Genomic DNA, 72,089 nt, shown 5'->3' with positions numbered 1-72,089 from the left:
TTCAACTAGAAACGTTTGTGACCCACTGGACTGGATGATACTGTAGGGCAGATTCAAACTGATTGTCAGGTAGTGCAGAGCTGCTAAATGACTGGTTGTTTCCAGTGCGCCCAGGAGCGGAAGTGTACACACGTGCCGTGGATGCCACTTTGGAGACAAAATGGTACAGGTAGTGCGAGAATACGGGCACTAGACATTAGCAAGTTACAGCCCTGGTATCTGTTAAGTGACATCTGACAAAGCAGCTAAATTCAGCAGTTGAGGAATTGTTGATTTCACACCTAGCACACAGTTCCAAGTACAGCACATGGCTAATTAAAGCACATCGGAAATTGTGTTTTTACTGCAAAAAAAATGGAGCCAGAAGCATCAAGCATTGCAATTATTCCAAATATGGCAGAGACCAAAACAAATTATTGAAGTTATTTGCCTTGAGCCCGCAAATTAACAATAATTGAGATGGATTCTTTAAAAATTCTAGGCTGGCAACTGCTAGTTAGAAGAAAAATAATCTCACAAACACAATGTCCATAAAAAGGTTTAAACAAGCTGCTTTGGTGGAGGTTCTCTAGTGGGGCCTGGCTCAGAGCATTTCTGTGGGATCAAGTCTGGATAACGTTCTAAGCTTAATATCAAAGCGCAGCATTGATAAAGCATAATAAATTGGCAGCATACGATTACTGGCCCTCAAGCATATTCTGTCAGGGATACAACAGATTTTGTCAAGGAGAAATTCACATAAAAACACAAGGGAACAAATTTGTTCTATCTATGAGTTTGGAACAACTAGGACCTTATGTTGTTCCTGCCACGATAGTTTTTGTTGACATATGAAATCACATGTACTGGCCCCATCCAAAAATTCTTGGCTTCATGATTTTCTGAGCCTGCGTCTGAAGCTCTTCTCTCCAATTTGATGTTAAACTATGAACTTTTGCAGCCCAAGAAAGTTTTTGTGGTGCCCAGAACTTCATCGTGTTCTTTTTTCCAGTATTATGGCATTTCTACAAGCGCTGGGTTAATCAGCAAAGGCAAAAATACATATACCTAAATGCTACATGTCAGGAGAAAAGTAAATCTTTTTCCTTCTGTCTTCCATGCTGTTTATTTGCTTTCTCATTAAAATGTTGAGACAACATTATTGGAGACTGTTCCAATCTGTGCTCTGCAAAAACATTAAGCCTCAAGTTGAATGCATTGCAACAATAACAAGTACTTGCATTGATATAGCACTCCTCACATGTTGGATGATTTCTTGGAGGGTTTATAATCAGGAGCCAGGGGATATATTGCACACTGAATGGGGTAGAATAGGGGGGCAAGTATGGGGATGGGGAGGATTCTGAGACTTTAAATGAGTTACGTTTGGCGTTAAATCAAAACCTTGGAAATCTTGGCTGTGCTGTCTATTTGAGAGCAGGCATGCTGTTAAGTATGTAGATTAACAAACTTTGTTCCAAGGACATCATTGAATAAGTTGTCCATCAAAGAACCACTGTGGGAGCACCATCACAAGAGCTGCAGTGACTCAGGCAGAAGGCCCATGACCAGCTTTTCATAGGCAATAAATATAACCCACAGTACATGAACAAATTAATGAAAGGAGTAGGTTGTTTAAATTATTTGCAGACCTAAATTGGGTATGAAAAATGATGTTGCAATCAAGTGGCAAAGATAAATGAACAATCAGATTGTGAAGAGATTGCTCTTCTCATTTTATTTAATTCGTACATTTTCTATTTGGCCATTGAGGAGAATTCGTTTGATCTTCAAAAAGTCCTTTGAGAAGGAATGTCCTTTAAGAAAAATGTAGGATGTATAATTGTGGAGCTGTTCCAGGATCTTCTGTTTGCTTTGTGCTCCCTGGTTGCAAGGCTGTAGTCATCATCATACTGAGTTTTGTCAGAAGTTTAGTAATGTTGCTGAATACAATTACTAAAATATTGGACTCAGTTATTTTGAAACAGCTTATGTTTCATGTAAGTCAGGATTTAAACTGGTATTTTCCCTTTAGTTTTCTGTTTCTGTAACTTCTTGCAATTACCTTTCCTGTAAACAAAGTTCAGACTCTGGACAGGAGACAGTGACGGATCTCCCAGATAGAGCCAGATTTCCACTACCAAAGCAGGTAGCCCAAGTCGGGAAATTTCCCAACCGGGCAGACACCCACCCTTGGTTCAAAGGGCCTGATTAACCCTAAGTTTTGCTTCAGGGAGGCAGGAGAGGGATGGGGTTTGGCCCACCAACCCTGGAAGCAGATCATAGGTAGCAATAGGGGCGTGTGAGTGCTGAGGAAGGCTGGTAAGAAGGCCCTCATTGAAACTTTGTCCCAATTGTTTTAGAAACTGTTAGGTACTCCACCCATCACTTCTACACGCACTTGCCATGCCCCTTCCATGCCACATTATACACCCATGCCATTTCATACCCCATGCCAACTCCTGCCCCATGCCACCTTAATGCCACTTCATTACCCAATGCCACGTTAATGCCAAATCATGGCCGCATTCCACCTCATAACCCCATGTTACCATTTCATACCCCATGTTAACTCATACCCCCGTGCTGTCTCCATGTCAACTCATGCCCCTCCGGTATCCACTATGGGCTGACCACAGGAGCCATATGAAGATGAAAAAATAAGCTTCCAACAATCTAATCTCTCAAACCTGATGCCAAAATTCTCCTATTCATGAAACTCATTCAAAGATTTTAAATCCCCTCAAATGTTCAATTTGTTATAAAAACAAATGGCCTTTGAGAAAAGTCCATTTAGTAACCACATCAAAGACAGCTAATACCTCAAAAGTCCCTCAAAAACAATAATCCCCTTCTGAGGTGAGTGCATTTGTAGCTTTTGAAACTCAGCCAAGCATTCATAATGTCCTCAGTTACAATAACAGCCCATTGCAAATGTCAACAAAGAACTCTATTTAAATTGCAGGAACAGGTGGTTAATTCTTTTTCTATATCTTCAGCTGTTTTTTTCATGTTTAAAGGGCTGGGGATTTTAAAAAAAACTTCACATCATGACCCTTAAACAGACCTTATCCTCCCTTCATAAGCAGTTAAGTTTCCTCCATAAACTTGTGAGCTTCACGCTGCAGGTTAAGGCCATTGGAACAATGAAAATGGGGTCTGTTTGAACTCAGCACTAATTTCAAATGCCCCCCCCCCCCCCCCCCCGACCCACCCCCCTCCACCCCCCCCCCCGGCCCCCGTGTTTGATTTTCATACCTGGGTGATTCACACCCCACCCCCTCCCCTACTGCGAGCAAAAATGGAATCAGAAATGGGGACGAGACTTCCATATTCAGGTCCTGCCCAACATTTTTAAAGGACTCCAGAGTAGATCCAACTCTGCCAAAATCCGTCCCAATGTCTCAGATGTGTGTTATATTATAGTAAAATGGTTATTGGCTTAATACAAACAATCCAATTCACAGCAAGCTATCTAGTTTACGTTGAGTTCAACCTGATTATGGGAAATGCAATTTTTGCTGTGATCATAATTTGATTATGTTGGAATAAAGCCTGCGTCATGATGTTTTGTAGTATGAACCTTAGAATTATGCCTGCCAATGCCTTTGCTTGACTTAGCCTGCTTTCTATCAAAATCAAATCTGTCCTGCCTTGCATATTCTAAATTAAAAGTATCAAAGAAAGAACTGTATCTGTTCTGACGTAAGTTCTACACTTTTTAAAATACTTTCTTTGTAAAATCATAGAAACTTACAGCATGGAAGAAGGCCATTCGGCCCTTTTTGTCTGCTTCAGCCAACAAGGAACCATCCAGCCTGATCCCACTTCCCAGCTCTTGGACCAAAGCCATGTGGGTTATGGCATTTCAAATGCCTATCCAAGTACTTTTGCAATGTTATGAAGGTTTCTGTCTCTATCACTATTTCAGAATGTTCCGGATTGTCATCACACTTTGGATGAAAAAAGTTCCCCTCGAGTCCCCTAAAAGCTAATACCTCTTACCCAAAATCTATGCCCCCTGGTTATGGAGCCCCAATCCATTTTCTCTAAACCCTTCATCATTTTATACACTTCAGTTAGGTCTCCCCTCACCCTCCTCTGTTCCGAAGGAAACAACCTAAGCCTATCCAATATTTCCTCATAACTAAAACTTTTCCAATCCAGACAACATCCCTGTAAATCTCCTCTGCACCTGCTCGAGTGCAATTACATCTTCCTGGAGTCATCAGAGTCATTCGGACTCGAAACGTTAACTGTGTTCCTCTCCGCAGATGCTGTCAGACCTGCTGAGTTTTTCCAGCTATTTTTGTTTTTGTTTCAGATTTCCAGCATCCTCAGTATTTTGCTTTTATCTTAGGATTTTATGCAGTTGTGTTCAAAAATTAATCATTTCCCTTTCAAAGTTTGATAAGCAACAACAATTGTGACCAGCGCCAGTTCTGGTTCCATATTTGTTGTATATAGCAGCCAATAGAATTTTAATTTGACTTTCACAATGCAGGTTAATAATATCACTTTTATATCTTGTTTTGACTTCTTCATCTGGTTGGCATGGTAAAGAAAGACATTGCAAATCGCTTGACTGACAATGTAGTCCTTTTGACATATAGTCACTATTATAATGTAAGTAAATAAAGTTTAAGGAGCAATTCATTTTGTATCCATGTGGTCTGCTTGCGTTTCAATTTTCTTCATTCCCTTAGGCTGAGCTGGAACGCCCCCAGTGTAGTAATTTTGTGCATCGTCCAAATGGGAGCTTTTTCTCCTAACTATTAGTAGGAGGCAGAGAGAGGGAAGAGAAGAAGCACCACAGCTGAATCTGACCTTGTCCTCATCCACTATGCCCACACAACGCAGCACTGGTCACTAGTTAGCAATCAGGAACTGAAGTTTCTCTTAGTTTATCCTTCTTCCATAGCCTGGGTGCTGTTGTCGCTCCCTTATTGTTGTATAGGCTGAGACCAGTTAACTCAGCACTCTCTGAAGATCAAATGGGAAACTGTCTTGGTCTGCATGGCTCAGTGTCTGTCACACTTCAGGACACACGTATCCATAGACACCTAGGGAACTACAGGGTGTTACATTGAACGAACCGGAAAATAAAGATGGCAGCTATTAGCTTACTTAACTTTACTTGAAAGTAAAGCTATTATGCAAGTTGAGTATTTGATGTTCTTCAGTGTTTGAGTCAACTGGAAGAAATGTGTACAGTTCCAGGCCCAGTGCTGGCATGTTCTATTCTGAACTTCAAACTAATTTTATATTTTAAAACTGGGCACAAAGGCTGGAAAATTTGGCCACCCAAAGTCACCTGACTTCTTTATGGACCAGAGCCATTCCACTGTCTCAAGAGGGAACAAAGGAAAATTCCAGACTGATGTGAATCAATTTCCCTGAACCTAATCAAAAGGGATTGAAGGGGACATTCAAAAACAAAGTCATCGACTGTATCAAAGGTGTTAAACCACAATACAACGCCACCCCTTATTTGAAAAAGGGCTTTGAATTTGTAAAAAGTCACACGGTGAGACAGCCATGATTCCTTGGTCTGCTTAAAGGATCAGCTAGAAGCTTTTTGCAGACAGAGTTCCACCAAAAGTCATTGAAGTAACAGTTCATCTAGTCTGTGACCCGGACTCGCAAAAGTTGCAAGACATCAGGGCAGCCAGAGCATGTAACCTGTTCCAGTTAATGTTTACCAGAGAGCCAATCTCCTGGATTTTCCAATACGAGAGCCCTCACAACCTACTGTGAAGCCTACACTTCAAAAGACCCTCGTTGCAACTTTAAAGCATCAAAACCATGCAAGAAACCACAGGCCTGCTTCTCAGGAGACCGGAAATCATAAAGCACAGACAGATAATTATAAGCTGTAAAAGTACACTACATTCACCTGTATCTAATCTTTGAGTGCATGTGAGAGTGTATGTGTGAGCCATTGGGCGGAATCAGCGGAGATCTGCACTAAGTGCAGTAGCAGGCAGGAATAAGGATGTTTTACCCGGCAGTCACAATGGCAGCTTCTCACGCCGTATTGTCTCAATCCTTCCGCATTAATTTTGCATTCCCAGAAATCATGCTGTTCAATGGCTGGAGGTCACCGATTCACCCACCAAGCCATCACCCCATTGTTTCATCACGCTGGACACCACGTTTAAAGTACAGCCGTGCGCACATCCCTCAGTGTTTCCAGCCAGGATTGCTGCAAAACAGATATAGCTGCAAAAGGCAAGAAGACTGCAGCCCCCAGGTTTAGTGACGCATCCTTCAAGTGCCTTCTGAATGCCGTGAAGACTTTGCTGTGATGTCCTCTCTCTCTGCTGAGGCTGCAGGAAGGGCAGCAACATTACCACTCTGGCTGGTAGGTGATGGCAGTGGTGGTCAGTGCCAATGCTGCACAGAAGAGGTTGGACATCCAGTGCAGAGAGAGGCTGAATGATCTCATCCTTCCTGCCAGGTTAAGGCAACCATCTCATCACTCTAAACTCACATTCACAAGTCCATCACACATTCACTGGCATCTCACTCACTGCCAGCTCAAGGGACATCACCCACTCACTCTCTCTCACACACCCTCACATCTCCATCTGGCCTCATCTCCTCTGGAGGCTGCCTCCTCAGCCCTCACCATCTTGAGGCCACTTTCACAGATCAACATGTGCCCCACACACACCCTGGGATACCCTCCTTCCCCAGTACAGCCCTCGCCCTGCAGCCACTTCCCTTGCCTGAGGCCACTTCTCCCCCTTCCCCAAGCAAGTCCTAGCCCTGCTACTGTTGAAAAGCCACCCCCACCTTACAGCTGGTCTGGTAAAGACCTGCCCATGAGCGCCCCTAAAAGTGATGTGGCGCTGCCTGTGAAGCCTGGTGCTGATGACTGTGAGTGCTGTCCGAGGCAAGGTAGGCAAACAAACCTCGAAGTCCTGAGTGAAGTGCAGCTCGTCAAGTGCACGCCTTATGCTTGCTGTTGTGGAACACGTCAGTGAGATTGCACGACAAAGTGCTCGAATGATCCAGCGTGGGAGGAATGACTCTGGTGAGCTGGCCTTATAATGATATGCAGATGTATTGCAATGAGGTTCCCGGCATCCGACAGTGGGAAACACAGCCCTCCATCGATGGGCTCAGCGGACAATTGCAAACTGGTTTCATGAGTCATGAAACTGATTTTTGGCCTACTTGTTATATTGTCCACTCACATCACCGAACACAGCCGACGCCAGTGGGCATGGGAAACTTCTAAATGGGAATAGTTTCTTAATAAGTATTAAAGCAATAATATAACACACCCTTTTATCATTTAAAATTACTTAAAGCAGTGAGGATAGCATCCCTAAAATATGTTATGGTTACTTCTTAAAATCAAGGATTATGGATTATTACCATTAGTTTTGGTTATTACAACTGTGAATATTTATTCCAAATCTGTTCCAAACGAGCATGTGGCTAGCTAGGAATCCAATTCTAATGTAATAACATTGAATAGATAACAAACAGATGTTTAACAACATTTGAAGATCTTTTTCTGGACTGATCTACCGAGCTTTATTGAGCATTACAGACGTACAAGGACTTAAACAATGTGACATTGGCGATGCATAGCTTTGCTGGGTCTGTATATTATGAAGCCAGTATCTGGCCATCAAACTGCTCAGACCAAAGGACACTCTGTAACACTTGCCAGAAGCGATGCCAGCTCTGTCTCAAATGCTCCTTTACTGCATTAAACGGGACAGAAACTTGGCTTCCATTCTCTGCAAGTGATGGCTGTCAATGTGTTTCATTTCTTTGAATGTACTATTGAAATCTAAGAATGTGAAAGGTGACTTTTATATCAGCACTAGTTTCATCAGTTCATTCTGTTCCCTGGGCATGATGAGCATGCTGTACAGTGAGATCACAGATCAAAATATACATAAACGGGATCAGTTGGGTAAATGCAGCATCCAGTAAAGGCTCCATCCCTCCTTGCCTTGACAGAGACACTTGATAGGAATTCTGAGAACACACCAAGTAGCACAACATGCATACTTTCCCCAGCACAGTACAAGAAAGATTTATCTAGTTCTGTCGAAGGGTCATGAGGACTCGAAAGGTCAACTCTTTTCTTCTCCGCCGATGCTGCCAGACCTGCTGAGTTTTTCCAGGTAATTCTGTTTTTGTTAAAGATTTATTGCCATCTTCGTGTTAAACACCGGAGAGTCCCTAATAAGAAAGATATAAGAGTTGTACCCTTTAAGTCACAATACCATGTAAACTATTTTCCTTCTCTTGGGATAAGCAAATTTAATGCAGCAACAAAATAAACCTTAGTGACTGAACTAAAAGACACAGCATGGCTGCTTTTCACACTATGAGCACTCACCAATTATTTACATATCTCTAATCAAATCTCAACCCTAAGTTTTTCTATTGTCTTCACTACCTTCATGCCACTATGGAGATGGTTTCTCCACAGCCATCTTACTTGGTCCTTCTACCTTCTTCCTCACTGCACTGAAATGAAGACTCACTGCACCGTTGCCTATTCAAAGTAATTCCTTCCCTGTACCCTAAAGCTTGTTCCACAATCAATTAATTAACCACATTAATTCTATAATATTGATGCAGAATTTTAAATATTAAGTTTGACATAATTTAATTGTAACATTTTGAGATACAGAAAAGTGCATTCAATATTTGGACACTAATGTCTTATATGGTAATTTCAAGACAAGTATAATTTTTGAGTATCTACTGCCATAAAACCAAAGGGTAAAATTTCATGTCCTCACTCATACCATTGTTACTTCTACACTCAATTATTCCAAAGTTCTACAGCCTCCCACCTTGCACCCTCCATAAACCTGAGTTCATCAGAAACTCTGCTGCCTGTGTCCTAACCCCAAGTCCCATCTGTTCACCCACTCACTGACCTACATTAGTTCCCAGCCTGTCAACATCTCAATTTTAAAATCCTTGTCCTTGTTTTCAAACCACTCCATTACATAGATCCTCCCTATTTCTGGGATCTTCTCCATTCCTACGACCCACTGAGGTATCTATACATTCCTCCAATTCTGGCCTTTTGCACATCTCTGAGTTTAATTGCTCCACCATTGGCAGCCATGCTTTCAGCTGTCAAGGCCCTAAGCTCTGGAATTCCCTCCCTAAAACTCTTGCTGCACTACTCTTTTTCCCCTTTATTTGCTTGTAGTTGTATAAAATGGTTAAAATATTGCATACAATTCATTTTAAGGAACCTGGTGGTGAGGGGTGGGGGCGTTTGAACATAAGAACATGCGAATTAGGAGCAGGAGTAGGACACTTGTCCCCTCAAGCCTGCTCCACCATTCAATAAGATCATGGCTGATCCGAATGTAACCTCGACTCCTGCATTCCTGCCTACCCCTGGTAATCTTTTACCCCCTTGTTAGTCAATAATCTATCCAGCTCTGCCTTAAAAATATTCAAAGACTCTGCTTCCACTGCCTTTTGAGGAAGAGAGTTCCAAAGATTCACTACGATCTGAGAGAAAAGAATTCTCCTCATCTCTGTCTTAAATGAGCGACCCCTTATTTATAAACAGTGACCCCTAGTTCTATATTCTCCCACAAGAGGAAACATCATCTCCACTCCCACCCTGTCAAGACCCCTGAGGATCTTATATATTTCAGTCAAGTCGCCTCTTAATCTTTTAAACTCCAGTGGATACAAGCCTAACCTGTCCAGCCTTTCCTCATAAGACAACCAGCCCATTCCTGGTGTTATTGGGAGACAATTTCCTTTTATTTATAACAAACTGTAATGTATTTACAATTTTCCAACAAAAATGCACAGACTTTTCCCTTAAGTGTTTTAAATCCTTTGAAGATGACTTAGCACAATATTTGTGTGACAAGATCAAAAGGCATTTACCATTGTTTTCTAAGTCTGGGCTTGCTGACCTACATTGGCTCCATTCCACTATTGCCTAGATTTGCAAATTCTAATCCTTATGCTTGAGTCTCGGCCTGAACTTGTCCCTCTTTCTTTCTGTAACCACCTCTAGCCCCTTAACGTTCTAACAACTCTTGTTGTCTCTTGTGCATCCCCATCTTCCCCAGCTTCACTATTGGGTGGTCGTTCCCTCAGCCGTCCAAACCCTAAGCTCTGGACTTCACTCCCTATCCCTTTCCATCTGGAATTCCTCTGGAATTCATTGCCTAGTCCGTTCCATCTCTTGCTTCTTCAAGACACTCCTTAAAATCTGCATCTTTGATCAATCATTCGGTTAGTCACCTTAATCCTTCTTTGGCTTGTTGTTGCTTTTTGTCTGGTGATGTGAAGCTCCGCGGAACATTTTTCTGTGGTTGTTGTTGTAAGCAGAAAATGTGGAGCTGAATTTCAGAAAAGCTGGATACACAAGGTTTAGAATTCATTGGGCTGTAACTTCCAAGCTTCAATCTGTTGTATTGGGGGGGAGGACCCCAAAGATACACTCCGCCCACAAAGAGGTTCAGAGGTACAGTTTGCATGGCAATTGCCCGGAAGTGCAAACTTCCCCTGGACAATGGGAACCATCCGAAAAATGCCATTTAAATCACAAAGTTGAGATGGTTCCTTCCATCTTACAGCTATAGCCACCCAGGAAAAGCTATAAGAATTAAAGCCTCTTCTAACTTCTGGCTGGCCATTGCAGAGACAACACACCAACCCCTGCCCCACGGGACAGCCTCACACCCCTGACTGACCTCCCAGGGGTCTCCCCACACCCCGACGGGACTACACCTCCTGACGGGAACTTCCCAACCTACGGGATTCCCCACACCCCCAACATGTCTGACACTCACCCCCTCCTCCCCCCCAAGACCCCACCCGAGGTCACCTTCAGGCATGACCTGACCCCAACCCCCGCCCAGAGCAGACCCGATCTGACCCCCACCCCCACCCCCCCACCCAGGGCCCAACCGAGCCCACCCCCGAGACCTGAACCCAATAAACCCCACTTGCTGAGTCCTGATTCCCCTCCCCGCAAAGTCCAGTCCGCGCCCCCCAACCCCACCCCCCAACGCCCCTCAACCCATGGCCCAACTTGACTGCCTTCACTCTAAGTCCTACCTACTTACCTTAAACACTTATCTTCTCCATGGCCTGTCAAGGACTTTTGAACTTGGCTGGACCTTGAGCTTACCTGGTTTACAGAAGCTAGTGCCGTTAAAAAATGGGGTGTGTCCTCCTTGCATCTGACAGAGCTGCACTCGATGTTAGGCCCTGGGGACACACTGCACTGTCCGCACCTCAACCGGCCTAAATCAGAAGCTCAGGCGAGGCAGGATCGAAAAAGTTTAAGGTAAAAACATGGAGCAGAGAGGTGATCCGGCTCTGAATGCCACTCCAAGGAAGTTCAAGCCCATTGTTATCTTCCTCCTAAGTGGAAGATGGCCTATTAATATATTATTGCTATCATAGCAATATTCTGCCTATGGCACAAACATATCTTTCTCCTTTATAAAATGAAGGCAATTTTAAAGCAGTAGGTGCTGGTTTTCTCTCATGTAAGCAGCAATTTGATACTCCCTGTGGGCAACACAGCCTTAGGATCTTCACTTCTAACAGTTGCAAATGATCCCGGTGAAGTCACTTGTGAAGATACTGTGCTGTGCACAATCGTTTCTGCTTCTGTGTAATGAGACTTTCATTTTCAATGCTGCGAACTACCAATGTAGGAAGACATAAAATTTATACATTAAGATTGATGGCACAAAGAATTATTCTAACATTCAATTTGGGAATTTAAAAATTCAGTGAGGGTCATTTTTATTGTCCTTCTCATTTTTATTTAAAGGCAAAATAGGTTAATTTTGTCGGGGTTATATTTGTTTTTCTCATTACTAATTCTTGTTATGTTGGAAAGCTGAACGCTTATGCAACAGAAAGAGTTATTCTTCCACAGAAACACTAGGGGATATGAATCCGCTATGGGGTGGGTGCCTGACATCAAGCTGCACCTCTGGGGGCTGGGTACCTGAGCAAGCCGCTGCCAATGTCCTTCCTGCACGGGTTCCTGTGTCCATGAGGGAAGTGCAGACACGCTCACTTCTTGCTGGGCTGAGCACCCAGAGACCTGAGAGGAAATCAGGACTATCAGGCCTGCCGCTGTGTTCCTGCCCACCTACTCTGATGGGGCGTTCAGGCTGCTAGTGAACAGGAAGGCCCTTGAAACATCTTGAATGAGGGTGTGGGCAGTTCAATACAATCCTTGAAATTGTCGAATTAATATGCAGCCTGCACTGGGACCTCGGTGTACTCGGGAGCACAGGCATGGGGGCTGCGGGGTAGATCCAATTGTTAAATCTGCAAAATGAAAAATGGGATGGGATAGCAGGAATGCTTCCTCCCACATCTTTGTATTGCTCAAGCTTAAATGTGTGTTGGCCAACTTTGACAGGTTGGAAAATTAGGACAGCAATGGTCAGTAACACAGCAGGCCTCTGCTCTTTCTCCTCCTCACTGCACCAGCTAAATATCCCACACCCATCAGCCTGCTTTCGATACAGTTTGATGTCCTACAAGTAAGGGCCAGGCATGAGTTTTATTTATGGTGAAGTAAGACAAGTGGCTCTAACGCAGAATATAGAGATTAGTACAAAACTCATCCTTGTGAGAAAGTTATTACCAGATCATAATAGTGTCAGTGGACTGGATATTCACTGCAGCTGAAGACCATCCCATGGAGGAGATATCTCTCCACAATGATGGCCTGTTAGCTGTGGCCACAATAGTTTTAAACTTTTCCGTTATCTCCAGAGAGGGCCTTCCATCTTGAGGGCCCCTCGCGTTCTCCTAGTGGAGCTGCCGAGAGGGCATTGCCTCTGTCGGCCCTTCCTGCCTCTTCATTGGCCACCGCTGTCCAGATGGTGCAGGCGGGCAGTCAGCCCTGGCCTCCGAAACATTCTCAAGGTAGTCACATTCCGCACAATAAGTTAACCCTCTCAATCACAATTTGTTAGATTGACTGCCGGCTCTCCACGGACTCAATGGGCTGAATGGGCTCTTTCTGTGCTGTAATTGACTCTATGACATATCTAATCTTTGCCCTCAGCAACAATCCTGATGTATAATGCAGTAAGTATGTTGCCTTAACTCCAGCAGTGATGTACAAATAAAATACTGAATATTTTATGGTAAGTAAAGATTATAGCAGCAATTAGAAATTCCTTACAAACCCTGTCATACCTCCCCAGAGGATAACTGAAAAGGTTCCATTATTTTGTTTGACATTGTGCCAGAATTTTATGAAAATACCAATGTTTTATTTGGCACGTGGATTTACCCAGTATTACTTCCAAGCAAAATGTGGATATATTATTAAAATATGTATTGCTTAAAAAGTATTAGAAATATATTTTTGTACACGTGCCCAACAGAGAGAGATTTCCAATTCAATATTTCTTGGGATCTTTCACAGAGAGTTTTATTTTGCATTTATCCAAAATTAATCTGAGCTCAGGTCAAATATCAAAATTCTCAAAAAAAAAGCTCCATAGAAAATCCATTTACATTGCAGCAGCTGAACCCAGGGTGTGGGGAGGGAATGGTTTGCATTGCTGCTTTAACCATGATAGCACAGATCTTAAAACTCTCAAAATACTAGGTGAGAAGTTGAAACCACCACTTGTTTCCTTTTCCCTTTTCTACACGGCTTCCTTCATTTCTGTCCAAAATCCCTTCGTTTACATCATTTTAAAATTTTGCCTTTCCACATTAAGGGCTTGTTAATAAGTATGCAAATTACTTTGATTTTTCACGAAGGCAATTAAAACAATCAGGCAGGAAACATCTCGCCTGATGGAGTTAATTCAATCGTGGGCCAATCAACTTCCCTCTGTACCCTTGGGCAAAATTGTCTGCTCCCTTTGGTGTCAGGCATCATGGCGGGCAAGAGCAGACAACATGGTAAGAAGGCCAAAAATCGGTTTCACGCCGTCGTGAAACCAGTTTGCGATCGCCCACTCCACCCGTCAATGGTGGGCCCTGTTTCCTGCTGCTGCACGTTGGGAACCTAATTTCAATACTTCAGCATCTCATTTTAAGCCCTGCTTACCGGAATCATCCTCCACACTGGATCATCTGGGCACACTGACATGATTACACTCCGCTTGCTTCACAACTGTAGTAATTATAGTTGTGATAAGCCTAGGAATGTAGTTTTAAAAATTATCCTGTTATAAGATCACATGATCTGTGTAAACCAATGAGTTAACAGCATGGGGAACCTCTAGGACAGAGTTCTTCTTTAGTTGTAGAGTTAGATGCATACATGTAGTTGCTGCTGCTGACTTGTAAATAGAGTTCAATGTTCCCATCAAGAAAAGATGCCTGGAAAATCAACTCTGTGACAAACTGGCGACAAGGATAAATCAGACCCAATGCTGTCCCTCACCCAGTGATTGTGAGGGCCTAAGATAATTAAAAAGGAAGGAAGGTATACTCATCTGAGATGCCAGTTTGGCAGAATCAATCCCTTTGAACCAGCCTCAGATGATTGGTCTCAATATATAGAACATCTCACATTTTACTTTCAAGTCAACAAAATCACAGGGGAGGAAAAGAGGAGAGTGATTCTCCTGAGTATTTGTGGAAGCAAGATCTACGTCTAATCAAAGCTTGATGGCACCCAGTGCCCCTGATTCGAAGACCTTCAGAGAATTAGTAGACCTCGTTAAGGGACATTTTCAACCCAAGCCCTCAAGACAATGCAGATGTTTAAGTTCAATTCATGGAATAGAACCCCGGGGAGACCATTGCTGCCTATGTGGCAAAATTAAAACTACTAACGGAATATTGTGATTTTGGTGAAATGCTGAATGACTTGCTCAGGGATCATTCAGTCTGTGGTGTGCAAGAGGATGCTACTCAGTGAAGATTGCTGGCTGAAGTGAGTCTTGATTTTAAGAAAGCGTTAGCAATAGTGTTTGCGATGAAAAGCACTGTAAGGGATGCACAAGCGATACAAGGTGCACAAAATGGTGCCATTTTCCTCGTTGGGTGGGAATGGTCAGCCGAAAGCGATGTGAAAAGCTGGGACTCGGCCCGAAACAGGAAACAGCCCCTGCTAACCAAACATTTAGAGGAAACAGCTTAGCAGCAAACTTGAAAACTAATTTTTATCGATGTGGAAATAATCATACTCCTAACAATTGGCAATTTAAAAAGGTGGAGTGTTATTTTTGTCACAAAAGCGGGCACATATTGAAACATTGCAAAGTGAGATTAAAATAGGCTTCCAGGCAACAAATGATGCCCAATGAGGTCTACAGTGTGGAAGAGCCAGAAACAACCAATTCTGACATTTATTCCTTACTCAACATGAAAGTTGAAGATAATTACTGTCACATTGCAACTGTTAAAAATGGAAGTAGACATTGGTGCTTCTACAGAGATAAAAACAAAAAACTGCGGATGCTGGAAATCCAAAACAAGAACAGAATTACTTGGAAAAAGTCTGGTAGGTCTGGTAGCATCGGCGGAGAAGAAAAGAGTTGACGTTTTGAGTCCTCATGACCCTTCAACAGAACTAGGTGAATCCAAGGAAGGGGTGAAATATAAGCTGGTTTAAGTGTGGGGGGGGGTGGGGTTGGGTGGGGGGAGAGAAGTGGAGGGGGTGGTGTGGTTGTAGGGACAAACAAGCAGTGATAGAAGCAGATCATCAAAAGATTTCACAGACAACAGAACAAAAGAACACATAGGTGTCGAAGTTGGTGATATTATCTAAACGAATGTGCTAATTAAGAATGGATGGTAGGGCACTCAAGGTATAGCTCTAGTGGGGGTGGGGGGAGCAGAAAAGATTTAAAAATAATGGAAATAGGTGGGAAAAAGAAAAATCTATATAATTTATTGGAAAAAAAACAAAAGGAAGGGGGAAGAAACAGAAAGGGGGTGGGGATGGAGGAGGGAGGTCAAGACCTAAAGTTGTTGAATTCAATATTCAGTCCGGAAGGCTGTAAAGTGCCTAGTCGGAAGATGAGGTGTTGTTCCTCCAGTTTGCGTTGGGCTTCACTGGAACAATGCAGCAAGCCAAGGACAGACATGTGGGCAAGAGAGCAGGGTGGAGTGTTGAAATGGCAAGCGACAGGGAGGTTTGGGTCATTCTTGCGGACAGACCGCAAGTGTTCTGCAAAGCGGTCGCCCAGTTTACATTTGGTCTCTCCAATGTAGAGGAGACCGCAATGGGAGCAACGAATGCAGTAGACTAAGTTGGGGGAAATGCAAGTGAAATGCTGCTTCACTTGAAAGGAGTGTTTGGGCCCTTGGACGGTGAGGAGAGAGGAAGTGAAGGGGCAGGTGTTACATCTTTTGCGTGGGCATGGGTTGGTGCCATAGGTGGGGGTTGAGGAGTAGGGGGTGATGGAGGAGTGGACCAGGGTGTCCCGGAGGGAACGATCCCTACGGAATGCCGACAGTGGGGGTGAAGGGAAGATGTGTTTGGTAGTGGCATCATGCTGGAATTGGCGGAAATGGTGGAGGATGATCCTTTGAATGCGGAAGCTGGTGGGGTGATAAGTGAGTACAAGGGGGACCCTATCATATTTCTGGGAGGGACGAGAAGGCGTGAGGGCGGATGCGCAGGAGATGGGCCGGACACGGTTGAGGGCCCTGTCAACCACCGTGGGTGGAAAACCTTGGTTAAGGAAGAAGGAGGACATGTCAGAGGAACTGTTTTTGAAGGTAGCATCATCAGAACAGATGCGACGGAGGCGAAGGAACTGAGAGAATGGGATAGAGTCCTTACAGGAAGTGGAGTGTGAGGAGCTGTAGTCGAGGTAGCTGTGGGAGCCGGTAGGCTTGTAATGGATATTGGTGAACAGTCTATCACCAGAGATTGAGACAGCGAGGTCAAGGAAGGGAAGGGAAGTGTCAGAGATGGACCACGTGAATATGATGGTGCTTCTACCACTATATTAGGAGAACACACTTGCAGATATTTAAATAAAGGTGCTCACAATTAAATTTGGTACAAATCTCTGCCAAGTGAAAATGTACACAGGCAAAGAAATCCAGGTAAAAGGTATCACCAGACTACATGTTTATTATAGACACCAAACAGCACAACTACCAGTGACGGTATTAAAAGGTAGAGGACCAAGCTTTCTAGGTTGAACTTGGTTGAGGGAAATGAACCTTGATTGGCCAGTGAGATTTCAAAAGGAAGCAGGAAGAGTTCTTGAGTTGGAAAAGGAACAAGGCAAGGTACTCCTGGAAGAGCCTGGATAGTCCGAAGACCACAACTGGATGAAAAAGGAGTGTGTAACCATTCAGCAACCCGAAGAAATGAAAACTGCACCATACTAGTTGTTACCTAACGGACCGGTGGAAAGAGCAGTACAAACTTTTAAGGTGGGAGTGAAAAAGTTAACAGGTGAGTCATTGGAAATTAAACTTTCTCATTTCCTATTTCACTACAGAACAATCCCCCACACTTCTATAGGTGCAACACCTGCAGAGTTATTGATGAGGCACCGTCTTCAAACAAGACTAAGCCTCTGATGCACCTCAATTTGGAGGGGAAGGTGGAGAAAAGTCAAGGGAATCAAAAAGCGACTCATGATTTGCATAGTCGTGAGTGACAATTTACTGTTGGAGAAGCAGTCTCTGTAAGGAATTTCAGGGGAGGACCTAAGTGGTTACCTGGTTACCTCATTTCCACCCTTAGTATTCCCTCCCTACAAAGTCACACAGCCACTGCACAGCTTTCCAATTTGGATCTGTAAATCTGAGTGGTACAGACGAGTGCGCTGGGCACATGCATGGTTTTGCCACGAGTTAGAGTGGATCATGTCAAGTATCACGTTAAGTTCACCAAGGCCTCCACATCCTCGGCCTTGCTGGGTTCTTCAGCCAATTTCAACCTCCCCTTCAGTAGCTGGGCTGCACAATCCAACATTACTGTGGAAATGGAGGGTCAGATCACCCGTAAGCATGTGGATCATTTAAGAAGAAGGGAGATACCCCAACAAAATGATGTTCCACCTGTAACCATTGCTGAACCTGTGGTTCCCATTGAAGTTGCTCAGCCAAGGACAGACATGCCTGATGTCTCTGTCGGAGTGGACGACACTGAACTGCCTGAGCCTAATGATGTACCTGATGTTAATGTGATTCCAGTGAAGGTGGTTTCTACAAAAGAATCGGAAGCTCTGGAGCTGTGACATTCCACACGGATCAGGAATCCACCTGAAAGGCTGAACTTGTCATTTGGGACCTGTGTAAATATTGTAATGTCATGAGATAAATATCCTTGTAAATACAAAATGTACAGGAAAGTTAAAGGGGCGGAGAATGTAGTAATTAGAGCACTGATAAATTTAGGACTGTAGCTTTAAGAATAACTCTGTGTTCACATGATCTGTGTAAACCAATGAGTTAGCAGCACGTGGGACCTCTAGGAGAGAGTTTTTCTTACGTTATAGAGTTTGATGTAGACATGTAGCTGCTGTTGCTGTCTTGTAAATAAAGTTAAATGTTTCCACCAAGAAAAGGTGGAAGATCCACTCTATAACAGCAACTGTACATAAACAACGTGCACCTGTTGAGCTGCAATTCGTCCGGGACTTTGAGGTTTGTTTGCCTACCTTGCTCTAGGCAGCATTCGCAGTCATCAGCGCCAGGCTTCACCGGCAGCACCACATCAGCTTGAGGAGGCTCACGAGCAGGTCTCTGCCTGCCAGACCAGCCACAAGGCAGAGGGCGGCTCTTCAACAGCTGCAGGGCTGGGGCTTGCTTGGGGAAGGGGGAGAAGTAGCCTCAGGCAAGGGAAGAGGCTGCAGGGCGAGGGGTTGTACTGGGGAAGGAGGGTATCCCAGGGTGTGTGCGGGGGCACAAGTTGATCTGTGTAAGTGGCCTCAAGATGGTGAGGGCTGAGGGGGCAGCCTCCAGAGGAGATGAGGCCAGATGGAGATGTGAGGGTGTGTGTGTGAGAGTGAGTGGGTGATGTCCCTTGAGCTGGCAGTGAGTGAAATGCCAGTGAATGTGTGATAGGTGTGTGGGTGTGAGAGTTTAGAGTGATAAGATGGTTGCCTTACCCTGGTGGTGCAGATTAAATCATTCATCCATTTTCTTCACTGGATGGCCGACTTCTTGTGTGCAGCATTGGCACTGACCACCTCTGCCACCACCTCCCAAGCCGGAGTGGTGAGACTGATGGGCCTCCTGCGGCCAGGGGTGGGGTACAGGACATTGCTGCCGGCCTCCACAGTGTCCGAAAGGCATCTCAGGGATGATTCACTGAATCGGGGGACTGCAGCCTCCTTGGCTTTTGGGGCCATGTCTTCACCGGAGCAGTCCTGGGCTGCAAGCGTTGGGAAGTGTGCGTGCGGCTGCAGTTTAAATATGGCGCCGCTGTGGAAGCAGCGAGGTAACCGCATTGCGGGCATATTGGAGGCCGTCTGCCAATGAGATGGCGTGTTTCCTGTGTCTGCATAATTAATGAGGCAGAAGGGGGACAATACGGCGTGAAAACCCACCAATGTGGCCGATGGGTGAAACGTCCTACCTCACACCCGCTACCACACTTACTGCAAACCTGGGACGATTCCGCCCTATGGCATAATTAATCTTTGCCCTTACCAGCCCTCCTAAAGTAGGGTTGGGGCAGATTGATACTGGCAAATACTTTGGCAGAGGAGCTGTTCAGGGAGAACTTGCTGCAGTTGCAGCAGAGATTAGGTCAGTGTTCGGAGTCAGAGTATCACAGAATGGGTAGAGCACAGAAGGGAGCCATTAGGCCCATTGTGTCTATACTGGCTCTCCCAGCCTTCTCCTCACAGCCCTGCACATTCTTCCCTTTAAGGTTATTGTAGGATAATGCTTCACACAAACACACTGGAGACTGAGAATTGGGCTGGGTTTGTAGGCCCTGTTGGGGCAGGGAGCTGACACCGTGGGCTCTGGTTTGCATGCTGGTTCCCTGGATCCATCCCACCCCAGGGTTATTTTAAGTCAGAATGGTGGCAGGACTTCCCTCAAGGCTGACTGTCGGCCTTCAGGTTCTTGCAGGTGGCAGAGGCCAGTTTAACTGGCTGGAGGTGGATTCCCAGCGGCAGACAGGGGGACCAGTGCCCTAGTGGGACTTTGAGGCCCTCTCTGCCTGCCTGGGCTCAACACCCTGCAGCAGGGCAGCTTTCCACCCTCAGGAGTGGCGTCTGGCTACAAAACCCATTGTGTGATTTAAACTTTAAAAAGTTTAGAGAGGCCGCCTCCATTTTGAAGCAGGCTCTCCCTCACTACCTCTCCCTCACTGCCTCTCCCTCACTACCTCTCCCTCACTGCCTCTCCCTCACTACCTCTCCCTCCCTGCCTCTCCCTCACTGCCTCTCCCTCACTACCTCTCCCTCACTATCTCTCCCTCACTACCTCTCCCTCACTGCCTCTCCCTCACTACCTCTCCCTCACTACCTCTCCCTCACTACCTCTCCCTCACTGCCTCTCCCTCACTACCTCTCCCTCACTACCTCTCCCTCACTACCTCTCCCTCATTTCTCTGCCATCACAGCCTCTCCCTCACTACCTCTCCCTCACTACCTCTCCCTCACTACCTCTCCCTCACTGCCTCTCCCTCACTACCTCTCCCTCACTGCCTCTCCCTCACTACCTCTCCCTCACTGCCTCTCCCTCATTTCTCTGCCATCACAGCCTCTCCCTCACTACCTCTCCCTCACTACCTCTCCCTCACTGCCTCTCCCTCACTACCTCTTCCTCACTACCTCTCCCTCACTACCTCTCCCTCACTGTCTCTCCCTCAGTACCTCTCCCTCACTACCCCTCCCTCACTACCTCTCCCTCATTTCTCTGCCATCACAGCCTCTCCCTCACTACCTCTCCCTCATTTCTCTGCCATCACAGCCTCTCCCTCACTACCTCTCCCTCACTACCTCTCCCTCACTACCTCTCCCTCACTGCCTCTCCCTCACTACTTCTCCCTCACTACCTCTCCCTCACTGCCTCTCCCTCAGTACCTCTCCCTCACTACCTCTCCCTCACTACCTCTCCCTCATTTCTCTGCCATCACAGCCTCTCCCTCACTACCTCTCCCTCACTACCTCTCCCTCATTTCTCTGCCATCACAGCCTCTCCCTCACTACCTCTCCCTCACTACCTCTCCCTCACTACCTCTTCCTCACTACCACTCCCTCACTGCCTCTCCCTCAGTATCTCTCTCTCACTACCTCTCCCTCATTTCTCTGCCATCACAGCCTCTCCCTCACTACCTCTCCCTCACTACCTCTCCCTCATTTCTCTGCCATCACAGCCTCTCCCTCACTACCTCTCCCTCACTACCTCTCCCTCACTACCTCTCCCTCATTTCTCTGCCATCACAGCCTCTCCCTCACTACCTCTCCCTCACTGCCTCTCCCTCAGTACCTCTCCCTCACTACCTCTCCCTCACTGCCTCTCCCTCAGTACCTCTCTCTCACTAACTCTCCCTCATTTCTCTGCCATCACAGCCTCTCCCTCACTACCTCTCCCTCACTACCTCTCCCTCATTTCTCTGCCATCACAGCCTCTTACTCACTACCTCTCCCTCACTACCTCTCCCTCACTACCTCTCCCTCATTTCTCTGCCATCACAGCCTCTCCCTCACTACCTCTCCCTCACTACCTCTCCCTCACTACCTCTCCCTCATTTCTCTGCCATCACAGCCTCTCCCTCACTACCTCTCCCTCACTGCCTCTCCCTCAGTACCTCTCCCTCACTACCTCTCCCTCACTGCCTCTCCCTCAGTACCTCTCCCTCAGTACCTCTCCCTCATTTCTCTGCCATCACAGCCTCTCCCTCACTACCTCTCCCTCACTATCTCTCCCTCACTACCTCTCCCTCACTACCTCTCCCTCACTATCTCTCCCTCACTACCTCTCCCTCACTATCTCTCCCTCATTTCTCTGCCATCACAGCCTCTTCCTCACTACCTCTCCCTCACTACCTCTCCCTCACTATCTCTCCCTCACTACCTCTCCCTCACTGCCTCTCCCTCACTACCTCTCCCTCACTACCTCTCCCTCACTACCTCTCCCTCATTTCTCTGCCATCACAGCCTCTCCCTCACTACCTCTCCCTCACTACCTCTCCCTCACTATCTCTCCCTCATTATCTCTCCCTCACTACCTCTCCCTCACTACCTCTCCCTCACTATCTCTCCCTCACTACCTCTCCCTCACTACCTCTCCCTCACTGCCTCTCCCTCACTACCTCTCCCTCACTACCTCTCCCTCATTTCTCTGCCATCACAGCCTCTCCCTCACTACCTCTCCCTCACTGCCTCTCCCTCAGTACCTCTCCCTCAGTACCTCTCCCTCACTACCTCTCCCTCACTATCTCTCCCTCACTGCCTCTCCCTCACTACCTCTCCCTCATTTCTCTGCCATCACAGCCTCTCCCTCACTACCTCTCCCTCACTGCCTCTCCCTCAGTACCTCTCCCTCACTACCTCTCCCTCACTGCCTCTCCCTCAGTACCTCTCCCTCACTACCTCTTCCTCACTACCTCTCCCTCACTGCCTCTCCCTCACTACCTCTCCCTCACTACCTCTCCCTCATTTCTCTGCCATCACAGCCTCTCCCTCACTACCTCTCCCTCACTGCCTCTCCCTCAGTACCTCTCCCTCACTACCTCTCCCTCACTGCCTCTCCCTCAGTACCTCTCCCTCAGTACCTCTCCCTCACTACCTCTCCCTCACTATCTCTCCCTCACTACCTCTCCCTCACTACCTCTCCCTCATTTCTCTGCCATCACAGCCTCTCCCTCACTACCTCTCCCTCACTGCCTCTCCCTCAGTACCTCTCCCTCACTACCTCTCCCTCACTGCCTCTCCCTCAGTACCTCTCCCTCAGTACCTCTCCCTCACTACCTCTCCCTCACTATCTCTCCCTCACTACCTCTCCCTCACTACCTCTCCCTCATTTCTCTGCCATCACAGCCTCTCCCTCAGTACCTCTCCCTCACTACCTCTCCCTCACTACCTCTCCCTCATTTCTCTGTCATCACAGCCTCCTGCCCTTTTCAAGCTGGGAGATCTCTGATTGTCTATCTGACTCTGAGGGTCTGGCTGATGCTGATCCTGTCCTCTGGCCATTAATTGTCCTCCTGGGAAAGACATGACAATGGGTGACTGTTTCCCACTCAGTGCGGAACCCTGACCCACGTTTGAACCTGTCAGAAGCCCTGTCACTGGCTTTTCCTCAATTTTCACACACTGATTTCACTTGGCGCAAGTGAGGACAGGGTCAGGATATCAGTCGGTGTTCCATTCTGCCAGCTCCCCACCCATTGTCGTGCTTCTGGTATCTTCTTCTAGAAGTGACAGTGCATCTCAACCCTACTGTGGATGCAGTCAAGGTAAGTGATGATGATGGCTGATGCCTGATGTCACACCAACTATTATTCCCATCACGGTAATGTTGGATTGTGCAGCCCAGCTACTGAAGGGGAGGTTGAAATTGGCTGAAGGACTTAGCAAGGCCGAGGATGTGGAGGCCTTGCCAAGATTTACGTGATACTTGACATGATCCACTCTAACTCATGGCAAAACCATGCATGTGCCCAGCGCACTCGTCTGTACCACTCAGATTTACAGATCCAAATTGGAAAGCTGTGCAGTGGCTGTGTGACTTTGTAGGGGGGGAATACTAAGGGTGGAAATGAGGCAAGTGTCTAACAGGTCAGCGGATGTAATGGTGTCATGGTGGGTGGAGCCTGAACTGGTATATTTTGCCATATTTGTGGTGTTGCACAAATGCAATTTGACACTCAAATGACAATATACTAATGGATGCAAAGCTCAAAGTTCAGGCATTGACTGATTATTTGCTGCAGTAATAGTCAATGTCATGCAAAACTGTGTTATATTGTGTTCTATTCTCTTCTATGTCACCTTGTAACAAGATAAATGGAACTCAACCAACAAACAGTGGGCATTAGAAGAACTGATAGAGAGGGAGGTGAGGAGGGGTTTGTTGCGGTCCTCCCTCTCGGTATGTTTGATTGCGTGGGCTCAGCAAGTACAGAGGGAAGGAACACTTGCCTGAAAGAAAGCCCACATGATTTTGTGAACCAGTAACACCAAGCAATGAAAATCAACTGCAGTTCTTGTTACTGCATTTTAGTAACTCATATTTAGAATTTTAGTTCGAATGATAAAGTGTGATGTAAAGGCTATCCACAGAACCTCATCGCAATCACCAATCAACATCCTATGTGATAGTGACCATTTATATGATTGTTCCCCTCAACTCCACAATATTGTTTGACATTGTCAATCGCTGCAATTACTCCACTGGTTTGGCTTCTGTTGTCTAATTATTTGGCAATGACCATGTTTGAACACCTTTTCCATATGGCCGGCACATCTGATAAGAAATAGGGGCAGAAATAGGCCATTTGGCCCATCAAGCCTATCCCGTCATTCAATAAGATCACGGCTGATCTGCCCCAGGCCTCAGCTCCTCTTTCGTGCCAGCTCCTCATAGCCCACAACACCCCGATATTTCAAAAATCTATCTACCTCCTCTTTAAATACGTTCAGTGATCTAGCCTCCACAACTCTCTGAGGTAGCGAATTCCACACATTCACTACCCTCTGAGAGAAGAAATTCCTTCGCATCCCAGTTTTAAATGAGTATCCCTTTATCCTGTAACTATGTCCCCTAGTTGGAGATTCCCCCACTAGTGGAAACATCTTCCGCTCTGCTCTGACTTCTGCTCCCTCTCCTCATAACCTTCATGTGTCCTGAGGATCTGTCACTTTCTTATTTCCTGAGTATGTGCTCTCCTTAGTGATATTGCCTATAGACATGGAGGTAGCTTCCATTTTTAAGCTTATGACACCCCACTTCACTTCTCCACCACCCTTAAATTCATGTGGCCACTCCCTGTTGTCTAACATCAAGTTAATGCTTTTCAAGTTAAGATTGGTGAGAAAAGCCTTCCAGTTTGGTTCCCAGCAGAACCTCCAAACATTCATCCCTTTTTGAATCTCCCTTGCTAAGTCTGAACCCAACAGTGCACAGACTTGTTGACCTGTTTGAGTCTAAGGTTTGCTTCACATCCAATCCATCAGTAAGATGACTCATTTCCACCTCTGCTAATTGGCCTTTATCTCACCTCCAATTTCGCTGAAATAGTCAATAGTCAATAGTCATCCATGTCTTTCTCACCTGCAGGTTTGATTTCTCCAATGCTCGTCTCTCTGGTTTCTTGAGTTTTATGCTGCATAAAATACAACTCGTGCAAAAGCCTGTCACCTGCATTCTATTTCACACTAAGTCTAACTCCATTATTAGACCTACCTTCACCACTCTATAATAGGGAAGCATCCTCCAATGATTCTAAATTAAAACCTTTCTATATATGTCCGTTACTGACTATGCCCCCTCTGCCTCTGCAACCTGTCCAGTCCAAAATGCCAACATATACAGCCACCCCCACCCCAGCCCCCTTCCACACCAGGGCCAATTCAGATATTTTATAATCTTGAATGTTCACTCAAAATCCTATCCTGTCCTTCAAAACTTTCCTTAAAATATTGCTAACTTTTCATCCCTTCAGCCACCTCCCTAACTCTTCTGCCACCTCCGCTCAGAATCTGTTTTTACCTCTGTTGAATACTTTGGATATGTACTAACTTAAATTATGATATAAATGCAAGTTATGGTTAAACTGAATTCTGAAACAGATATATTACAGGTATACACATCAATGGATAAAAACAGTCCAAGAAGAATTTATGTATGGTCTAAGCTCTAATTTGGAACTGGGAAATTGAAACCTCTCTATAACATGTTTTTTTTTCCCCCAACACAAGCACATGTGATTGGTTCATGGGATTAATGCTATAAAGTTAATTGGTGGGAAAAGCAATGCCAAATCATCCTCAATTGACATTGTTGAATTTACCAACATAATTGCCTTTAATGCAAAAGAACATATTGACAATAAAATCGATGGTTTACAAATACCTTGTCAATGTAGTATAACATCCTTTATTTGATGATGTTAACACTTATTGATTCAGACTATCCACGGGTGTCTTAAATTTCAGAGATACCCCAATGATTTTAAACCGCTACCTGGCTGGAACACTTTGTACTGAATGGTTTAACATCTCAAGCACTGACGACATTCTAAATTGAAACATGCTGCATGTCATTCCTTTCATGGACATTTACAACCATTGTAAAAACAGTGGCTATAAATTTTCCACACCATCGTTGACTTTTATCATCCTGTGAAAGTCTGCACAAGCCAACTATTAAACAAACTGCACTTGATAATAATTTTAACTTTATTGCATTTGAAGCGACTGTCAACCAAATTCCAGGCCGCCGGAGTAGCCCATGTTGTTACGCTGGTTCTCAAAATTTGCTGTTTTGGCTTTACACTCTGCAGCCACCAACTGAACGAGGGCCCCCATAACACCAGTCCCATAATAATAAAAACAAAAAAACTGCGGATGCTGGAAATCCAAAACAAAAACAGAATTACCTGGAAAAGCTCAGCAGGTCTGGTGGTTGGCAAACAAGAAGAGTATGAAAGCTGATTCATATAAATACATAGAGATATTAAACTCCCTTACACATCAATCATAATCCAGTTACAATGCAATTTTTGTACCATTCATGTTAATGTTGTTTCTTGTACCAAGTTTATAACCATCCAGTCCTGGTCACCGAGGCACAATGGAAACAATCAAAAATTGCAGGCAGTGCAGGGGAGAGTCAAGAGAATAATCCCTAGTTCCAGGTTTGATTATGAAGAGAGCCTGCAGAAGCTGAAGCTTTTCAGTTTTGAAAAGAGGCATGTGAAAGCTTAACTTAGGGAGAGGTAGCTTCATGTTCCAATAAGGGGTGCCCCCTGTCGAGCTTATTCAGTGATGTATTTATTATTTATTTATTTATTTATCTAGGTTTAGTTATCAGCACCATTTTCAACTGGGATGGAGGTGACTAATGGAAATGAAATCATTTTGTGGGATAAGATTCATAACCAATTTGCAAAAACATTGCAACTGTTGCTAACTGCAAGGGAACAAAAACCGCAGAAGGTAAATTGTCGGGGGTACGGTCAGGTGAGGTGCCAACCCTCTCTCTCTCTCTCTCTCTCTCTCTCCCCCCATCTCTCTGGGGTACAGGTAGGTGAGCTGCCCGCACTCTCTTTCTGGGGTACAGTTAGGTGAGGTGCCAACTTGCTCCCTTTCCCCCTCTCCTCAGTACTTTATGGGAATGTCCCGTATTTTTATTGTTTGTCCCATGTCCCATACAACCTGTCCCTGGGATGCCTTTGTCCTGTATTTCCAGGGTAGCGATGGTGCTGCCAGTCTCCCCTTCCACTGTCTTTGCCTCTTTGAGCACATACACTGGGCTCCCGCTATCGGGGTCCAGGGAGAAAAGGGCTACATGGTGGAGTGGGAGGGGCTGTTACAGCAGGTGAGTGGCACTGAAATGTAACAGGCTGAGGCCCCTATGGTGAGATGCAGCAAGAGCTTCACAAACCCCAGGATTACCTAAGGTGAATTTTAAACTCCAGCTGCTGTCAGAAAACTGCCAACCTCCCCTGCCCAGCCCCCCCAACCCCCACCACCCCACACACCCCCACCGCCCAGCACCCCCAACCCCCACACCCCACACACCCCCACACACACCCCCACCGCCCAACACCCCCCAACCCCCACACCCCACACACCCCCACACACCCCCACACACACCCACCACCCCCCACACCCCACACACCCCCACCGCCCAGCACCCCCCAACCCCCACACACCCCACACCCCACACACCCCACACACCCCCACCGCCCAGCACCCCCCAACCCCCACACCCCACACACCCCCACACACCCCACACACACACCCCCCACACCCCACACACCCCCACACACCCCACACACACACCCCCTACACCCCACACACCCCCACACACCCCACACACCCCACACACCCCCACCACCCCCCACACCCCACACACCCCCACCGCCCAGCACCCCCCAACCCCCACACACCCCACACCCCACACACCCCACACACCCCCACACACCCCACACACCCCACACACACCCCACACACCACCACACACCCCACACACCCCCACACACCCCACACACACACACACCCCACACACACCCCACACACACCCACACACACCCACCACCCCCCACACCCCACACACCCCCACCGCCCAGCACCCCCCAACCCCCACACACCCCACACCCCACACACCCCACACACCCCCACCGCCCAGCACCCCCCAACCCCCACACCCCACACAACCCCACACACCCCACACACCCCACACACCACCACACACCCCACACACCCCCACACACCCCACACACACACACACCCCACACACACCCCACACACACCCACACACCCCACACACCCACCCCCCACACCCCACACACCCCCACACACCCCACACACCCCCACACACCCCACACACCCCACACACCCCCACACACCCCACACACCCCCCCAACCCCCACACACCCCCACACACCTCACACACCCACCCCCCCCAACCCCCACACACCCCCACACACCTCACACACCCCCCACACCCCACACACCCCCACACACCCCACACACCCCCACACACCCCACACACCCCACACACCCCCACACACCCCACACACCCCCCCAACCCCCACACACCCCACACACCCCCACACACCCCACACACCCACCCCCCACACCCCCCCACACACCCACCACCCCACACACCCCACACACCCCACACACCCACCCCCCACACACCCCACACACCCCCACACACCCACCACCCCACACACCCCCACACACCCCACACACCCCCACACACCCCACACACACACCCCCCACACCCCACACACCCCCACACACCCCACACACCCCCACACACCCCCACACACCCCACACACCCCACACACCCCCCCCCAACCCCCACACACCCCACACACCCACCCCCCCAACCCCCACACACCCCCACACACCTCACACACCCACCCCCCACACCCCCCCACACACCCACCACCCCACACACCCCACACACCCACCCCCCACACACCCACCCCCCACACACCCCACACACCCACCCCCCACACCCCACACACCCCTACACACCCACCCCCCCCAACCCCCACACACCCCCACACACCTCACACACCCACCACCCCACACACCCCACACACCCACCCCCCACACCCCACACACCCACCACCCCACACACCCCACACACCCACCCCCCACACCCCACACACCCACCCCCCACACACCCCACACACCCACCCCACACACCCCACACACCCCCACACACCCACCCCCCACACCCCACACACCCACCCCCCCCACCCCCCCCAACCCCCACCACCCCACACACCCACCCCCCACACCCCACACACCCACCCCCCACACCCCCACCGCCCAGCACCCCCCACACACCCCCCACACCCCACACACCCACCCCCCCCACCCCCCCCAACCCCCAACCCCCACACCCCCACCACCCCACACACCCACCCCCCACCACCCCCACCACCCCACACACCCCCACTGCCCAGCACCCCCCAACCCCCACACCCCACACACCCCACACACCCCCACACACCCCCCACCGCCCAGCACCCCCCAACCCCCACACCCCACACACCCCACACACCCACCCCCCCCAACCCCCACACACCCTCACACACCCACCACCCCCAACCCCCACACACCCCCACACACCTCACACACCCACCCCCCCCAACCCCCACACACCCCCACACACCTCACACACCCACCCCCCCCAACCCCCACACACCCCCACACACCTCACACACCCACCCCCCACACACCCTCACACACCCCCACACACCCACCCCCCCCAACCCCCACACACCCCCACACACCTCACACACCCACCCCCCCCAACCCCCACACACCCCCACACACCTCACACACCCACCCCCCACACACCCTCACACACCCCCAACCCCCACACACCCACCCCCCCCCAACCCCCACACACCCACCCCCCCCAACCCCCACACACCCACCCCCCCCAACCCCCACACACCCTCACACACCCACCCCCCCCAACCCCCACACACCCCCACACACCCACCCCCCCCAACCCCCACACACCCTCACACACCCCCAACCCCCACACACCCACCCCCCCCAACCCCCACACACCCCCACACACCCACCCCCCCAACCCCCACACACCCTCACACACCCCCAACCCCCACACACCCACCGCCCAGCACCCCCAACCCCCACACCCCACACACCCCCACCGCCCAGCACCCCCCAGCCCCTACACCCCACACACCCCACACACCCACCCCCCCCAGCCCCTACACCCCACACACCCCACACACCCACCCCCCCAACCCCCACACACCCCCACACACCCCACACACCCCACACACCCACCCCCCCCAACCCCCACACCCCACACACCCCCACACACCCCACACACCCCCACCGCCCAGCACCCCCCAGCCCCCACACCCCCACACACCCCACACCCCCACACACCCCACACACACCCCACACACCCCACACCCCACACACACCCCACACACCCCACACCCCACACACCCCACACACCACACACACCCCACACACCCCCCACACACACCCCCACACACACCCCCACACACCCCACACCCCACACACCCCACACACCCCACACACCCCCACCGCCCAGCACCCCCCAGCCCCTACACCCCACACACCCCACACACCCACCCAACCCCCACCACCCCCCAGCCCCCACACACCCACCCCCACCACCCCACACACCCCACACACCCACCCCCCACACCCCACACACCCCACACCCCACACACCCCACACACCCACCCCCCACACCCCACACACCCCACACCCCACACACCCCCACACACACCCCACACACCCCACACACACCACACCCCCACACCCCCACACACCCCACACCCCCACACACAGCACACCCCCACACCCCACACACCCCACACCCCGCACCCCAGACACACCCCACACACCCCACAGACCACACCCCACGCACCCACACACCCCACACCCCACACACCCCACACACCCACCCACCCCACACACCCCACACACCCACCCCCCACACCCCACACACACCCCACACACACACCCCCATACACACCCCACACACACCCCACACACCCCACACACCCCACACCCCACACACCCCACACCCCACACCCCCACACACCCCACACACACCCCACACACCCCACACCCCCACACCCCACACACCCCACACCCCACACACCCCACACACCCCACACCCCACACCCCCACACACCCCACACACACCCCACACACCCCACACACCCCCCACACACACCCCACACACCCCACACACCCCACACACACCACACACCCCACACACCCCCCACACACACCCCACACACCCCACACCCCACACACCCCGCACACCCACCCACCCCACACACCCACCCCCCACACCCCACACACACCCCACACACACCCCACACACACACACCCCCATACACACCCCACACACCCACCCCTTTCCCCCACCCTGCTCTCATGCATGCAAAGCAACGTCTGTGAGTGCGCCTTATTTCTTCTGTGAGGTGTCCCATCTCCTGACTGCAGCACAAAGTCTCCTCTCATTCTCCCAGCACAGGATTTGGGGAGTGAAGTTGAGCACATGCTGTCCCCATCCCCAAAAAATACATTTGAAAACATAAACCTCAAGGGAGGGAGCAGCATGTGGAGGGGGAACGGGTTTGGAGGGGGGGGTGGTAATGGCAGGGCAGGGTGGGACAGGAAGGCATGGAGCGTGGAGACCGCACTGGGAGGGGAGGAGTGAATGGAAGGAATGGGGTGGGGAATGGGGAAGTATAGGGGAAGGGCTTGATTAGAGGGGAGGTTGGGGATGATACAAGGGAGATGAAAGGAATGGGATGGGTGTTACCGAGAGGGGTTATGAGAAGGGTGGGATGGCAATTTAAATAAATACTGTTGCAATAAAGATACTAATTTCATCACAAATGTTTTGCATGTCTCAGCTAGTATTTGTATATTTTTGGTCGGCCAGTAGCCCTGTCACTGGAAATAAACAATATCTTGTTCACAGCCTTGTGAATAATTTCTCAAATGCCACTCTTTTCCTTCTGTGTGCCATTCCTGTTCCTGATTCAATGTCTCACGTTTCTGTATTCGCCATCAGTACACAACAAATATGAATCAACTGTGTTGGCCCCTCGCCCAATATAACATGGCAAAGTCCCCGTCAATAATTATCTCCCAAATTCCCTCCTCCATCCCAGTTAGGCCTTTCATAAAATAGTAATACCTTGACAATAAACAGGATACAGATGATATGTTTTGAAATGTTCTTTCTTTAATGTTTACCATCACAATTGCAAAGCAAGTCTAAATCAAGGCTATTCAAAGTAGGAGTAGTCATGGGACGCAACCTTTTCATTTATAAAGTAACACTCCTTTTCAGCTTTTTTAAAGCACTTCTTTCAAACCTGTTTGGAATTATTAAACTCATTATTGAAGTAATGGTAGACACAATAGCTGCCACCATTTTGAATATTCTATTATCTCCAGTGTTTACCTACAGGAGATTTAAAGGACTGATTTTAACCTCTGTTTTGCATCCTTTGCAATAGAGGTTTGCTTCAAGGGATGGATTCAAGTTTTGTGCCTGAAGCAAGCACCAACCTTCAAAGGCCCTGAAAGAAAGGCTTAGATGATGTTCCAACACACCCTGCCTCGTTCTTCTGAAACTCTGCTTGGCACTGGTTCAAGTACACAAGCCCATTCCACACTCAGACTAGAATATCCAAGGGGGGCAGAAAGACCAGGGTGGAGCCTCAAGTGTTTATTACCTTATTTCCAAGTGCAATAAAGAATGTTCAGTGTTGCCAGTCTTCGGGCTACTGTTTTAGCACAGCACCCAAAAGGCCCCAGGACCAGCTGTCATTATTATGGCCACCCAGACAAGTGAATTTCTCCCTCCCACTTAGGTATTTTAGCCCAGGGCACTTCAGGTGTGTTCTACCAGATTGGAAGGACAATTGGTTTCTTGCTGACCTTCAAACTGTAAACACTGCAAACATTTTAAGTGAATACATTTGGCTGCATTTTATGGCACAGCGGTTAATAAGTGCTAAGCTGCTCAAATCTATTATCTCCAGAAGGAAACTTGAAACAACTGCCACAACCGTTTTGCAATTTATATTTTTATTTCGAGGTGTGGGCCTTGAATTTAGTCGTAATAAAGTCCACCGAGTCTTAGACGTTTTTGTAAAAATTAAATTAAACATTTATTAATAAAATAAATTATTTTAAGCACATACATAGGTCTACAGATTGCTACTATGATAACTCCAACTCCCCTAATTAACCTGACTCCCAGTTACACGCCAGTTAAGGCAACAGTAAAAACAATGTAGATTTTTACAGACCCAGGCAAAGCACATAATACCCTGGGCAGGGATAATCACAGTGAATTCTCTTAGCTTTGGTTCCTATGGGCAGCAGCCTGGTACATGGAGGCTGGAGCTTTTTCACATTTATTAGATCTTAGAATGCCTTCCCCTCTTACACATAGTCTTCTCTCCTTTATACATATTTTCCCCTTTGAATGTAAATTTCATTGTTTCAATGGCCAGAATTCTTACCTTGGCTGGCGAGTGGGCCCCACCAGCTCGGCGGTGGGCAGGCAGCCGAACTCCGCCGCTGAAACGGGGCCCGCCACCATTTTGAGTGGGCGGGCCAATTAGGGCCCGCCCAGTGGCCTGCCCGACAGGAAGCGCTACGCACTTCCTGTGCGGGGTGTGGAGGGATTCCCCATCTGTCAAAGTGCGCTCTTTTGTGCATGCACGCACTGCTCCCTGAGACTAAGTGCTGTCTCAGGGAGATCACTGACAGTGTAAAAAACATTAAAAGTAGAAAGATATAAAAATTATTAACATGTCCCCCTCATGTGACACGAGATGGGACATGTTAATAAAAAGGATATAAACTTTATTAGACTTTTTAAAAACGGACATGAATCTTCACCCCTCCAGTGGATGAGGTTTCATGTATTATCGGAAGCCCACTGTGGCTCCTGGCCTGCCCTCCAGCCTTAAGGTTATTAGTCAGGCAGCGTCTTTAATTATCTTAATTAGCCTGTCAATGGCCGTAATTGGCCATTGACAGGTCGGTGGGTGGACAGCTGATTTCACTGTCCGCCCGCCTTCCTGAATATTTAAATGGACCGGGATGACATCGGGGATTCCTCCCAACATCATCCCGCATCATTTTCCCCTCGGCAAGTGGGACCCACCCCCAAATTGCCAATGGGAAAATTCTGGCCAATATGTCTTTGGACCTTACCTTTCTAATAATAAAAATCATTCATAGTACCAATTTTATCAGTAAGTTTTGGGCAAAATCAACACACTATTTGGCTTCTTCTGGCTAAGTGTAACTTGTCACCTTCTCTTTTTAAATTCAAAATACTCTGGTTTACCTAAATATACAACTTTCCTTTACACCTCACATTCTAAAACTTCAGCCATGTTTACTTATTTAGCATTTCAAACCCAGCTTCTCTTCTGGCACATCAAAGCTTTCAGACCAGCTGTTTTTAATTCAATTAATTCCCACCTACACACACACACACACACACACAGGCTATCCAGACCTCACTATTCCTACTTTACAATAAATCCCAATAGTATTATGACAATTATTATATTTCCTTGAAACTGCATTTATCCAGCTGATTTCAATATTTTGTTCTGTTTCATTTTCTTTTCTTCCTTTAGCCGGGGGCCGGCAAGAACTAGCTCAAAGCTCATCATTTCAGTGCCATACTATGGTTGGGTTGCCTGTAAGTAACCTACATAAAGTGAATCCTCAATCTTTGCTCTTTCAGTTTCTGCTGATATGATATCTGAATCTATTCTTAAAATCATGGATTGACATTATTTCTTTACCTTTAAATTGATTTCACCTGCTATATTTTCAGCAATTTGATTATTGAATAGTTATCCAATCATAAAAAAATCAGAAGTTAAGTCATATTAAAGTGACTTGTGGTCACAACTAATCAGCCTGTCTGAACTCCAGAGCAACAAGGCATTCAGAATGGGAGTTGTTAGTGTGCAGTAGAACTTGAGGAATATGTAACCATAAATGCACAAATGCAATGGGTCCCATAGCGGAGCTTCTTGTAAACTAACCAAATATTAAAAACAGATGGAACTGTGTGTAAAAGATTAGCGGTCTCTTTAACCCACAAAATACTGAATTCAAAAGAAATTCAATCGAAAGGTGGATGATTGGATTACCTGAAAATTATCTCATGATAATAGGGATTCCCTTAACCCCTAGAGACTCCCTCAGTTTGTTTTCTGAATGCTGAGATGAAACTATTTTCTATGCATCCTTCCCATCATTCAGTGTGGTTTTTACTTTACAAAATATACAGAAATGTAATTTTTAGCAATAAAATTATCTGACCCGTTGTTGCCAATTACCACTGTCTGTCAAAGTGGTTCCAGGTCTGAATCGTTTTGATGGTTGGGTTGGATTACTGATTGGTTGCAAACTAGCCAAGCATTCGGCGAAGCTTGCCAATGCAGGTGGTTTATGGAAAATCTGGCTGTTCCTTCACAGCCAAATTAGCTGAGTTAAATTTAAATGTGGGGGAACAAATGTGAGGCTGGGCGGGCGGGCTATCGAGGGTCAAGCATCAGGTAGGTCAAATGTTGTGGGGCCATGAAGAGCTAGAAATATTGTTTTAAAAGAAACTACCTACCACATGTTTGCAGCAGCCTCCAGCGGCCCCTTTAAGATCCAGTACAGAGGCACACAGTCTGTCCGGTGATACCTGAGAATGACAGTATTGTCCTACTAAGATTATTATTGTGTGTCAGCTTTGGCTCAGTTGGTAGCACGCTCTCGGTTCTGGGTTCAAGCCCTACTCATGGGCGTGAGTACAAAAATTAAGGCTGACAATTAGTGTAGTACTGAGGGAGTACCATACTGTCAGGGGTGCTCTCTTTGAGATGAGGCATTAAATCCAAGGCCCTATTTGCCTCCTCTGGTGGATGTAAAATATTCCATGGCACTATTTTGAGGAAAAGTAGGAGAGTTATCCCTGGTGTCCTGACCAATAATTATCCCTCAATCAACTTCACAAAAACAGTTTACCTGGTCATTTTCAAATTGCTGTTTGTGGGAGTTTACTGTGCACAATTTGGCTGCTGCATTTCTTACATTACAACAGTGACCACCCTTCAATAAGTGACTGGAAAGTGCTTTGTGAACAAAAAATAAAAAATACCTGGAAAAACTCAGCAGGTCTGGCAGCATCGGCGGAGAAGAAAAGAGTTGACGTTTCGAGTCCTCATGACTCTTCAACAGAACTAAATAAAAATAGGAGAGGGGTGAAATATAAGCTTGTTTAAGGTGGGGGGGGGGGGAGAGAGAGAAGGGGGGGGATGGTGGTTGTTGAGACAAGCAAGCAGTGATAGCAGGAGATAACCAAAAGATGTCACAGACAAAAGAACAAAGAGGTGTTGAAGGTGGTGCTAATATCTAAATGAATGTGCTAATTAAGAGTGGAGAGCAGGACAAGCAAGGTACAGATAGCCCGAGTGGGGGTGGGGTGAAATAAGGCTAAAAGGGCATAAAAGGTATGGATTTAAAAATAATGGAAATAGGTGGGAAAAGAAAAATCTATATAAATTATTGGAAAAAACAAAAAGGAGGGGGAATAAACAGAAAGGGCGTGGGGATGGAGGAGGGAGTTTAAGATCTAAAGTTGTTGAACTCAATATTCAGTCCAGAAGGCTGTAAAGTCCAACTACAGCTCCTCACAACCCGCTTCCTGTAAGGACTCCATCCCATTCTCTCAGTTCTTTCGCCTCCGTCGCATCTGTTCTGATGATGCCACTTTCAAAAACAGTTCCTCTGACATGTCCTCCTTCTTCCTTAACCGAGGTTTTCCACCCACGGTAGTTGACAGGACCCTCAACCGTGTCCGGCCCATCTCCTGCGCATCCGCCCTCACGCCTTCTCCTCCCTCCCAGAAACATGATAGGGTCCCCCTTGTCCTCACTTATCACCCCACCAGCCTCCGCATTCAAAGGATCATCCTCCGCCATTTCCGCCAACTCCAGCATGATGCCATCACCAAACACATCTTCCCTTCACCTCCCCGCCCACCCCCGGCGGCATTCCGCAGGGATCGTTCCCTCCGGAACACCCTGGTCCACTCCTCCATCACTCCCTACTCCTCAACCCCCTCCTACGGCACCTCCCCATGTGAACTCAAGATATGCAACACCTGCCCCTTCACTTCCTCTCTCCTCACCGTCCAAGGGCCCAAACACTCCTTTCAAGTGAAGCAGCATTTCACTTGCATTTCCTTCAACTTAGTCTACTGCATTCACTGCTCCCATTGTTGTTTCCTCTACATTGGAGAAACCAAACACAGACTGGGTGACCGCTTTGCAGAACACCTTCGGTCTGTCCGCAAGAATGACCCTGTCGCTTGCCATTTCAACACTCCACCCTGCTCTAATGCCCACATGTCCATCCTTGGCTTGCTGCATTGTTCCAGTGAAGCTCAATGCAAACTGGAGGAACAACACCACATCTTCCGACTAGGCACTATACAGCCTTCCGGACTTAATATTGAGTTCAACAATTTTAGATCATGAACTCTCTCCTCCATCCCCACCTCCTCCTTTCCGTTTCTTCCCCCTCCTTTTTGTTTTTTCCAATAATTTATATAGATTTTTCTTTTCCCACCTATTTCCATTATTTTTATTGTATTCCACCAATCATTTATCTATACCTTCTATGCTCTTTTAGTCTTATTTCACCCCAACCCCACTAGAGCTATCTGTACCTTGCTTGTCCTGCTCTCCATTCTTAATTAGCACATTCTTTTAGATATTAGCACCACCTTCAACACCTCTTTGTTCTTTTGTCTGTGACATCTTTTGGTTATCTCCTGCTATCACTGGCCCTCTATCCAGCTCTACTTGTGCCGCCACCCCCCTCCCCCCCACCCCCCAGCACCCTTAAACCAGCTTATATTTCACCCCTCTCCTATTTTTACTTAGTTCTGTTGAAGGGTCATGAGAACTCGAAACATCAACTGTGTCCCTCTCTGCCGATGCTGCCAGACCTGCTGAGTTTTTCCAGGTATTTTTTATTTTTTGTTTTGGCTTTCCAGCATCTGCAGTTTTTTGCTTTTATCTAAGTGCTTTGTGAATTCTGGTGGGCGTGAAAAGTGGTATATAAATGCAAGCCTTTCTTTTTTTTAATAGGATCCTGATTTACATTAGGTTACGAGGGCATCTTTCTGAAGATCCCAATTGAAATGGCAACAACAGAATGACGATAAAAAGGGGGTGAAAATCGGGACTAATAAATTAATATGTGAGTTTAATTTTCTCACCTAGCTTGAAGCCATGTGTGCAGCTCCCTGTTAGCCAGCAACATGGTTTCTCCGTCCTAGCCCCAAAGTCACACTCGGAAGTCACCTCCACAAAAACATTGGACGCCTCCTAGTCTAACTTTCAAAAACAGACCCAAACTCTACATGCCAAAGGGGCAAAGTCAGATTCTATGCATTTGGACTCATTATGTGTAGTCCAGCCAAACTACTTCAATGGGAAATAATTAGGGATGTGAAAAGTAAAACAATCAATAGCCAAAGGCTGAATTTTCTGGAAAGTTTATAGAAAGGAAAAATTCCAATAAAGCTGTAAAGGCCTCAATGGAAGCAGGATTTCTTTCTTTGTCTTGCTTGTATTCATTTTGCATTGGGGGGTTTTAATTAGTAGCAGACTTGCTGAGATATTTATGTAAGATTTCTTTATACAACCTTTTAATACAATCATTAACCCATTTTTAATGGGTTAACTGCAGCTTTAAAACCGTGCACAAAGGAACGTTGTGTGAATTGGTTAACCATGCGCTACTGTGGAAAGTAAACAGATGAATGTTTTATTTGTTAAGGAACCCTACATTAATGGATCTGAATGATGGTCTGTGAAAACCTTCCCATCTCAATGATGCTAACATGAGGGCAGCCAGTCAACGTCTCACAATCTGGATGCAGCTCTTCTTGGATGAAGTGAGACTTTCTGATCATCCTCTTTAATATTTATCCAAGCACTAATTATGAGAATAAAATGAAGAGTATGATTTTCCATAATAAAGCAAAAACAGCCAGTTTCCACTTTTGATGTAGCCAATATGTTAAAATAATCCCAATTTCAGCTCCAGTGTGTCACTGTCGGTGACAGCGGTCCCTCAATTCAAGGGTGATCTCCAATCAGGGTCGTGAGTCTCTGCCACGGGTCTTCATGTGACTAAATAGGCTGATTCTAAACCCACAGGCCTTTGGGCACATGGGGCAGGACATCCCACAAGGCAGTGGGATGTCGAGTGCAGGTTTTGCTTCCTTTCCTTTCCTTCTCAGCTGCTGCTCTGCCTCATCATTCAGGCTTTGGGACTCGAAGCGTGTTGCATCTCGAGGGGCAAGTCATCGCCATTCTAAGCAATTGAAAGTAAGTGTGTCCCAGTCATTAATATCAATGCTGCCCCCTTCCAAGAAGAGCTTCAGGCTGAGTCAGATTGCCCAGCATATTGAGCATGGAGGGGGTTGTCCGCTATCCACACTCAGGGCTGGATTTTCATCTGCCAGTCAGGTGTGCAGAGTCAGGATAGTTCCCGGCTCCACAAACCCGACTTCTATAAATAGCTGCCCAGGCATCAGATTTTCAATCTGGGGGTCAGGCTAGATTGGAAGTCAGGGCAAGGTCACCCTAGGAGAACTGAGGAGGCTGTGAGTGTAGTGTTGGGATAGGCAGAAGGCCTGTCTCGGGGCCCTGGGATAGGCAGAAGGCCTGTCTCGGGGCCCTGGCACTATGACCAAAACTTTTTTAAAAGAATAAAACATCCCCACATTCCTCTCCCCTCACATACCACACATGCCCCATTCCCTATCCATGCTAACACATGCCACCTCATGCCCTGTACCCACCCCCATAACCCCTCATACCCTCCATGTGATCTTGTGTCCCTATACACACTCCTTTGGTCCCTCATACCCTCCAAGTCAACCTATAGCCCTTTATCCACCCCTTTGGAGCCTCATAGCCCCTATGTCAACATAGTGCCAACTCATGCTCCCCACCCACCACCCTTTTCCCTTATACCTACCATGTCAATACACTCAGCATCTGCCATGGGCCGATCTTGGGACCCAGACAGAGATGAGATAAAATAACGTTGTGTCTTTTGCAGATTTCACGAAACAAACACTCTCATACATAAAAAACCCATTTACTATATTTACATTGCAGCAACTAAATAAAGAACAACAAACATTTCATTCAAGTGTATATCACTTATAACAATAAACATTAGAATTCATAGCCCCACATTGAAGAGTCTATACCACTTGTAATTGTCAATCAAACTGTGAATTGGCAGGCACCCTATTGTGATAATGGATGGTTGTGAAATCAGTCATCCAGCACTAATCCAGTAATGGAAGCCCTCAGTTTGTGTCAACAGACAGAGTGAAATAACAAGAAATCATCTTCTAAGATTCCAGACATTTTTTCAAAGATTTAAAGGGTAGGACTTTTAAATGCCTTGACAGCTCCTTTTGACAGGTGCTTTTGAAAGTACCTCTTGGCACTTTTGACAGGTCTTTTTGACAGGTCTACTGGACACTTTTGACAATGGATTTTGACAGGTCTGTTGGTAATTCCAATAGGTTTGGCAATTAAGGAGTTTCTGCACTTTTTACGCACAGTCATACCTTCTTTTACAATTCCAAAGGACATCTGCCCTACCTCAAGGGCACCTGACCTCCATCATAGGGCACCTGACCTCCCCCAAAGGTGTCCTGGGACCAGGTATGAAGGGGTACCTTACCTCTCCAAAGGGGTACCCTGGCTATCCAAACAAATCCACAAAGTTCAGACCTGCTTTTACCTGGTCTGATTTGCACAATTTGGGGTTGACATTCTCGGGCTACTAAAATCTGACTTCAGTGAAGGCAGCTGATGATTTAAGTGCCAACTGCATCCATAAACCGAGCACGTGTGAAATGTGACCTGCCTCCTTTCCACCTCTGCGATAATGGGAAGTGCCATATTTGGAGGCTGGACTTAGGATTTTCAGGCACTCCCTGCCATCTCTGCTGTGACAGAGAAGCTCTGCATCATGGCAAAATCTAGGTTCCTGTTCTTCAGTAATTAAAACATGCCTGAAGCTAACAAAGGGACAAAAAGCAAGGAACATTACTCACAAATTTTTGGCACACCATTAGAATTGAAAGTTTTGTAACCATTTTCCAAATATAAGGTAGCTACTTATATATATTATATAATAATATAAGAGATTATAAGAGAGGAGGCAAGAATTGATAGGAATTTAGTTAGAAAAAGCCACCTGCTGCTTTTGTGTTCTTGCCAAAAGCTAATTTTCAAAACCACACTTTCTTAGAGTATAAAAATAGAGAAGTGTTGTTGCAACTGTACAAGGCATTGGTGAGACTGCACCTGGAGTACTGTGCAGAGTTTTGGTCCCCTTACTTGAGGAAGGATGTAGTTGCACTGGAGGCAGTTCAGAGGAGGTTCACTAGATTAATTCCAGAGATGCGGGGCTTGTCTTATGAGGAGAGATTGAGCAGTTTAGGCCTATACTCACTAGAGTTTAGAAGGATGAGAGGAGATCTAATTGAGGTATATAAGATGCTAAAGAGGATAGACAAAGTAGACGCGGAGCGGATGTTTCCCCTTGTGGGGCATTCTAGAACCAGAGGCCATAGTTTTAGGCTAAGGGGTGATAGATTTAAATCAGAGATGAGGAATTACTTTTCTCAAAGGGGTGTGAATCTGTGGAATTCACTACATCAGAGTGCAGTGGATGCCGGGACACTGAATACATTTGAGGTGGAGATAGACAGATTTTAACAGGTTGAAAGGTTATGGGGAGAGAGCGGGAAATTAGAGTTGAGGCCGAAATGAGGTCAGTCATGATCGTAATGAATGGTGGGGGAGGCTCGAGGGGCTGAATTGCCTACTCCTGCTCCTAGTTCTTATGTTCTTATGTTCTTCCTGTTGTACAAGTGTGTTTCTAGTCCTTTTGCAGAACGCAAAATAAATTTACAAGATGCCAATGCATTAAGCTAAATTAACACTGCACAGTGTTGAGTGCACAGGTCAGGAAAGAGTGAATCAAGCTTTCCTTCTTCCAGATTTTACTCCTCATGTGATTTTTTTATTCCTTCAGGTGAATGTTTAACAATGGAAATACCATTCCTCCAGAGATTTAGAATAATTTATGTTCAAAGTTGGTATCCCAGTTCATTAAAGGCAATACTTTAACTGAATACATGCCTGTTTATTAAAGGGGCTTTACATTTGAATATAATATCAGCTTTTGCTGGTTCATTGTTTTCCTGATTTTTTTTTACCTACGTGTTTATAATAATTGTTGACAACTCCACATCATATTGCAACTTTGACAGATTTTCAAAGATAAATGGTAATGAGACAGCAACTGTGAAAGGGACTGAATTAGCGCAGCAGACTGCAACATGAAGAAAGGACATAGAGGGACCGGGGATGAGAGATGGCCTGGGGAATACAATGGTCGTCTAGTGTTCTACCATTTCTTTGATATATATCTGCTGGGCCATGAGTTTTACTGTCTCATGGCTTCTGTTTGATAAGGTTTGGTAATATTGCACAAAGATTACAGCTGTATTTTGATACCATCCTTAGGTTTATCCATTACAATCAAGTATTGTACAGTATTCATCCTGAGTAAATAAAAATGTTTCAAGCGAATACTCTTTGTACATTTTACCCCCTGTATCTAACAAGGCGAATGTCATGAATTGCAAATCTCTGCAATATGCTTGTGAAAACATTATCTGTTGGAACAATTCCAGCTCTGGTTCTTCAGCTGGCTTCAATCTCCAATGCTGAATCAAGAGGCCTCCCTTAAAACTGCACCCAATCCTCTGGTGCAGATTGTCTCCAACTGCTAACCCATCACAGACCAACCCAGACTCCATATACTCCAGAGTAGGGCCTGTGTGCTGAGTCTCAATGACTTCAATACTGTTCAGGATACATGGGTTTCCTCTGATCAGTTGTACTTTTGTGAGATAATCAAGCAAGAAATGCTCAGCAGCTTCATGTACCCTCTCGAGGCTCAGAGCGACTGCAGCAGGGACCATACTGCCCCATCGTCATTAATCCTAGTTCAGATTGTGAAACATTTGTTCTGATTCAGGAAAGTCAGTGCCCAGCGTTGCTGGCTGTATTGATGTTGCCATGGTTGGGTTTTGCTCATTACGGCTTTTGTGACTTCACATTACATCAAAATTTAAATTACTTCTCTACATTACATTATATTTAGTTGTTCCACAATCTACTATACATAGATGCATCCAAAATGATTGTTATATTATTGCTTTGGCTAAGTATACTTCCATTTCCCATATAAAGCCAAGGGCATGAGTTCTTTAGCCCTTCTGATACATATCATCTCATATACAGTGAGCACACCAATGTGAGACTACACCTCTCTCTCTCTCTCTTCAGGTCCCATGCCTTAAGAGGACGTTAGCGACCATAGATTTCTGTGTTGGTTGTTGATTATAATTAGCACTGCAGTGGTTTACAGTTGCCTTCTGCAGGTTGTCCATCACGTAGCTGACCGGGAATCTCTCCTGCTCTTACTGCCTGCCATTGGCAGGATTCACAAGTTGATACCAAACCTGTTTGACCATGTTATGAATCCCCTTTCCTTGACTGTCATACTCTGGGTTACAAGCCAACAGTAGAACCAGTGAATTTTTAGTGGCAATGGTGAAAGAGCTGGATCCTCAAGGGACAATGGCTGTTTGCAGGCAAAGGATCCCTCGAGAAAAGGACTTGTATTTTCTTTAAGCACAGATGAAGAAGGCAACAGGAAACCACCTCAGGTATCCTTTCCTTAGTCATAATGCTCATTGAAATTGAAAGTGGGAAGCTCCTGCGAGCAACTGAACAACAAAGTATTTCTCTCTCCATGGTGCTCCACCAACCTGCTGAGGTTTCCACGTTCTGTTTTCAAGCTATTGCCTTCTTTTGAATGGAACCTTAAAAAGTACAGTCCTGCTCCAATGAGTGGGAACCTTGGGGTGGTGAGGTCAGCTCTATTACTTTTACTGCCACTTTGATGAGACATCATGACCAGGATTTTACAGCCCCGCCCCACCCCACCCCACGTGTGTCTCCCCCTGGCAGAGGCAGTGAGCCAATTAAATCTCCATGCAGTTTGGTGGGGCCATCAAACCCCGGCCCATTGATTTGGAGCTTCTTGGTCCGTATTATTTAGTTTCTCACTAGACAGACTCACTAAGCAATTGTGGGTGCCCTATGTATCATATGGACATTATTATGAAGGGACCTAGGCAGCCACCACACTAAGCCTGAATGCTGGACATCACACTGAAAGCAACGGAATGGGAAGATCCCATTTCCCTGCTATATCCAGCACCCAATCTGAGAGCTGCCTCATTTACAAGCTAATGTTTCTGTGGTGAAGGGAGGGAAATCTCAATGGGAAATAAGTTTTAGGGTTGCACTGTGCTTGCTGGTACTGAGATACTGTGGCCTTCAGCAGGGGTGAGTTTAGACAAACATAGTGCCAATATAATCTTCAAGAATGAAACTCTCAAAAGCCATGCTGACAGTGAGTTGTTGAATCCCTGGTGGGACAAAACAATTGTCCAAGCTGTTTTCTTAATGAGTTGTGAATGTTGTAATGTATACACACACAAACACACACACATATGCCTACTTAGAAAATATGTCAGTGACTATTTATCTTGGATAATGTACATTGCTCAAATCAAATCACCCAACTTCCATATCATCAGCAGTAGTATTAGATTTTAAAGAGACACCAAATAACTCCCCAGTAGTGACCCTGTTGACTTATTAGTTTTTAGTGAATTATGTAAGGTGTAACTTCCTTTTGTAATTATATGACAAAGAACAATAAATATAAGTTAAATTTTCTGGAGATTCCAAATACTGCACTGTTGTCAGTCAACCAGAGGATTTCATAATATTGTAAATCTGTTTTTACCGCAGTTTTAATAAAGTAGCCATTTTAATAACGAATCAATGCTTTAGTTGCTCAATAGAGGCAGCTCACACAATGTGGCAAGAACTCTTACCTCAAAGTAGCACTAAATGTTCCCATGGGGATAATGTTTCAATAGGATTGCAGTTGAATATTTTGATCTATTAGGAAATGTAACTGTCAGTCTTTTCACAACAATCTATCAAATAGATATTGATGGTAAGCAAGTTATGGCTTAGTGCAAATCTGGAACGATTCCGCCCTAAGTGCAGTCGAAGGCAGGAAAAAGAATGTTTTACCCCCCGGCTGCAGTGGCAGCTTTTGACGTTGTATCGTCACAATCCCACCTCGGTAATCATCCAATCCCAGGAAACACACCGTTTTGATGGTGGGTGGGTCCCAAATCGCCCGCCACACTGTCATCTCACCACTTCCTCACGCTGGGCGCCATATTTAAAGTGCAGCCCCGGACACCTCTCAGTGCTTCCAGCCCACAATGGCTGTAAAGGAGACATGGCCCCAAAAGGCACGGAGTCTGCAGCCCTCCATGGAGGCCCATTGTGATGTCCTCAACCCCCACTCTGGCCGCAGGGTCGGCTGCAATCTCACTAATCCAGCGTGGGAGGCAGTGGCAGTGGTGGTCAGTGCCAACGCCCTGCAAAAGAGGACAGCCACCCAGTGCAGAAAGAGGATGAATGATCTCCTCTGTTCTACCAGGGTAGGTCACTTCTCTCATCACTCTCAACTCTCACACTCACAAACCCATCACACACCCACAGAGCCCTCATTCACTGCCAGTGCGAGGGACATCACCATTCACTCTCTCACACTCACCGTCATTGTCCTCATCCTGTCCAGGGGACCACCCACCACCCACACAGCCCAGGCATACTTACCATCTGGCCTGGCAGGTGTCCTGCCTACACTCTCTACATCTCTATCCACGCAGGACAAGCTGGCACACAACAAGAGGGAGAGGTCACAGACCGGTGGAGGGATGGCTGAAATCAAGGTCCTCACAGACTTTGAAAACAGAGCCATCCAGCTGGCCGGTGATGACCGGGACCGGTCCTGTGCTGACAGTGAGGTCAGTGCTGCTCTACCAAGTGAGGATCCAGCAGTGCAACATCCATCAGACAACCATGCTGTGAGTGATGTGTCCCATTTCACAGGCCACTGCCAGGCACTAATTATCCCCCCTTGCTTTCACAGACACATCTGGGAAGCAGCAGACAGAGTCCATGACACAGGGCCTTCAATCATGCCCCGAAGACACATCGGAAGAACCTAAAGGCACCCTCCCTGAAGTCCCATCACAGCGCTCACCCACACCCTACACCAGCGCAGAGACACACACCTCAGTGGGACCGAGCTTTAGAGTAGCCTCGGGATCACAATCTGATGAGTACATCGCACTGTCTGATCTACAGCAGGTGGAGGCAGGGACTTCCCAGGTCCCCGGCACTCGGAGGGCTGTTGGAGGCCAGAAATGTGCTGAGTCTGAGTCAGATGAGGAGCCTCTGGACTCGGTCATGTCACAGTTTCTGGAGCTGCAAAGACAAGTTCAGGAACATCAGGAAGGGATGTCCACTGCACTCCTCAGATTGCAAGGCATGATGGAGGAGTCCGTCCGCCTTCAGGCTGAGGTGATAGCGCCGGCATTGCCAACGCACCGAGACCAACACTGGTAGGATGGCGGCCGCCATGGAGACCTTGGCCCAGGACATCGCTCCCGCACTGCTGTATGGGATAACTTCCATTGCTGACACCATAGTTGGCCCCCAACAGTGTCAATGCGAGAGAGGTGCAGGGCAGCTCGATCTCACTCCAGCTTCCCCATCTCCTCAAGGAATCAGCCAGGGGCCCTCGGGCACCCGTAGGGAGGAGGATCAGCAGGTGTACCCTTGGGGTCATTCATCCAGGTGACTCAGGGAGTGACCGGCCCATCCGAATCCCCTCTTCCTGTGACCTCAGCAGCTCCAGCTCCACAGGCCGAGGAGGGTGTCACTGCCACACAGCAGGACCCCGAAAGCAGGCCGGGGCCTCCAGGTCTCGGCCCTCCAGAGGACGCCCGTCAAGGTCATCACAGACAGGGCGTTACAGTCAGCAGGCTGCCTCCAACACTGTTGTGGATGTCCAGGGAGCAGCAAGATGTAGCAGCAAGGTTAGGAAGGTTAAGAAGATGTAACTCTTTTAGAGTTCAAACAATTAAACTAAATTAACAAAATAAGGGATAAATCAAGCACAGCCCCTAATTTAGGTCAGCTGTAAAACCAAGGACAAAGTTTAAAGGAAACTTACAAACTTTAAATCAAAATGTGATTAAGGGGGTCAATAAAACACCCCAGTCCCCGCAGTGCCCATGGAGCAAGGAGGCCTCGAGAGTGCCGGCAGATACTGCGTGCTCCCTCTCCAGGGACACCTGGCCACGAACGTAGCCGCGGAAGAGGGGCAAACAATCGGGCGGGACTCCCCCGTCGATCGCCCGCTGCCTGGGCCTGTTAATGGCCAACTTGGCCAGGCCCAGGAGCAGGTTCACGAGGAGGAATTTTGTTGCACAGCCTGGGCACGGGTGTTAATCACTTGTACATACTGTTCACTATTGTAAATACACTCCCAAGAATGTCTCCCTGCCTGTGACTCCTTGTTCTGATAAGCTGTGTTTGTGTCACTCAGATGTGAAACCTTGGTTCCTGCACAAGATAAAGGCAGGTGTCTCAGTCCAGTGCCTCTTCCCTGTGCTTTGTGTAACCTTCAGACCAAAGTGATGGTCCAGCCTCACACTCACTGGACACATTACTGATGCCTGCACCTCGATGGTGCTGGTCATTGCTGCTAGAATGTTGTGGGCAGGTACCACAGAGTTCCCTCATTCTCTCTGTGTGCTCTCAGCACCTTTGAGGTGGGGCTGATCCCCATCTCTTCAGCATCTGTGACCAGTGACGCTGTGGTCCTGAAGGGGTCAGATGCTGAAGACACACAAGGGATCTGATGTATTTAAATTTTCATGGCTGCATCTCCATGAAATGACCCTGAGCATAAAGTGCAAGCTGCCCTTGCCCAGACATGAGTCAGGCATTCTTTGAGACTATGTGAAGATCTATGGAGTGTCCTCAATGCATGTCGTCATCAACCTCTTGGATTAGAGCGACTATGATGGTCTCCACCGCGTCTCCATGACAGTGGCCTTATCACAGAGGGTGTGGGTGCTGCTATCAGCCAGACTGGAGTCAAACATTCACAGATGCAACATGAGGATCCATGGTGTCTCCTCACTGCTTGTCGTCATCATCCTCCATGAATCTGACAGTTATGAGGGCCTCCCGAGTGCAGCTCCTCGCCTGGCCATTACAAGGGCTGCGTTGCTGTCATCGTCACCTTCAAGGACCTCCTCATCTTCATCCCCAGCAACGTGCTCCTCATCGGAGGAGACACCGAGCTCCTCCATCTCCTCCTCAGACAGCTCCTCTCCCCATTGCAGCGCCAGGTTGTAAAGGGCACAGCAGATGATGATGATGTGTGACACCCTCTGTGGACTGTATTGCAGACTCCACCAGACCAGTCCAGGCACCGGAACCTCATTTTCAACATTCAGAGGGTTTGCTCCAGCCAGGTGTGAGCTGCAGCATGAGCTTCATTATAGCGTCGCTCTGCTGCAGCCTGAGGCTACCACATGGGTATCATCAGCCACGGCCTCTGTGGGTAGCCCTTGTCCCCGAGAAGCCATCCCTGCAGCCTCTGTGGACCCTGGAAGGCTGCAGTGATCTGTGACCGACTGAGAATGTAGGATCGTGCACACTCCCTGGGAACTGTGCGCAGATCTGCAGGATGTGCTTGTTGTGGTCACACACCAGCTGCACATTCAGTGAATGGAATCCCTTGCAGTTGACATAGTTGGCCACTTGTTGCCATGGAGATCTGAGCACCACATGAGTGCAGTCGATGGCACCCTGCACCTTTGGGAAACCTGAGATCTGGGCAAATCCCAATGCTCTTGCATCCTGGCTGTCCTGGTCCCAGACGAAATGCCCAAAGTGGTGTGCCCTTGAGAAGATGGCATCCGTGCCCTCAGGGATGTATTTGTGGCTGGAGGCTTGTGATATCCCACAGAGGTCACCTGTGGAGCCTTGAAAGGAGTCACTGGCATAGAACTTGAACATCACTGTCACTTTCACAGCCACTGGCAGTGGATGCCCTCCATGTCCCCGTGGCGCCAAATCCTGCAGTAAGTGGCAGATGTGATCGACCAGTTCCCTAGACATGCACATTCTTCAGCTACACTGGTTCTTGGTCATCTACAGGAATGAAAGGCGACTTCTACAGACCCTGGGTCTAGCTCGGCAGCGACCAGCAACGGCTCACTGTGGCTCTTCAGCAGCGTGTGTGGGAGTCCCAGCTGTCCCTTCTTCCTGAGGGTGCTGCTCCTCCCTCTGCCTAGACAGACACCTCCATCACTCTCTCGTCCTTCATCTTCACTCTGTAAGCCACAAGGCACACAGCTAGGTCACAAGTTCCAGACTCCTGATGTAGCCCTCCTGCGGGATGAAAGAGAGAGACCTGTAGGTTAGCTTGGGTGTTCTGAACTTCTCTTGGTTAAGCCTGAAGGCCCCGTAATGGACCCCAGAGAGTGCTGGTCACCGCTTGGACAGCCAGAGTTTAGTGCACTGCATGGCTGTCCGAAACCCCACCCTCCTCCACTCCACCTGACCGATTGGCAGCAGCTTTACCCATTGGACTGCAGGCTGTGCTCTCAGCTCAGGCACAGACATTCTCCTAACTCACACTGCAAGGCTGCACTGTTAGCTTGAACCATGGGGGAGACTGGTCCAAACCGAGATGATGACATTGCAAGGGGCTGTGAGCACCTCCACCAGTGACTGCTCCATGGTCAGCTTTAGCGAGGAGATTGTACAACATGCACAGTTGTCCAACTGTTCTGCAGTCCACAAAAATGCTCATAAGTTTACAGTCTGTGCCCGAGGGGTGAAAAGCTCTGGAGCACTTGGTGGCATTTTCATGTCTCTTTGTTGCTTGAGTGGGCAGATAAACTAGAGACCCCAATCATATCAATGCGGCTGCACCTGAACTGTCTCAACTGCAGAGAAATGGTCACTTTATACAAGGTTTGCCCAATGTGTGACCACTTCCCTCCTCCACCCCCCCCACCTCACATATACTGGTGCATTACCATCACCCACAGGGCAACCCTTGCCCTGGCACTGCACTGTCAGCCAGTCAGGAGAAAGCGACTTGCCCTGTGCCCTCGCCTGAATGTGCAGCACCTCAACCTTGAAGTCCAACAGGCGACCCTCATGAGCACTGCTCGATGTTACTGTGCATTCACCTTGGATTTCCCTTCGAAGTTCTGCTCACCAGCTACACGCATTATATATGCTGTTGTGAAACACGTCAGTGTGCAATCACGCCAACGAGTTCAGATGATCCAGAGTGGTGGGGAGGGTTGAGTCTGGTGAGCTGGGTTATAATGATATGCAGATGTATTACAATGAAGTTCCCAACGTTTGACAGCAGGAAACGAGGCCCACTACTGATGGTCGGAGCAGATAGCACGGAAAATTCTGGCCTTAGTGTTCATCTCATTAGTTCCAGAAAAAGTTTCCATTATTGTTTTTGAAAATTAACTTTGGCTGATTTTGCCCCTCCAGTGCTAGCTTCTCCTATTACCACAGTGAAGAATATCGGGTTACTCTCTTCACTGACAATGACAACCCCATCTTTCTAATCACCTCACTCATCACAACCATTTCTCAAAAGCAGGAGGTAGGAACAATTACTACACAACAGCCGAAGACCAGGCCAGAATTACAGGTTCAAAAAGTGAATCCCTCATCAGTTATGTTCCTGTGCGTAAAATCAACTACATCCAGCATATCAAAGTGTTTCAGTGTATTTTGAAGAGAATGAACAGATCATGAATAGAAAAATTCAGATCCTCTGCCTTAAAATATTTCATTTCTTTTGGAACCAATAGCACGATGAAAATTGCATTCGAAGCTGGAAAAATATCGCTCTATTAAACGTTATTCAATATTGTTGCATCTTCAGGATCTACTTATTTGCCACAGAAATATACTCATGGCCTGAATCTTGCGTCCCGAGGTTGGACACGCCCGATCCGAATGCCGGTAAAATTGTGTGAATAGACGGTGGACGTATGTCCTGATGTCACCGCGCACATGTACAACATTGAGGTCAGCGGGAGTGGGGATGAGTCGGAGCAGCACCCACCAACAATTAAAGGGCTAAATAAGGTCCTTAAAAAGCCTGTTGACCCCAATTTTACATTTCCTGCATGATTTTTAGCTCGTCACACAGGCTGGGGGAAATCACATTTTAATCATTTCCTCATCCACAGGTGGGATAAAAGGCTCCTGGAGCAGCAGCACTATCTCTGTCATTGCCAGTCCTTTGCTGTGTGAGTACAGAGTTGTCCCAGAGTTTCCTGTCATCTTGTTTGATTGTCCAGCCTGCCTTTCAGCATCTCAGGTCCTCATCTTCCCTGGAAGGTTCCCCTGAGTATTACAGCCCAGCGCTCCTTCATTTTCAAGGCACTGTCCCTCTGCATCCCATCTAATGGGGATAGTGTATTCCACCGGTGGAACCTCCTCTGAAGAGGAAGTGAGGGGTGGGGGGGGGAGAAGAGGCCAAGTGGACGTGGGCAGCGTCCCAGGGACAGACCTTTAAGAGGAGAGGCACAGGCTCAGCTGGTGCAGGGTCAGCAGGGAGGCCAAGGCTGAAGATGCCACTACCCAGCAGCTAGAGTGTTCAGGTAGCGCTCCAACTACCTCCACATGTCCGAGGTCCAGTGCCGCAGGAGACTCTGCCTCTCCAGGGACACGGTGACGGCAATATGTCACATGATAGATCCAGAAATCACCTCCAACTGTGTGGGCGGACACCCTGTGCCGGTGGCTTTGAAGGTCACAGTGGCCCTGACCCTCTCTGCCTCTGGACCTTGTCAGGGCTCAGTGGGGGATCTGTGCAGCGTCTCTCAATCAGCTGCACACAGTTGTGTCAGGCGCATGACTGATGCTATATTTAGACACGTCTGTACGTTCACCCACTTCCAGACAGATGAGACAAGCCAGGCAGAGAGAGCAGGAGGCTTCGCTGCAATGGCTGGGTTCTCCCAGTTTGTGCCCGTTACCTTGGGAGCTCACACGATGCTTACGTCTTGCGGCACCCACAGGTACCAAGGCTGTTCCTGGCTCCTGCATGAGTGGGTGGATGGCTCCTGGGTGACAGACTATCCCTTGAAGAGGTGGCTGATGACCCCACTCCGTTACCCAAGAGCGGAGGCTGAGGAGAAATACAACAACAACAGGAGCCATATCTCCGGTGGTGGAGGGGACAATCCAGGAAGATGTGCTTCCGATGCCTGGACTGGTCAGTGGTGGGGGAGAGGCATTGCAGTGCCCTCCAGACTCTGTCTCCCTCAGAGTCATCGCGTGCTGCTGGCTGCAAAACCTGGCTCTGGCAAGGGGGGACCCACTGGAGGCTGAGGAGAGCGAGGCAGCTCCACAGGCCACGGAGGATGAGCCAAGCGATGACTCAGAGGAAGAGCCTGGGGAGGCGCAGGGTGATGACCTCGAGGCGGAGGACAGGAACCCTCATGGAGGCAGGGACACCAGGGATGCTTTGATGCAGTGAGCCTTCTGCTAGACACCCAAAGCATCGATGCCTCATCAAGCCTATGGCGCTGACCCCATTTCTAACATTCAATAAATGAGAACCCAGCTCATTCTGCTGAAACCACACAACACCGTGCTTTTACAAGCCTGTGCTGCATCTGGCACCTATTCATACCATCCAGACAACTCAGCCCATTTAAGTCAAATAAATGTTTATGTTACTTCACACGAACAAGCAAAGGACAAAGAAAGTGTCCATCCCTAACACAAGATTTAAAATAATTAACGCAATAATTAATGTTACCTGTGACACACCCCTGCTATGCTCAAGGTGTCTTCAACTTACACTGCGGGTGCTGCGTCTTGTGCACCCTCACCCTCTCTGACAGTGGCGATGGACTCTGCCATCCTGGTGGCCCTGATGACCTTGGCGATTGGTTCTCTGGCCACCGGAGCCTGAGTAGGCTCCACCTGGGAGGGTGCATCCAGCCCCATAGCTGGGCACTCAGTCGTCATGGCATCTTCATTAGCTGCCACTGGCAGAGGGACAGAGGAGGTGCTACTCTTGTCCAGAGCGCCCTGAGGGGAGCCCATAGAGACAACAGGCAGCTCCTCTGTCAGTCTGAGGTACATTTGTACCTTCCTGCTCACCATTGATGGACGATGATCTAGCAGGGAGGGTAGGTGCATCATCCATCTCTCACACTGATGCTGCCTCTCTCAATGGAGGAGGCCATGTGCTCGGTGTTAAGGGTCAAGGCAGAACTCATGCTCCTCATGGACTCCTCCTTGATGGAGACCATGGCACACAGACCCCCATGGATCTCCACCAGTTCTCTCCACACATCCCACTGGACATCCAGCATCTGCCACCTGATGATCTCGGACGCAGCATGGTCCTGGTCTCCAGCTGTGATCCCACTGTTCACTCCCTGGGGCCTCTCTGCCTCTGCCAGCTCCTCATGTGAGTGTGATATGCCCTCAACGCTGTGCATTACCCATGGAGCCAAATAACTGATGCCCACTGACGTGTGAGTATCTGCGCTGGTGCCGGGTTCAGAGAGACGGTGTGCCACTGGTGCAGGTTTGGTGTCTTCCTCTGAGCTCAGTGAGGGGTCCTCAGTGAGGGGTCCTGTGGTTGGCGCATCTGCGGGAAGAAGGTAAAAGATCAGCACATTCAATCATCACAGTCACTATCATCACTAGGCGGGCTGAGGAGACAGTGCAGACCTGCTGCATGGTGCCACCTGCGTTGGAGCTTCAGTGGGCTCTCTGGCTGCGACAGCTCAGTTTCTGATAAGAGGAGCCCGTTATGTTTCCAGTACCCACCACACACGCATCTGTCACCTGCACTCTTACCCTCACCCGAGACCCCCACCTCACTGCGACAGGAGGAGCGAGCTGCCCAGTGACATTCCAGCTCCAGTGGGTCACGCTCGTGCTTCATGAGGATGCACTGATTTGGCTCCTCCACCTGATCTGTGGCGCTCCGCAGCGTTCTGACTGCCCTTCTCCTGACAGGGAAAAATTGGCCTCACTATTGCTCCGTCTGCCTGAAGGTCCTTTCCTGGTTCCCACCCGGGCATTAGGCAGGCCATGTGACCGTGGCACATCTCACCCTGCAATACACTGAGGCCAGTTGTGCTGACATCCCGGCCTTGGCAGGGCAGGGCTTCAGTACCAGTTGGCAAACATACTCTTAGATCCCGGAATGTTCCGAGAAACGGGCACCCAACTAAAGTTCTCCACACAGGCCCATGCCATTTCTGCGCTGACTCTTGCGGACCACAGATCATTGAACCTCTTGTGACACTGAAGCCACATGTGGTGCACCACATCGGTGCCCACTGACCTGGGCAGCGACCTCTGTCCAGGCCTTCTTGGTCAGCTGGGGAAGCCTTCTCTTGCTGTCTCTGGGCATCAGGATATGCCGCCTGGCACTGACCTCCTCGATTAGCAAACCCAGGCACTCATCTGTGAAATGGGGGGGGGGGGGGGGGGGGGTTGGGAGGCGGGGGGCAGAGTGCCCACCTGACTTGCCCACCCACCTTCCATGACCACCAGGTTCTGAGGCCATGTCTCTACACCAGGTCACTTCTTGGATAGCTTCCAAACAGCTCCCTCGGCCTCCCCCACAACTCCCGGCTGCCCTCAGGGAGCTGCCTCTTCCATGTTTTGAACACCCCACCGGGTCCCCATTGGACCCATCGTCCGACGTGTTCCTGCCCCCCTGCACACGGAAAACACCCAGAGGTTGCATTTCACACGGGGGGTGTGAATAATCACCCACCCAGCCCAAAACCTCGTTCACGGAACAAACTTGGCCGTGAGTGGGTTTTACATCTGCTTCCAGCTGCACCGGAGGGTGAAATTCAGGCCCATGAGTAGTTTCAGATTAATGGAAGCTCATTTAAAACAGAACAAGCTGTCAGATATAGTAGACGGTGCAGCACTCTGCACATTTTAACATGATCTCTGGGACCATCTAAGGATTTTGTTTCAGATACTTGACAGTGGCTCCATTTACTGTTTAAATAATGAGCTGTATTGTTCATACCTTCAGCTTGCTTTCTTAAGCCGTTCTGCATGGACTGAACTCTTCTGGAACATTTGCTTTGGTTCATGCCTTTAGCTCAGCCTATACTGGCAGGACAACTGTTTTTGCAATTATTGAGTTTGTTTTCTCCACAAATTCTGGTAGAGATGAGGGGTGAATGAGAAATTGGTTTCAGATGTGATCCATCATTGATTGTTGGTATTTGCTAAAATCCAGAATTTGTGCTGAAACCCTCCCTTTGCAAACAGTTTGCTGTCTCACACTTGGGTGTGTTAGTACAATGAGCGTTTTGAAGAAAGGAGAGAGTTGTATTACCAGGCTGTAGTAGTACTTATTAGCCCAGAGTTTCCAGCTCTAGCAATTTCCTACTTTTTCGGGCATTCCTTGTAAACCAGGAGAGCAGAGATGCTCCCTCTTTTTTATTCATTCATGGGATGTGGGCTTCACTGGCTGGGCCAGCATTTATTGCCAATTCCTAGTTGCCCTTGAGAAGGTTGTGGTGAGCTGCCTTCTTGAACCGCTGCAGCCCCTGTGGTGTAGGTACACCCACAGTGCTGTTAGGGAGGGAGTTCCAGGATTTTGACCCAACAACAGTGAAGAAACAGCAAAATATTTCCAAGTCAAGATAGTGACTGAATTGGAGGGGAACTTCCAGAAGGTGGTGTTCCCATCTATCTGCTGCTCTTGTCCTTCTAGATGGTAGTGGTTGTGGGTTTGGAAGATGCTGTTGAAGGAGCCTTGGTGAATCCCTGCAGTGCATCTTGTAGATGATACACACTGCTGCCACTATGTGTCGGTGGTGGAGGGAGTGAATATTTGTGCATGTGGTGCCAGTCAAGTGGGGCTGCTTTGTTCTGGACAGTACCAAGCTTCTTGAGTGTTGTGGGAGCTGCACTCATCCAGGCAATTGGGGAGTATTCCATCACACTCCTGACTTGTGCCTTGTAGGTGGTGGACAGGCTTTGGGGAGTCAGATGGTGGGTTACTCATCGCATGATTCCCAGCCTCTGACCTGCTCTTGTAGCTGCAGTATTTATATGGCTAGTCCGGTTCAGTTTCTGGTCAATCACAGCCCCCAGGATGTTGATAGTGGGGGATTCAGTGATGGTAATGCCTTTGAACATCAAGAGGTGATGGTTGGATTCTCTCTTTTGGAGATGGTCATTGCCTGACACTTGTCTGGCGTGAATGTTAGTTGCCACTTGTCAACCCAAGCCTGGATATTATCCAGGTCTTGCTGCATTTGGACATGGACTGCTTCAGTATCTGAGGAGTCATGAATGGTGCTGAACATTGTGCAATCATCAGTGAACATCCCCACTTCTGACCTTATGATGGAAGGAAGGTCATTGATGAAGCAGCTGAAGATGGTTGGGTTGAGGACACTACCCTGAGGAACTCCTGCAGTGATGTGCTGGAGCTGAGATGACTGACCTCCAACAACCACAACCATCTTCCTTTGTGCTGGGTATGACTCCCCATGGTGGATCCTCAAGAAACTTGGAGCCTCCCTTCTGCCAATCGTAGCCTCTCCTCACTGCAATGATTGGACAACCTCTGATTTCCCCCTCCCAAATCCTGACCTCCACCCTGCACTCCAATGACAGCTGAACCCTCAGAACCCAACTCCCACCAACTCTCCCCACTGCTCCACCAAGCCCCTGATCTCTCCTGATTACCTGTGGCCTCCTACCTTTGATTTTCCCAGCTGACAGCCAGTCAGCCTGTCCAACTGGCCAACTGCCGGGCCAGGAACAGAAGACGTAATCGATGATGAGGTCCTGTTGTTAAACTACACAGGATCTCCCCTCCCCACTCAACCCTGAGGTTTCTGGGTTTCACCCCCTGTTCCTTTGCTTCTTCCTCACCTTCCCATTGATATTGGGGGTCAAAGAACCTGGAAGATATTTAACAAATAGAACTTAGGATTTTTATTTACTTTCCTACAGCATTTTGCAAGCAGCAGTCATTGCAGGCTTAGTTCTGAATATTCCAATTATTAATTTACACTCCTTCCCCATCAGCCCACTCAAATAAAACAACAATTTTATGGATCCTTCAAGCTGTGTGAAAATTTCCACTGTAAGCCAAACAGGGTCCTTGGCCGGGATTACCAGGCCGGCTGTGGTGGGACCTCCACGGGAGATGTGGTGGGCCAGCCAGAAGTCCGGTAGTGGGGGGAGTGGGGGGGGGTGTCCTGGAAAATCCCAGCCCTTGTCTTTTCCCATTGGATGATGCGTCACCAGCCTCTTACAAAACCAGTCTGCCTGCTGGCAAATGTGCATATCGGGTCAGGATAGGATTGGAAGATGAGGGGCTCTGGGAATGGGGTGGGGGGGGGGAGGGGGGAGGTTGGGGGGGTGGGGGGGTGTGGGATGTTGTTGGGGGTGGTATGTTTTAACATTATAATCCACTGACAATGTGTTTGGGGAATGGGGGAAGCACGGAGGGAGTGGTCTGGCCGGACTTCCAGTCTGATTCAAAAGTTTAACTTGCAGTCGGCTGTGAAATGCTGGAGAGGAGGCCACAGGAACAGAAAGACCTGAGCCATTAGTGGGAGTGCAGTGGAGGTGGGGGGGTTCAGATCCCAGGAGGTCAAATCCTCAATCCATACCTCAGTGGTGGGGGGGGGTGTTGCAGAGGTTGGGGGGGGCCTCGGATCCCCTGACTCTGGTGTCAGGGATCTGACCCCAGGATGGAGGGGATCTGATTATAAGCTGGAGGGTCTAATCTATGGAGTTGGTGATCATTTTATGTGGGGGCAGGGAGATCCAGTAGTGGTGGAAGGGGAGTGGGAGTGGAGGGCTGTGTGGAAGCACTCCTGCTCCTCCAGGTCCACAAGGAGAGTTCCCAAGCCCGTCCTCCCCAAGCCTGGTGGGAGCAGGTTGTCCATCTGTACCTTGTCTCACCGGAGTAAGAGTGGGAAATCAGCAGGTTGGAGGCTGCTTCCTGACATACTTCCATTTTATTGCCAGAACCTTAACCAATCCCACCCACTCCCCAATGTTAACATTCCCCAGGTGGTGTCTCATGTGGTCAATGTTTTTTTCCATTATTCCTACTGACTAGTCTCAGATGCAAGAAGAGCATTTGGGAGGAGTACTTGGGAAGAGAAGCTGTTGGAATCTTTCATCAACGTCAGCTGCCACTTTCAGGAGAGAAGGGAATCTGGACAAATAGTGGATTTAGAAAAACAGAACTGCAAGGCAACTTTTTAAGATAAACCATCCCATTAAATCTCAAAACAAAAATAAAAATAGCTGGAAAAACTCGGCAGGTCTGACAGCATCTGCAGAGAGGAACACAGTTAACGTTTCAAGTCCGTGGAGACATACAGACTCGAAACGTTAACTGAGTTCCTCTCCCCAGATGCTGCCAGACCTGCTGAGTTTTTCCAGCTATTTTTGTTTTTGTTTTGGATTTCCAGCATCCGCAGTTTTTGGCTTTTATCCATTAAATCTCAATTCATTTTTAGCCATGAGCTTAAAGTTTAAAACTATAAGCCATATTTCCACAGAGGTTGAACAGTACATTACATCTTTATTCTCCCAGCCTACAAAAGCTCAGCATTGATTCTTGTCAATTGGTAACATTGATTCCTACAACAGGATAACTGTAAAACTTTGTTTCCCTAAGTACCAGCAGCGTATGACTCCCTCTATTTTAATGACCAAAATTACTCCTGACTGAGGTTGATGTGAACATGTCAGGTTGTGTAAATTATCCAAGGTTTTGACACCTCACACCGCTCAGTTTAAATGACACAGATCCATAGATCTGACAGGACAAAGACGTTTTTTCCTGGAAAGTCCCTTCTTGGAAAAGCAAAAAACAAATTTTGGTTGGACTTTCTTCTGCATAAATTAAACAAGAACCCCACCCACCCCTCCCCCGCTACAATTTTAGAGTTCATTGTGCTTGCTACAGAACTGCAGCCAGAAATATTGCTGTAAGGAGCTTAATGTTAGCTTGAGGAGCAGTTCCTCATCTTTTAATGAGGCACTTTAGGGCTTCCACACTCAACACTGAGTTCAACCATTTTGGATCATAACCTCTGCACCCATTTTTTGTTTGGTCAGCTGTTGTTGTCGATGATTCTGTTTATCTTATTTTCATCTCCTTTCAATCAATCTTTTACTTCTTTACTTGTCCCATTTCCTTTTGCTTTGTATCATCATTGAATCTCACCTGATGTCCACTCCCTAACACAGATTTTCACCTTTGTTTTTCCTCTCTGTCATAGTGCTAGCTTGAAACCCGTTACTTCACTAACTTTGTTTTCAGTTCTGACGAAAGGCAGTCAACTTGAAACGTTAACTCTTGTTTCTCTCTCCAGATGCTGCCTGGCTTGGCAAGTATTTCCAGCATTTTCTGTTTTTATTTCAATGAAGTAGTTGTTGGCTTGTTTGGAGTCATTTCAGTTTCTATCCATATTTTTTTTTAACTGGGGTAGGCGCAGAGGTCTTACTGTTTGCGATTATTCGGGCATGGAATCTTTAGCATTGGGAATTTAAACACCCTTCTTTTGGTTTAGAACATAAGAAATAGGAGCAGGAATGGGCCATTCGGCCCCTCAAAACTGCCCTGTCATTCAATTAGATCATGGCTGATCTGCCCCAGGCCTCAACTCCTCTTTCATGCCAGCTCCTCATAGCCCTCAATTCCTTGATATTTCAAAAATCTATCTACGTCCTCTTTAAATACTTTCCATGATCTAGCCTCCACAACTCTCTGGGTTAGAGAATTCCAGACATTCACTCCCCTCTGAGAGAAGAAATTACTTCGCATCTCAGTTTTAATTGAGTGTCCCCTTATTCTGTAACTATGTCCCCTAGTTTGAGATTCTCCCACCAGTGGAAACATTTTCTCAACATCTACCCTGTCAAGCTCCTCAGAATCTCGGACGTTTCAGTAAAGTCACCCCTCATTCTTCTAAACATTGATGAATAAAGGCCTAACCTATTTAGCTGTTCTTGATATGTTTAGACAGCTAGGTCTTCAGTGAGCCAAGTAAGGACAATCATCTGCAGAATAATACTCTATTCCATCCCTACAATGTACCTCAGCCTCAACTCCAAAAGAGTATCCCTGGAACATTGCCCTTTCCTACACTAGCCAATTTTCCTTTTGTGTGAGTTTAACCAGTTGGTGCCAGTTTGATACTGTGGGCTTATGCCCACTATGAACTGTTTTGAGAGCCACCCATTTCACAGAGCGCCCTTACAAAATGAGAAAACAGCTTCATCCCACCCAACTGCTATTCATTTTTTAAAATATTTGTTGTCGCAAAAATACAAATTCTGAGTTCCAATATCTCTCTGTTCAACCCTGTAGCATACAATTTTCGAGCAGGCCTAACCGTCTGCTCCCCAACACTACCAGCTACTGGAAACTTTGTCATCATAACTTTGAGTGACTGTGAATGAACAAATCTTTCACTTGGAGCTGTTTCAATGTCATATGCAATGCTGTAAATTGATCCCACACCCCCTCCCCATTTCCAGTATTAACAAGGCCAATTTAGCACAAAGCATTACATTATTCTATATAATTGGGCATTGCCCAAATTCTATTATCAATACCAGCTGCATTGGCAGAGATCTAGAAGCAGGGTGCTTAAGTGTTAATGGGCAAGGTGCTGTAAATAGTATTGTTTTAAACCAAGAGAAGTGATGATGGACAACACAAAAAGAGAAAGTTGCAGAAATACTTGCAGAAGTGGTAATGAGGTGAGAACGACAAAACTGAAGGTGCTGGGGAAAAATGAGGTGAGATTACATTCACGCATGTGCAGAACAAATAATGCCTTGAACAAGAAATTTATATCAGAGCTGCTGAGAAGAGCAGTTAGGACAAAATATAGATGTTTTTGAAGTGCTGTAACTTTTCAGAGTGCCATGAATTTAACCTCTATTGTTACTCAATGTAGATTACAGTATAATGATCCATATAATAATAATAAATAGTCTTGTGTTTTATAACAATTTTACTAATCAACTTGCGTTTTAAATACTCAATTGTGAAAGTCATCCTCAAATTAATGTTTTAAGGGTTACCTAAGTAAAAGGCACAGATTCCCATTCATTTTTCTAATTAAAGTTTCTTTGTTCTTTGACAAGTAATGAGTATTGCAGATACATAATCAAAGACATCTATCATAGGAATGTGAGCATCATTAATCCAGGCGCAAAGGACATTTTTATTTTTAAAAATAATTTTAAAAATATTTATGTAGTATTTGGGGGGCCTCACTGATGGTTTATACCATGAATTATTTTGAAATGCAATTATCTTTGTTACACAGGCAAACACAGTAGCCATTTCCGAATGGTGATGGTTTAAGGGAGGGAGGCTGGCCAAATCATTGAAGGAACTATCTGCTCGTCAAACAGTGACCTGGCAATATTATTGCCCAACATCAATCTCACCCTAAGGTGAATTAAAAGTCCATGTGTTAAGTCCAATTAGGGCTTGACTTTTTTTTTTATAGACAATTGATACAACATACATTTGCGAAGTGATGGTTTGGATAAGATGTGTGTAGAGATCAGAAAAGGCTGAAGCTTGTCCCTATCTGGGAAAAGGCAGGTGCATTGCCAGTTATAATCTACATATATCACACTAACATTCTGATTTAACTAAAATGATAATAATTGTGTTTTAGTGCTGCATGAAGTGGAGGAAATGGTTTTAATTGTTCCAGTTATATCACTAAACGTAGAGTTTTCTGAAGCTTATTGAAAAGTATACTATTACCCAGAAATTTATTGGTGCCGCATCAGTTTTGGAAGCATAATACAGGTACCTAGGTATTCAATATAGCTGAAACCTTTAGCAACGTGGCTGTCGATTTTCCTCTCTTGGTTTCTGCATGGACACTCCACCTGCCATATTGATAAAGGATCCAGTGTAGAACCATAGAGCCATAGAAAGGTTACAGCACAGAAAGAGACCATTCAACCCATCGTGTCTGCACTTGCATCCTATCACTGTGCCTGAACCAGGCATTAGGTACAATGGCTAGGCAAGTATGGGCATAACATCTGTCTGGGTAATCCTTCCTAAAGGGCTGTCCTGAACAAAGCTAATGCCACCTATTGTGTTCAGGATAACCGTGTCCACCTGAGGCCTAACCAACAGTCCTGGAGGCTGCCACTAAAAGGTAAGTTTTTAATAAATTACTTACCTCAATGTGATGCTGAGACGATGAGGAATTCTTGCTCCAGTTCCACAGCCAAGCTGGGCCCAATCATCCCCCCCCCTTCTCTCCCACCTGGCCGCTACCCCAATTATAAGTATAATTGAATCTCAAGCAGCTATACTTTGGGACAATCAAATTTGTTTTCCTGATTAGCTTTGATTTTAATGATCCATTTAATCCACAAGGTCAGCTAATATTAAGGGGTTACAGTGACCAAAATTGCTGGCTTCCTGCTCTTCTGCCAGGGGTCAGGTAGGGCAGTGTTTTGGATGCTAGCTGCAAAGGCAGCTGACATTGTCCCAAATCCCAAAGGTGAATGATTTTAATATTCACTGTGCCAGTATAAGCACAGCAAAATCACTTGCTTTAATTGTCTGGCTGAAAGTGGAAAGAACCAAAGGCATTTAATAAGCTGAACAGGTCAACACTTTTTAAAAATATATTCTTTCAAAACAAGATTCTGCAATTGGAGGTAATCAAACCACAATGGAGTTGTTTACATTAGCCGTGCAACCTTTGCGGGATCTTTGGGAGCTCCGGGATGGAACCCTTGCCTGCTGAGAGCAAGGTGGGGGGGGGGAATCCTCCCCACCCGCCCCCCACCTCGATCTTCCGGTCCTGCCACAGGTCAATGGGCTTCTGGCTGGGGGGCTGCCTCGCCCGGGGGGTGGGGGGGGTCCCACCCGAGACGGGGCCGGAAAATCCTGGCCCATGTGCTGGAACATTTGGACCTAACACTGGAATGGTGACCAGAATTCCCAGCTCAGCCCAGGAACAGATATACTTCCAAACTGCTGCCTGGAAAGATTGAAGCTGCACTCGCCTTCTCACCTGACCCCCAGTGGGATTTCTGACAGAGAGCTCAATCCCAAAATGGGCTCCTCTCCTGTGTTGTGTACACCCAATGCAATGGATCTTAGACATGAAATCCTGATCATTTTACATTACCTGAAGCCCTGTTACTGGCGGACATGACAATCCTGACAATTTCATATCACCAAAGTTCTCTCTATTGATTTCTTGAGAAATATTTCTAATGGGAATCAATGCTTATCCACGTGTGATGGATAAAATACCTGACAAAGCTGAGAAGCTGTGCTATTACCTACCCACCCGCTGTCTGCTATGAGAATCCCTGATGAATATATCACAGGCTTTAATTATTGGAATTAAATATTGGCAAAGGTTTGCTGCCTATTTTTGAGAGAGGCAGATTAGGAGTGACTGGGGAACACTGATTTAAGGATGAGGGAGCAACAGGAAACCAGATCATGAATCAAGGGCATTGAAACGGCTGCAAAAATGGGCTAGTGTATTGCAGCTGAATTAATCCCAGGGCTTATGGGACCTTTGTTTCTTGTTTCTCATAATTGTTAGAAAATGCACTGATGATTTGAACTAATTGGGCTCTGCAATCTGTACACGATTCCCTGCCTATAAGTGGCCACTTTCAAGAACATGATTTATTTTAGCAAAGGCAAATGTGTGAGTTCCCCGCATTTCCATTGCTCGACCAACTGGCAGCCTTCCCACCAACTGATTTCAATGGAAGCAATTTAAGCTTGAGAAAATTAATTCTGCTTATGGGGGACATTTTCAAAAGGCCTCGAGCAAGGGAACACAAAGCACTGCTGGCTAAACTCTGCTAAATGCAGAAGCAACATTAACTCTGTGCACAAACACACAAAGCAAGAAAGGAGTCAACTGCCACACAATGGGGAGTTGGGGGGAGTTGAGGGGCGGTGGGAGGGAGGCAAGTTTTGACTTTGTGCAATGCTGTAAAACAGGTGATAGCTGAATCAGCTGTCTATTTTAAACCTTCCCCCCATTCCATTGAAATCAGGATATGCCTCCCTCCTGTGCAGTTCTCTTCCTCTTTCACGCCAACAATATACAAGGAGGGCCCCATAGAGCTCATGAGAAGGACTCACTATGAGCTGAAGGATACAAATCCTGTCAGATGCAGCAAAAAGCAATTGCAAATGCTTGTAGGCAGGATGACAAAGATACAATGAATTTACCAGCTGCATAGAAACACTCTGGACTTGGATCCCTCGGCTTGTTCCAAATGATCCTTATAAATCTCTGTCACTTACACTCCCCCCTGTCACTTACCCAGAATGTATTCGGACTGTGAATCGAGGAAACTCAGAGCTATCCCACTAATGGTCCTCATTCTGATGTATTCAAATAAGGTCAGCCAGGATTTGATGAGTAATCATAGGACAGTTTAAAAAGCAACAGGAAGCAAAACATTTCAGTGGTGCAAACTGGGCCAAAGTGCTGTCAGAAAAATGTTCCAAGAATATTATCTACCATTAACACACTGAAAGCGGTGATGAAATTCACCCCTCAAGTTTCTACTTTACTTATTAAACAAAATTACCAATAGTCCCAGATTAAGTTCAGCTCCCACTAAGTATGAAACATAATGCCTGTTGAGCTGTAAACAACATAAATGAAAGATGCTGAGTTTAGGCTTGGAGTCTCCTATCACTCTATCAAGGGGAATTGTTCTAGAATTCTTGAGTGAACATTGCACCCCACCCCCAACTTTAATGGCAGTCTTTTCCTAGATTTGATTTACCTACCTCTGACTATCCTATCCTTTATCTAGGCATCCTTATTTCATATTCTATCCAAGTCTAGCCTCTTTGCAAGATGGTTCAAAACTGGAATAAACTGAATTCAATCTGAATGTACTGCACAGCCATAAATTAATTTCACCATGATTTACAAGAGTTGCACAATGAGCTATTAAATACAATATAGTTATGGGCAATTCATCAAAATATTTCAACTCCAAAACTTTCTGTAGGTTCAGCAAATAATTAAACTGAAATGCAGCTGGCTCTCTCGTGCCCTTTTCTGCAGATTGTGAATCAGCATCATTTGCTTTATCAATGCATACTTTATTCCATAATTATAAGTGTGATACGAATTTAATTAACACTTCTTGCAGACATTTCCTTCCAAAAATATCTAATATTAGAGTGAGAAATTGATCAGCCAATTTTCGATACAGTCTGGTGCACAAATTTTCTGAAATAATAAAATATGTTTCCTTCCTGAGGGAAAGAAAACAAGGCGAAAATCCAAAAATGCCTTCGTTGTTCTCAGTTTTAACACACTGAGACATGGCAAATTAACCAGTTTCATTTCTAAACCAATTCTTCGGGGAGCACTGTAAAATATTTCAAGTCAAACCACAAATTCAGATAAAGTACATCTTTGAAGTTCCTGTTAAAGAATACTATGACCTCACTTGTTCTACGCATTCTTTTAGATTAGTTAGTTGGTCTGGATTTTGCTCTGAACAGGGAGGCTTGAGTCTAAGTGGGTTAAAGAATTTTTATTAGCATTAACACCAATCAATGAAAACACATCCAAATAGCTGTTTTACTTACGTTGACATAAACTGGCAATTTGACTGGAACTACTCCATTTATACTGGTGGTATACTCTGTCAAGAAATCAATTCAGCTACTTTACAGATCTTGCCCTGACCAATACTCCCTCAAAGGGTTTGCCTCAACCAGTGCATAGGTTTAAGGTGAGAGGTAGAGAGGTAGAAGAGGGAGGTTGAGGAGAAATGTTTTCACCCAGAGGGTGATGGGAGTCTGGAACTCACTGCCTGAAAGGGTGGTTGAGTCAGAAACTCTCGTAACATTTAAGAAGTATCTAGATATTCACTTGCACTGCAGTAGCCTCCAGGTTATGAGCCAAGCGCTGGAAAATGGGATTAGTGTAGTCAGATTTTTGTTGACTTACATGGACACAATGGGTCGATTGGACTCCTTCTGTGCTGTAAGCGTCTATGAGTCTATAAACTCCTCTAGATTATCTTTCTTCAGACTCAACACCATTCAACCAGCCACCTCTTTTATTCTAGATTTATGTTCCTTGTGCTAGGGAAAATTGCTCTTCCTACTCCAAAATATTGCATCTACACAGTGACAATTACTTTTCACAAATTGGCTTCAATAGCAGCCACCTGTTCAGTTCACTGTACTAATTTACTGGAAAGTACAGAGTTAACTTCCGATGGATTGGCAATTGAGTTGGATTGCCACTCTGCTCACTTAACTGGAATTCCAGCCAATCCTATCTCACCTGACCTTTCAACTCAGGCTGGGTGAGATCTGTGCAATGCAGCACATCCCTCAGGCCTACCATCGAGGGCAGCTCAGTTGAAGGCAAGTAATCCATGCCCCCTTTTTTACACACTAGCTGCCGTAAACCACCTAAGTTTAAAGGTACAGCCAGGTTTAAAGGTCTTTAACAAGCCGGAGAGAAGGTAAGTGTAAAATATGTGGGTAGGATATGGTGGGTGGTGGTAGTTGTGTCTGGGAGGGTGGATGTGGGGTTGGGGATGGGGTGGGAAGGTTGAAGTTGGGCCTGGTCAGTGTGGAGGGAGTGGGGAGAGGGGCTGGGCCTGGATGGGAGGGGGGGGGGGGCGCAGGGAGGTTGGCAATCAAGCCTGGCCTTCAAGGAGTTGAGGGGTGAGGGTGGGAGGGTAGACTGGCAGGGCCACGCGGTGGGAGGGGGAGTTTGGGGATGTGGGGTTTGTGGGGTGTAGATCAGCATTCGGGAGTCAGGCCTTTGGGGAGTGAGGCCAGGAGTCTGGCCTGGACAGGGTGGAGAGCTCAGCAATCCGCAGTCAGGCCTTGGGCCGGTGGGGATGGGGGTGAGGGCGGAGCGGGGGGGGTTATGTTGACAGTCGGGCCCTGGCCAGGGCAAGCCCTTTGGGGGTGGGGAGTCCTGTGGGGATGGGGAATCCCGTGAGGGAGGGGAGTCCCGTGTCAGTGAGGGAAGAGTCCCATGGAGGTGGGGAATCCTGTGGTGTAGTAGTCAGAGGGGAGTCCTATGGGGGTGGGGAGTCCTATGGGGGTGGGGAGTCCCATGGAGGTGGGGAATCCTGTGCTGTAGTAGTCAGAGGGGGGGTGTGGGGACTCCCGTGGGGTGTGGTGTCGCATAGGGTGGGGAGTCCTATGGGGGTAATAGTCAGGGGAGGGGTAGGGGGTCAGTGTAGGTCTGTACAATAGTTATCCAGAAGTTTCAAGAGGTTTTAATTCTATTAACTTTTTCTGGGTAACTATTGGTGTAACACAGTGGAAACCATCTGAAGTTTGCCATTTAAATCGCATTTTTGGATTGTTCCCAGTGAAGAGCAATTGCCCATTGGAAGTTTGCACTTTCTGGGCAAGTGCAGTGCAATCCGTTCCTGGGAACTTCTGGTGGGGTTCCCCAGAGCATCTTTGGAATTCCCCCTTAGTTACTGCTGTGGAGCTTGAAGTTATGGACCAAGTAAGCAGGTAAGGTAAGTATTTCACAAACCAAAGGCAAGTTCATCTATAACTTCAGTCCATTCACAAAGACATCAAATAAATTTTGCTCCTGAGGACCAATCCTTTTTCATGCCTGGACCTTGAGTTATGTCACGTTCCTGAAGCTTCTTTGTAAAACTAGACCTTCCTTCCCAGTCACTGCATTTGCATTAGATCAGACCCCACACTGCAACAACCACGTTTTAATCATAGGTGTTTCCCTCCTTTCGTGCTTTTGCAGCTTCTCTTTTGTTCTCTGCATTTTCCAGTAACATTGACTGCCGGGTTCCATTGCCTGTTCTCCAGTCCCTGCCCTGTTCACACACAGATCCTGGTTGTTGCTTTTGGGTACAGTGTCCATCTCCTAAACTGCCACCGCAACCAAATGCCTACCTGTGCCCATCTTTGCCTCTCAGCCCTCCAAGATCCCCACTGTGCCTGCAGAATCCATTTTCCCATACCCCTGGGTTACACATCCCAACCCACTTCCCACTGCTTCCACACCCTAATGTTTGCCAAGACTCCTCCATCTCAGTCCTGTGAACACCCCAATCCCTTCTCTGTCTCCCTAAGGTCCCATGGAGGTGTGTGTCTCTGCACTGGTGCAGGGTGTGGGTAAACGCTGTGACAGGTCTTCCAGGCTGCTTATTTCCAGCTCTTCACTGGAGGAGGTGTCCTCTTGGCTGGAGGTGAGGACGTGGATGGAGCTGAGGGACTGGCTGGCTGTGATGGTCGCTTGGCAGAGCTCCCTGTGAACCAAAATAGAGATAATTAGTGCAGGGCAGCAGAGTCAAAAGCAGGAGAGAGAACATTCACAGTTGTGTTGAGAGAGGGATGATGTGCTGCAGGATCCTCATGTGGGTGTTCACCGCTGACCTCAGCGTCACTACAGGCACAGTCCACACCCTCACCAGTCAGAACGATAGCACCGCCTCAAAGTGAGAGTGGGCTTCTCCCTGCTGATGTGAGCCAGCTTCTCCTGCATGGAAACAGCTGGAGAGAGTGTGAGCAGGACACATGGCACTGTGTGGGATGTTTGTGTGGTGAGTGGAGACATGGACAGGATGAGGATGTGAGCTCCAGAGGGTGTGATCCTGATGGAGATGTGAGGGTGTGTGTGAGAGTTGGTGGTGTTGTCCCTCGAGGTGTGAGACCTGTGTGGATGTGTGATGGGTTTGTGGGTGAGTTGAGAGTGTGGAGAAAAGTGACATCCCCCAGCGGAATGGATGAGATCGTTCATCCTGGACACTGGGTGGCTGTACCCTTTGGCCGGGCATTGGTGCTGCCCAGCGCTGCCCCCTCTCCCAGGCTGGATTGGTGATGCAGATACCCATCCTGCAGCCAGGGCAGAGGTAGGGGACATCATGGCGGCCTCCACAGAACTCAAAAGGGGGCTCGAGGGATGCCTCACTAAAGTGGGGGCTGCAGTGGTTTAAAGTGGGGGCTGCAGTGGTTTTGCCTTTTGGGGCCATCCTGTTTTCTGTGCAGCAGTGGTGGGCTGGAAGCACCGAGAGGTGTGCGCGCGGCTGCACTTTAATTGTGGCACCCGGTGTGATGAAGCAGCGAGGTGATGACGGCCGGGGGAATGAGAGCCGTCCCCCCCCCATGGAAATGGTGTGTTTCCTGGGCAATGTATAATTAACGCAGTGGGCTTGGGATGATATGGCGTGAGAAGTGGTCGGTGGGTAGAACACCATTTCACCCGCCCACTACCGCGCTTAGTGCAAACCTGGCATGGTTCCACCCATCATAGTGACAGGGTCCTCTGCAGGTTTTACCAGGGCCCTAACCCCCCCTCACAATCATCACAATCCTCAGCCCTGAACCCCCAAATACATGTTATAGATCCACTCCGATTGTCTCTCGCTGCCTAATCCAGCTCGTACCTGTTGTCCCTCATGTTGCTGTCTGTCTTATGATTCTTAAATAAAGTCATACTCAGAAAAGAGTGAAAGAGCGAAGCAGAAACAATGAGGATGAGACAGAGAAGCAAAGGCATCAGAATTCCCAAGGCCGGAGAGAGAGCGAGTTGCACTGACGTGAAACCTAGGCAGGGACCTCCGCCAGGATTCTGTTCCATTGGGACCAGACCTTTAAACTCAGGGAGTCATAGGTGGATTTTCCACTAATTCCAGCCATGGGGAATTCATGGACTTCATAAGGACATTCCTCCTTTTACAGCCCTGAAAGGTTTCAACAGAATTTTGTACCTGACGCTACATCGAGGTTTTCTACAGAATAAGGCTGTTGATCCCACTGTGGTGGGGGGATCCAGTGGGAACTCAGAAATTTCAGAAATGAGAGCAAAATACTGCGGATGCTGGAAATCTGAAATAAAAACAGAAAGCGCTGGAAAATCTCAGCAGGTTCGGCAGCATCAGTGGAGAGAGAAACAGAGTTAACATTTTGAATCCAATAAGACTCTTCTTCGAAATTCAGTTCTTTTTCTCTCTTGGAACTCTGCAAACTTTGAGATATTCAAAGAAGAGCCTGTGACTCATGTGATTCAGAACGGAGTTATGTATTTTCACTTGTCAAATGAATACTGCTGACATGACTAAGCTAACCAGATCATTTCATACATAAGCTAAAAATACTTGCGTTTTGTATAATTGTGCCTTTTTCGCATTGTGCTATATAGTTGGACGTTGAAGTAAGTGATCTTAGCTCCCTAAAATTGAAATGTCTCATATTTGATGCTTGCAGTGTCTGTGCGTCTCCACATGTGTATAGTGTGTGCATAAAGTATGTGGCATGTCTGCTGGTGCATAGCATGTTGTTCTGCGCATGTATGTTTGTGTATATGTTTATTACCATGCACGTGTTTGTATTTCCTGGGCAGAATTTTTAGGTCAGCGGGTCTGGGATGAGCTGGGGAATGGACCGCCAACTGCGATCGGCCCCCAACTGCAATTTAACACTGGCCGGCCAATTAACGACCAGCCAGCGTGAAGCGTGCACTGAAACGCTCAGCGCTGCCGGGGGTGGGGGCGGGAGGAGAGCAGGCGCTGATGTAATCTTGGGTGCGGGTGAAGGAAAGCTGCCTGAAGACAGAGAGCCGCCTCCGGGAGCTGAAGGCTTGAAAACAGTTAAATAAAGTTTGTAAAATCAGGAGAAAAATGCCCAAGTATCACAATCAGTCACTGGATATATACATGGATTTTTTTTTTTACTTTAATAACAGAAACTTCATCCCGCCCTTGGATGAGGTTTCATGTAAAATGCAAAGTCCGCCTGGCTGATTCGCCAGGATGAGGTTAGACAGATCATGAAAAATCAGAGAAAATAGCAACTTTAAGTACACTAACTGGCTTCCGACTTTTGCGCTCTCCGGCTGACTGAAATAACACGTGAGCGCGGGATGACTTTGGGACGCTCGCCCGATGTCATCTCGCGTGATTTCTTGTCCAATCAGGTCGGGCACACGCCCGCCCATCTACATAAAAATTCTGCCCCCCATGGGTGGGTGCAAAACCATGTACATCTGCGCTAATTAAATTCAGTTTGAACAAAAGATGAGTCATAAGGATGAAGTCTAGAAAGTTAGATTCTCACCAAAGCTGTCACTTTACTTCCGATCTCTAACATGTGTGAAGTAGAGTCTACTCTGAGTTTAACATCATTTCTTCCAAATTCACTGATCGTTCAGTTTTGCACTAACTTCCCAGTTTGCCACATTATTTACATTGTCCAGTCCAACGCATTGGACAATTAAGTTGTATGCACAAAAATGACTGAATTATTTGATTGTACTCTACTGAAGGAAGAAAAGCACCTGATTATTTTGTTTTCTTTCTTATTATATGTGTGAGTTAGGACACCACAAGTACCTGCTTGCTGCATTGCATTTGAGTAAGTAAATAGAACATATGAATCAGGAGCAGGGTATGCCATATCCGATCTGATTGTGGCCTCAACTCCGCATTCCCACCTATCCCCGATATCCTTTGACTCCGCTGCTAGTCAAGAATCTATCTAACTCTGTCTTTAAAAATTCAGACCCTGCCTCGATCGCTCTCTGGGGAAAAGAGTTTCAAAGGCTAACACCCCTATGAGAGAAAAAAAAATTCTCCCCAACTCAGTCCTAAATGAGAGACCCCTTATTTTTAAATTGTGGCCCCTAGTTCTGGTCTCTCCCACCAGGGGAAACACCCTTTCAGCATCCACCCTGTCAAGTCCCCTCAGAATCTTATATCTCAATAAGATCACCTCTCATTC

This window comes from Carcharodon carcharias, chromosome 8 (assembly GCF_017639515.1).
Source record: "Carcharodon carcharias isolate sCarCar2 chromosome 8, sCarCar2.pri, whole genome shotgun sequence".
Classification (NCBI taxonomy): Eukaryota; Metazoa; Chordata; class Chondrichthyes; order Lamniformes; family Lamnidae; genus Carcharodon; species Carcharodon carcharias.
Note: the sequence above shows the minus strand (reverse complement) of the source record.